The following is a 72089-nucleotide window of genomic DNA, read 5'->3' as shown; positions in this document are numbered from 1 at the left end:
TCACAATATGCAGTAATATACTCTATATACTTGCGGTTAGGAGGTAGTCCAGACTGGGAAAATAAGCACAGGTGTAAAGCTGGTGGTCCTTCTATCTAGTATAGCAAATAAGATCTGGATCCAAGTATCCCACAAGTGAACTACAAGGTTGGTATGAGTTGGTGGAGGGTCTCCAGGTGGCGACAGGGTCCAACAGGAATATTCCAACAACCTGTCGCCAGTGCTGGAGGTTTAAATAGCCCGGTCTCCCATGCACGCCGAGCGCCGCACACTGGAACGCACTTCCGCGTTCCAGCGTGGAGCGCAGACGTCCGCGTACCGGAAGTGACGCGGATGTCTATGTGAATGGAGCGCAGCTGTCATAGTAGGTAAAGCTGCGCTCGTAGTACCCAAATTAACGCTAATAGCGTTACATACTCCCCTCCTCAAGGGGGCCCATCCGGGGCGCCTAATAGGAGATGGTTTATCAGGATATTTGTGATGGAACTGCTTAATAAGTCTAGGGGCATGAATATCTGATGAGCATTCCCAGGAATCATCTGTGGGAGAATAGCCTTTCCAACGAATCAAGTATTGAATGGAAGAACCTCTCCTCCTAGAATCCAAAATTTTCTCTACTTGATATTCAGTCTCACCAAAAACTTGAACTGGTGGAGGAGGTTGTGGATCTCTGTTTGGAAAAGGGTTTGGTTTGAAAGGTTTAATTAATGAAACATGGAAGGATGGATGAATCTTCCAATCAGAGGGTAGAATTAATCTGACAGCATTATTGTTAATGATGTGGGAAATTGGAAAAGGTCCCGTGTACTGACGGCCAAGTTTCTTAGAAGGAATCTTGAGTCGTAAATTCCCAGTAGATAACCATACCAAATCTCCAATCTTATAAGATGGGGGTTTTGTTCTATGAGAATCGTAGTACTTCTTTTGTCTAATCTGCGCATCTTCAAGATTAGAACGGAGAATATCTAAAGTATCCTTTATGGTTGATAAAAGATTCTGAACAGCAGGGACATTAGTTGAAGGAAAAGTAGACGGTAAATTATTAGGATGAAAACCATAATTTGCGTAAAAAGGTGAAAACTGGGAGGATGAACTGGAGGCGTTGTTGTAAGCAAATTCTGCATGTGGAAGTAAATGAAACCAGTCGTCTTGGAGGTGAGTGCAGTAACAGCGCAGATATTGTTCCAGTGTTTGATTTACCCGTTCTGTTTGCCCATTAGTTTGGGGGTGATAGGCGGTAGACATGCGATGATCTATTTGTAGTGTTTGACAGAGAGCTTTCCAGAATCTAGAAATAAATTGTGAGCCTCTATCTGAAATGATCTGAGATGGTAAGCCATGAAGTTTAAGAATATTGGATATGAAAGCCTTTGCAGTCTCTTGAGAGGTTGGTAACCTCTTCAAAGGTACAAAATGGGCCATCTTTGTTAAAACATCAACTGTGACCATGATGGTGTTTGTTCCATTTGACCTTGGGAGGTCAACTATGAAATCCATAGAAATAACGTCCCAAGGTCTATTTGGTACTGGGATAGAAGTTAATAGACCATAGGGAGGTTTTCTAGAATGTTTGTTGGTGGCACAGGTCTGACAAGAATTAACATAGTCCTGAACTGTCTTTGTGAGATTTGGCCACCAGTAATTTCTCTTGACTAGATGAAGGGTCTTAGTAATGCCAGGATGTCCTGCAAGTGGAGCATCATGAAGTTGTTTTAGTAACATAAGTTGCAATTTTGGTGGAACATATATCTTGTTGTTGAAAGTTAATAGTCCGTTAGACTCTTGTTGTAAACCCATAGGCAAATGAGATCTCTCTTTAGTGAGGGTTTGAATAAGCAACTTATTGAAGGTCATAGTAGTACCCAGAATCCTATTGGATGGAATAATTGAAAATGGTGGAATCTCCAATGTTTGTTCTTCATACATACGAGACAAAGAGTCTGCTTTAGTATTTTGGGTACCAGGAAGGTAGGAAATAACAAAATTGAATCTATCGAAAAATAGACTCCATCTGACTTGACGGGCAGAGAGAGTTTTGCAAGATTTTAAGTGTTGTAAATTTCGATGATCAGTAAGGATGGTGATAGTATGTGTTGAACCCTCCAGCAAATGTCTCCAGTTAGAGAGAGCATCTCTTATTGCTAGTAATTCTTTCTCACCAATAGGATAATTTTTTTCCGCTGAGGAGAGTGTCCTGGAAAAAAAAGCAACTGGATGTAGTGGGTCCGATAATGTAGGTTGTTGGGAGAGTACAGCGCCAAGAGCAAAATGCGAAGCATCTACTTCTAATGTAAAATGGTATGATGGATTTGGCAATTGAAGAATAGGAGCAGAAGTGTAACTATTCTTGAGTGTGTCAAAAGATTTCTGTGCATCATCATTCCAAACAAAAGGTATCTTTGAACTGGTTAAGCTGGTTAATGGTCTCACAATAGCTGAAAAGTTCTTTATGAATTTTCTGTAGTAATTTGAAAAACCGAGAAATCTCTGAAGAGCTTTCCTAGTTTGTGGTGAAGGCCAGGACAGAATACAATCTACCTTAGATCGATCCATCTGAACTCCACTAGGAGTAATGTGGTAACCCAAGAAGGAAATAGTAGTTTGATTGAATACACACTTTTCAAGTTTTGCATACAAAGAGTGTGTCCTAAGTCTAGCCAGAACCCAGCGCACATGTTTGTGATGTTCATCCTGATTCTCAGAATAAATTAAGATGTCGTCCAAATAAATTACAACGCAAATATCAAGTAGATCATGAAAAATATCATTAATGAACCACTGAAAAGTTGCTGGGGCGTTACATAAACCAAAAGGCATTACACAATACTCAAAAAGGCCATATCGGGTTTTGAAGGCAGTTTTCCATTCGTCACCCGAACGGATTCTGATCAGATTATATGCACCTCTGAGGTCCAGTTTTGTATAGATCTTGGCGTTCTGTAGACGCTCAATGAGTTCCGGAATGAGTGGTAATGGGTATCTATTTTTTACAGTGATATTATTGAGAGAACGATAATCAATAATTGGTCGGAGTGAACCATCTTTATTTTTTACAAAAAAGAGAGCTGCACTTGCTGAAGAGGTGGAGTTCCTAATAAACCCCTTTTTTAGATTCTCATCGAGGTACTCTTTTAAATGTACAAGCTCTGGTTGAGAGAGGGGGTAGATTCGAGCAGTAGGAATAGGACTGTCGGGAATGAGGTCTATGGGACAGTCGTAAATTCTATGTGGAGGAAGTTTATCTGCATTAGTCTTACTGAATACATCAAGGAAATCATGTAAATATTCAGGTAGGTCATGTGGAATGGCGTCAGAGAAAGAGATGATGCATGGGGAATAACAGAACTGTTTACAATAATCAGACTGCAAAGAAATTGATTTGGTGGACCATAAGAAAATAGGCTGATGGAGAAGCAACCATGGAAGGCCTAGAACAATGGAAAAGACAGGTGAGGAAATAATATCAAATTTGAGGGTCTCAGAATGACCAGTGGCACATGTAACCTTTAGGGGAGATGTCTGAGATATAACAGGACCATGAGTTGAACTGGACCCATCAATAAAAGTGAGTGACACTGGATTTTGCTTAAACACACAGGGAATTTTATTTGATTCTACAATACTTGAATCTATAAAGTTGCCGCAGGCTCCGCTGTCGACCATTGCTTCAATGGAAATCTCTTCTTGATCCCACTGTAGAGTAAGAAGGATAAAGATATATCGATTAGATGTGGAAAGGGATGAGTCTAATTTATTAATGTGGGAAAATTTACCTTCAGAGTTTTTCTTAAGTAGAGGACAGGTAGAGACAATGTGGTCTGGAGCTGAACAATAAAGACATAGATTATTGGCTCTACGGCGTTGCTTTTCTGCTGGAGTCAAAGGTCCTCTTATAGTTCCAAGTTCCATTGGAGACTCTTTTGAAGGCGATCTGAATCTCCTGAAGGAAGTGACTGGGTATGTATTTGCACGTTCCGCCTTTCTCTCACGCAGACGGCGATCGATAGTCACTGATAGGTGCATGAGGTCTTCTAGAGTATCAGGGAGCACAACGCGAGCAAGCTCATCCTTCATAGCCTCTGATAATCCCAAACAAAATTGATTTCTAAGAGCAATCTCTGACCATTGAGTCTCCCTGCTCCAGCATTTAAATTCTGAAATAAAGTCCTCCACAGGCCTCTTACCCTGTTTGAGGGTTCTGATTGAATTTTCAGCTGTTAGCTGTTTGTTAGGATCTTCATATAAGAGAGACATCTCATTAATGAAAGTATCAAAAGCTCCCAAAAGATCTCCATGTTCTTCTATGTATGTATCAGCCCACACTCTGGGTTCACCTCTGAGATAGGTAATTAAAGTGAGGATCTTTATTCTATCAGAGTAATAAGTGCGCGGACGTAATTCGTACATCAAACGACATGAACTAATGAATTGTCTATAATTCTTCCTTTCACCAGAAAATAGTTCTGGAGGGCAGACCTTAGCTTCAGGTCTGTCTCTAGCTTGTGCATGATTGAGATTGCGTAAGGTATCATTCTGAACACGCAATTCATTCATGTTAGCAGTCAAGTTATCCACTCTTTGGGAGAGTGTAACTAAATGATTTGCAAGTTCAGCTGGATCCATCTTGAATGTTTTCTTTTTTTTTTTTTTTTTTTTTTTTTTTTTTTTAAATAGGTTGGAATATTATGTTACGACCCTGATTCTGAGAACACTCTGTCTCAAGTTTAGACTCCAGCTGTAGAGGCCTATCAGAATTAACCACCAGCTCACTCTCACTGAACTATAAGAGTATGGGGTCTATATCATCATATCCTCTGATTGGAGCAAAACATGTAGTAATAGTTTAATACTTGTTAAACTATGTAGTAACCTTTGTCTAGAGAAATGACAAGGATAAGTCTTTAGTAAGTGCTTTCTGAATATCTAGGTAGTGAACTTGAGTCATATAGGAAATTAGCACTCCTGGTATAACATATAGAAGCAAACCTCAATATATTTAGAGCAAGTATCTCAACAGTTAATATGTATTTCTGAAAGAGAGAGAAGGAGGTAGTCCAGACTATGGGTAGCAACACTAACTGTATGGCAAAATAGACTTTAAACAGAAGCAGTTAAAGAGGTAGTGTGGACCAGGTCAGTTTGCATAGGAGTAGATGGTAATCCCAATGTGCAGTAATATGCTCTATATAATTATGCAGTTTAAGAAATAATGTAGACCAGGTCTGTATGCATAGCAGTAAATGGTAATCCCTTTATGCAGTAATATGCTCTATATCCTTATGCAGTTTAAGAAGTAGTGTGGACCAGGTCTGTTTGCACAGGAGAAGATGGTAATCCCAATATGCAGTAATATGCTCTATATGCTTATGCAGTTTAAGAAGTAGTGTGGAGCAGGTCTGTTTGCACAGGAGAAGATGGTAATCCCAATATGCAGTAATATACTCTATATCCTTATGCAGATTAAGAAGTAGTGTGGACCAGGTCTGTTTGCACAGGAGAAGATGGTAATCACAATATGCAGTAATATACTCTATATACTTGCGGTTAGGAGGTAGTCCAGACTGGGAAAATAAGCACAGGTGTAAAGCTGGTGGTCCTTCTATCTAGTATAGCAAATAAGATCTGGATCCAAGTATCCCACAAGTGAACTACAAGGTTGGTATGAGTTGGTGGAGGGTCTCCAGGTGGCGACAGGGTCCAACAGGAATATTCCAACAACCTGTCGCCAGTGCTGGAGGTTTAAATAGCCCGGTCTCCCATGCACGCCGAGCGCCGCACACTGGAACGCACTTCCGCGTTCCAGCGTGGAGCGCAGACGTCCGCGTACCGGAAGTGACGCGGATGTCTATGTGAATGGAGCGCAGCTGTCATAGTAGGTAAAGCTGCGCTCGTAGTACCCAAATTAACGCTAATAGCGTTACATAACCGCAAACACTCACTTTTTTTTCCAGCGGTGACAGTCTCCATGCTGCGAGCGCGAGCATCAATGATTTGAAAGCCGCGCCTTCTCTTCAGAGTGTTCTGTGATAGACGGAACACAAATTTTCCCAGCAGCGCCTCTGTTCTGTTTTCCGCCTATCACGGACGTCTTCTCATCTCGCCCGAGGATGAGAAGGCATCTGTGATAGGAGGAACACAGAACAGAGGCGCTGCTGGGAAGATTTGTGTTTCTCCTATCACAGAACACTCTGAAGAGAAGGCGCGGCTTTGAAATCATTCACGCTCGCGCTCGCAGCATGGGGGACTGTCACCGCTGGAAAAAAAAAGTGAGTACTGAGACCGTACCCGGCGTATAAGACGACCCCCGACTTTGGATGCATGTTTTTGCATCCAGAAAGTCGTCTTATATGCCGGAAAAATTTTACACTTTTCCTTCTGGTCATCTAGTTTCTTAGGAAATGCTTTTTTTTTTTTTTTTAGCATTACACAAAAACACTGAGCTAGGATAAATTAGCCCCAAAAAAATGTAAATCTTGTATGAGCGATATAAACTTACAAAAAAGTCAAGACATCATTATATACTGTAAGCTAAATATACAATAAGTATATGAACAAAGTGATTGAACATTAACTCCACACCTTGGGGGCCTTTCTTTATAATAACAAAACAAGGAGACAGCTGGAAGTTAAATGATGTCTAAACTCAATAACACAAAATGTAATATTTTGCACCCTACCTGCTCTTGAATGTGATGGCTACATTAATTCTCTTTTTAATGTTTTTTTTTTTTTTTTTTTTCACCTGGTGATCCTGTCAGTAGCACACTTACTGTCCTAGGGTGACAACACTCATTTAGTGTGCTGTATTTATGGAGGAGCAGTGTTGTCATTCTATGCTGCTCTCCTGATTTGGACTACAAATACACCCCCTTCTCCTTATCTCCATTACATGGGAAGGATTTATGTAATTCACATACAATAGCTAGGAACCTTAATAACATTGTTTGAGATTTCAGTTCACAAAAAGTGTAACTAAAGGTGACTATAAAGTAAAACTAAAGAAAAAACTTTTTAGATTTTGGACAAGGATTAGAACACCTGCTGGGTTTGTATTGCTTCCCTATTTTTCATGTTTATCATTATCATAGAGAGTGAAAGTGAAAGTAAATCCAAAAATGCCACGGATTCTCTCACGTTGGAGGGATTTTCTCTCACTTCCTGTTTTGGCTATGGGATAGGAACTAAAAAGAGATCTCCCAGATGGCATGTGGGCAGGTGGGGTAGTGGTGTGGTTGTTTGTTATGTCCTCCATGTTTTCCCTTAACTCATTGGGTGCCAAGTACTGGGTCACATGGAAGGCCTACCATGCATGTGTTCTTCTGGGCTATGTTAGGCATTGTTACAGGGCCACGTTACACACGCACAAGGGGCACCTTTATCTGTGCCCTCCTCATCAATGCCCTGGGACAAGGCTGAGGCTGCTGTGGTGAAATACTCAAACTTAAGGTGGACCTCTACATTTTAGAGATGAACTTACACCATGTACACTTGCACTGCAACTGTTCTCCAGTTAACTCTCGACTCCCCGTGACAATGTCCTTTCACCATGCATTTTGGACTGAGCCCTGCTTCGAGGGCTCCACATGTACACTCAACTTAATCTTTGAACTCCTGTACCTCTGTACAGGATGGGAACCTCTGTGGCGCAATTTTCTCTGGTTTCCATAGGAAACAGACCGCAGGCAGAGGAATTTCCGACAACCTCACCCTCCCTGCTAGAGACTGTGCCACATATAACAGGTACACACCATTGAGAGGCTGTTGTTACACTTCTGTTACTCTTGGCAAATACTTATTTCTTTACAACGCTCCGTTCTCTGCTGATGTCTTCATACTTCAATGTGTTAAGACCCACTTGTTAAACAAGATGTTTCTTATGATACATCTCTTTAATAACTTTAGACCAGGCATGGATAACATTTAAATACTTTACTTAGAAAAAGTGCAAAAATAGACATCTCACAGTCCAACAGGCAATACATGATACTTTCCTAGTTTCCAAACTACGGCTACAGTCTTTTGTGCTGTTCCTGCACGCGTGTTAGCATTGAACTTCCTGGTTTGCGCACGTCGTCGCGTCACCATCACCGCCACGTCACCGCGTTCTCTGTCCGCGGGGATTTTGGTCTGATGGTGTGTACATACATCAGACCAAAATATCCCAGGAGACATGTCCAATGAAAACGGTCCGCGGACCGATTTCATCGGACTTGTCTCCTCGTGTGTACAGGGCCTCACGGGTCTCACAGCTCTACCTTGAGCGCTCTACTCATTGAAATCTGTTCCAACTCCAACTCCTTCTTTCTACATGTGCCAGACCACTGACCCAATTTATATGTCATAGGGCAAGTTTGCCAGACCCAGAAAAGAACCAGCCAAAAGTTTCAAAGAACCAGAAAAGGTATTATCTTCTACCTTCCCAGCCAATACAGCAACTATCTAACTAAACCTAACTGTAACCCTCCCAAACCCCCCCCCCCCCCCGCCCGTCCCTAGCATAGCAGAGGTAGAAATAAAGGAAACTCCTTCATATCTTCATTTTCTGTTATTTACAGAGGACAGTCATGTTATGCTTTTATTGTTATAATAAAAGCATCCACCCATGATGATGTTTTTACAAGACAACTGTTCAGTGTTTCTCTAGTGGTTTTTAAAAGTTTCAGGTCAGAGCTTATTGCTTTAAAGCACATGGCCTTTATGCTGCCTGTGAAAATAAAGGCTTGGTTAAAAGGTTGGTAGGGCTATATACAAGTGAGACTTCAGTGTCAACGATACAAGGAATGCGTGTCTCTTTTCTGCCTTCTCACAATAGCTTAGAGCTAAGCATATGTGTTTTATAATAGTAGAGGGTGGATTGCATTGTTCTGCTCTTTGATAAAGATGAGTTTTGAAGGAGGATTGTCAAACTCAGTGTGAAGTCTGCAAACCCAGAACATAGGGCTAAGCCCCATTCTGCTCAATTTCAAGGCTAATAGGCAAGCTTATTGAAAAAAAAAAGGACAAAGTGCTGGACACTGACCGTACAGCGGGGGAGAGTCCATGCAGATTTGAGGGCAACAATAAAAATATACAAAGTAACATGCTTGGGGGCTTAAAGCTGCCTGTGTTGTTATTAAACTCTATGATTTTCACAGACAGTCTCAATGACAGTGTAGGCTAGCAGAACATTACAACATTAATTATCACAAAATTACCATTTATGGCCAATTAAATCACCCAGGGATCCCCTGTAATTCCCAGTCAGATAAAGTTAAACCACTTTAGCACATAAACAATTTTTTCATGTTTTGCATACATGTAAAACTCTACATTATTGGCCATTAATTATCTAGGACCCCCAGGATGTTATATATTTTCTGAAAGCAGAGACCCTGTAGGATAAATCGATAGTAGTTGACATTTTTTATGTTGAACAATATTTGTGCAATGGTTTATCAAATGCATATTTTCAGGAAAATATATAATAAAAATAATTTTAGTGCACACAAACACAATATAATACCCAATTTTGTAGGCCAAATATAAAAGACAGGGGGCCAGATTCACAGAAGAGATACGACGGCGTATCTCCTGATACGCCGTCGTATCTCTGTGTTCCGGCCGTCCTAACTATGCGACTGATTCATAGAATCAGTTACGCATAGTTAGCCCTAAGATCCGACAGGTGTAATTGAATTACACTGTCGGATCTTAAGGATGCAATTCTAGGCCGGCCGCTAGGTGGTGAGGCCATTGCGGTCGGCGTAGAATATGCAAATGACTAGTTACGGCGATTCCCGAACGTCCTCGCTGCCCGTCGATCTAACTTTACGTCGTTTCCGTCGAGATACGCCGCGTAAAATTAGGGCTGAGCCCTAGGTGTTCTAAGCCATATTAAGTATGGCCGTCGTTCCCGCGTCTACATTTAAAAAATCACGTAGTTTGCGTAAGTCGTCCGTGAATGGCGCTGGATGCCATTTACGTTAACGTCTAAACAAATGACGTCCATGTGACGTCATTTAGTGCAATGCACGTCAGGAAATTTACCCGACGGAGCATGCGCAGTACGTTCGGCGCGGGAACGCGCCTAATTTAAATGGTGCCCGCCCCATTTGAATTGGGCGGGCTTGCGCCAAGCGCATTTACGTTACACCGCCGCAAGTTTACAGGTAAGAGTTTTGAGAATCAGGCACTTACGCTGTAAACCTGCGGCAGTGTAATGTAAATGAAATACGTTACGCCGCCGTGGAGTAACGTAATTCTATGTGAATCTGGCCCAGGGTGTTTAATAAATGGATAAATAGATACTAAACATGACAAGTCTGAAAATTGCATGCGTGTGATATCCTATAATAGTACCCAAAGTTCTCCATAAGTGATACTTTAAAAGTCTTTACAGCTCATCAGTTTAGAGTTAACTGTGGAATCTGACACTAGAATTATTGCTACCATTTCGACATTCGCAGGGTACCTCACATGTGTGGTGTGATCGTAGTTTACGTACATGTGTGCACTCTGGGTGGCATATGCCTCTGTGTGTGCATGAGGGGCAACAGCCATTACATTACATTTTTTTTATTCTCCATACATTTTATTATGAGAGGGTTGAGCAGGGGGAGAGGGGGAGGGTAGGCCACACTGCACGAACAGTAAACAGCCTTGCAGCCACCAGATCACTTTCAGTTTACATCTGGGAGGCAAGAGATGAACACAAGCTGATGGCTGCTATTGTAGCTTAAGCTAAAAGTGATTGTAAAGGTATTTTTTTTAAAATAACAAATATGTCATACTTAACCTTAAGGCCTCTTTCACTTGGAGCTGATACGTATTGATGGACTCCACCAGCTCAGTGGGGATCGCTCCATTGATCTCTGCTGAGCAGGAGGATGACCGGTTCGTCTCTGCTTACAGTGAAGAGACGGACCTGTCAGAGCCCCTCTGTTCTCTATGGTGAGATTGAATAAAAACGGATCGGCTATCCGTTTTCTTCCGATCCACTGGATGGATGGCAAATGTTTCGACATCCGTCTGTTTTGAGCAGATCTTGTTGGATCGGATGGCAGGCGGGTGTCAGTGGACACACAGCCACTGACATCCGCCTTCCAATAGAAGTCAATCGGTGGCCTGATCAGGTCCGTCTGAAAAATGGACAGGTGGACCAATCATGTGAAAGGGGTCTAACAGACAGCCCTGAATTCTGGATGATGTCATTGATCAAATTTGGTCAACAAGGTCACCGTGGGTTTACTAGCTGTCAATTTAATATACTGCAGCAAGGGAATCTGTCATATGGCAACAAGAGTGCTTGGGGATCAACATTGACAAAGAGTCATAGTGATTAGTGAGGATTACATTGCTGAATCCTGTGTGACAAGGATTACTTCACCGGAAGATGTTTTTGTTGTTGAATACATCATTGGACAACAGGATTGATTTGGATTTATTTTGAGGGACATTCATTTTTTTATGTGAGACAGGACAGCAGCTTAAAGTGACCACTCACCTTAAAAGAGAAGTGCAGGATTTCTTAATATTAAACATGTATACTTAGTTGGATGCATCAGGCATCTGGATGGGTCCCTACATTATTCTTGTGATCCGTGATGAGTCTGCATCAGCTCTGTGACATCAGCTGACAGCAGACTTTGGCCTGCTGTCAGCTGAATCTTGATCACAGGAGTGCAGAACTAAGTGAACTCCTGTGACCCATAGGAGAAGCATGGCCAAAAAAAATTAATGCCAAAAAAGCCCACATGAAAAAATCAGCAAAGAGGTTGATTGGGTTGATTGCCAAAAGAGCTACGAGTCAGAATTAAAATACAGTTTTCCAGTGTTGCTCATCTTACTTTAAAAAAGTATTTAGTTACAGTTACAAATGCATTCTCCGAAAAAGTAATTGCGTTAGTGACTCAGTTACTACATTGAAAAAGTAATTAGTTACTCAGCAAAGTAACTGTGACTTTTTTTTAATATTCTACACTGCAATGACGTTCTATAACATCTTTAGAGATTAGAGATGATAATGTACTGGGCAGCCCAGCAATACTGTACAATATCATCACACTCTACCTCCACATGCCCAGCAATACTGTAAAATAGACATGTGCACAGAATTTTTTTTCGTTTTTTTTTTGTTCTCTTTCGTATCGTTCCGTAGGTTCGTTCCCGTTCGTTTTTCGTAAGACGCCCGTTTTCCTGTTCGTTCCCGTTCGTTTTTCGTACGACGCGATTTTTTCGTATTCCGATCGTTTCGTATTTTGGTTACCGTTTTATTTTCGTACATGCGGGATGGTTCGAATTACGAACAGAAAGAAGGAATTCAGAATACAGAATACAAATCTTTTGTTATAAGATGTCATATGAACATACAAACAGAAAAAGGAATCAAACAAAATACAGAATGAAAATCTTTTGTTAGATGTCATATGAACATACGACTGAAAATCAAAATACGAACAGAACAAGGATTCAAACAAAATAAAGAATGCAAGTCTTTTGTTATAGATGTCATATTCGTTCTTTTGAGGTTTTCGTTTTGTCGTATTTTCGTCGGATCGTTCGTTCGTATTTGCGGTTGTTCGTTATGTGACTCATTCGTAATCCCGTCGTTTTCGTATTTTGGTGCTTAAATTTTTTCGTATGTACACATTATTCTGCGGGTACGAAAATGAACATTTTCGTACGAAAATAACATTCATACGAACGGGAATGCACATATCTACTGTAAAATATCATCATACTCCACCTCCACATGCCCAGCAATACTGTACAATATCATCACACTCCACCATCACATGCCCAGCAATACTGTACAATATCATCACACTCCACCTCCACATGCCCAGGCTGTACAGTATTGCTGGTGGGCAGCCCAGCAATACTGTACAATATCATCATCACACTCCACCTCCACATGCCCACTGCCAGCATACTGTACAATATCATCCATCACATTTCACCTCCACATGCCCAGCAATACTGTACAATATCAGATTCATCATCATCACACTCCACCCCCAGGCTCCACATGCTCAGCCTGGCCACAGCCCCAGCCCTAAACTAGGCCGCCCCCCCCCCCAGTCCCAGACACTTCCAAGTTCCAATCCACACATGCATGATGCCGGTCCTCACCTGCGCTGCTCTTACTGTCTGTGTCTCCAGTGCTGACTGAGCTGACTTTGATATCCGGAGTCCGGACCGGCGGAGCGGAGTCTCCGCGGGGGAGAAGTCGGCGGCTGTCGGCTGTCGGCTGAGCTGAGCTCTTGTGACAGGCGGGCGGGAGACTCCAGCCAGCGCCACCCGCGATCACAGACAGGCCAGCTCTGTGGCCACATGACATGACCCGCCGACGCCATGACCCAATTACAGGCCAGCTTAGGCCTGTGGTCACATGACATGAACCCCTCTGCCCCCCGCACGCGGTATATGTAATTGCGGTAACGCCGCCCAAGTAATGGGAACGGCGTTACCGTGAGGGGAAGAGTAGTCAGGTAGATTACTCGTTACCCTCAAAAGGGGCTGCATTAGGTAACGGCGTTTATTTTAACCCTGTTACTTACAACACTGCAGTTTTCTAACTAACCCTAATTGTTTCCTATGTAGTTTATCAGCATTCCCTAACCTGTCTCTACAACAGTTTCCAATACACTGACACAATGGCTGCTCTGTGTCCACCTTTTTCAGTGAGGAGGTTGTCGCATAACAAACCCCCTATTACTGGCCCTTCCATGTCAGCTGCAATGCATTACAAATACGATGGATTTGGGAAGGTAAATACATGCATTATCATGGTTGGTCTTCAAACTGGAACCCATGGTAGACCTAAACCTAATTCCTACAGTGTGAGAATTTAATAAAGGCTATCAATGAGGAGGATCTAAACTCAAAATGTTTTTTGCCTTAATATATTCCCTATGTTAGTTAACAAAAGTCCCACTACTTGCCCCCCCCCCCCCGCAAGTCCCTAAGCATTTACCTGGCTCCTCTCACTGCACCAGCACTGTCCCAGCTGCAGCACTGCTCTCCTCTATTTCTGGCCTCCCAGAAGAAACTAGTACCTCCATAGCACCTGGCTTGCTAACAGGACACTTGAAGCAGGAAGAAGTGGATAGCGCTGGTGGAGGGCTGCCAAGAAGGAGATAATGAACTGCTCCATGCAAAATCATTGCAAAGAGCAGGTTAGTATAACATCTTTTTATTTTAAGACAAAAATAAAATAAAAATATCCTTTATTATCACTTTAAAATGTGTGATATTTAGCTGTCAACTGTTTATTGGCCTGGTATCTTTTAAAATAAGTTAAGCTGCTAATATATTTTTGGACTACATGACCTAAAAACTATTTGAAAACTACAGAGACATTGTTTTTAAATGTCCGTTTCACAAAAGAAATATACAATTTACGTAGGAATAATTAAAACATGGCCTCTTTTCATACAGTACATTCCTGTACTTTTGTAACCCTTACATTTTCAGAACTACTGATTTATGAAGTGCAGTTAAATAAACACACTACACTTTATCCTTCAGTATAAAATATCACAACACAATTAAAACGAAGAGGAAAAGTACCAAACAAAATCAGAATAGGAGGAAAAATAATAAAGTTCATTTCCCAGATGGTATACATAGACAGTTTGCTTTATTTGGAGTGGATGCTGCAAAAGTAAATTACTTGCCAGTCACTTTGGCTGCCCTTCCTGTTTTTACAAATGCTGTTCCAAACTGTAACCGTGTATGCCAAGGACTCAATTACCATTAACTACATTCACATAATTGTTAAGTACACTAATTCAAGGGGTGTAATAGAGGGGCTGAAAGGGGTGACTGACCCACATAGGACTATTGTAACTGTTATATTGCTACTTCTACTGAATTGCTATCAACCTTCCCTATTCTTTCTCTTTCTATCATGTACTATATGCGTGTTTCCCAGAAACTACACACCACCTTCACCTATTTGCAATATTAAAGTGCCATTGGTGGCTGGCAGTAGAGTAAGTAGGTTTTCCTGCAAGGCTCTTCTGCACAGAGTTCTTCATATCTAACCTATAGTGGGGGTGAGTACTACTAGTGGTATATGCCACTTTGGGAAATACATACCATATGATACTCTAGTAGGCATTATTTTTAAAAGTATTATCAAGACTCAAAGCATGCAGAATGATATTACAAAATCCTTGTCTCATTGATTTTGTTTACTCACAATACTTTTTATTATTTTATGAAATACAAAACATTGAATACCACAATTTATGTATCCAGTGATTAAATTATATTATTATCTATCTCTGTACCTTAGTGACTTTGCTTATTGTGTAGCTGCATGCCAGAGCAGACTTTGGCATATCTTTTAGGAACTATGTGATTTGGTTACTGCTAGCCTTTATCTGCCTCATATGTCTTCTAGGAACCCACTTTAATTAAATTTTCCAGGGCGTTTCACTGGTGACCTAAAGGCCTAAAGGGACCTCATGTTCAAGAACACACCTGGCCCCTGGCCAAAATCTGCATGGTAGTTTATTGCTTCATGCAGAGAAATTCGTTTCTGCTCAATTTAAAAAGGAATGTACATGAAGTTGGTTTGTCCATGATCAAGCAAAATCACAGTGATAAGAACAAGAAGAAAATATTTACTTTGCTGTCAATCTGATGATCATCAACTAACCAGTGTGAAACACACTATAATCTAATTATAGCTCTAATAATGAAATAAGTAACATACTGGGCCAGATTCACATAGAATTGCGCCGGCGTATCAGCAGATACTCCGGCGTAAGTCCGAATCTAAGGCCGTTGTATGTCTAAGTGTATTCTCAAACTGAGATACACTTAAACATGCCTAAGATACGACGGCCAGCGCCGTTGTATCTTAGGGTGCAATATCTACGCTGACCGCTAGGTGGCGCTTCCATTGCGGTCGGCGTAGAATATGCAAATGACTAGTTACGCCGATTCACGAACGTACGATTGCCCGTCGTAGTGATTTTACGTTGTTTCCGTAAGAGTTACGCGGCGTAAAGATAAACATGCCCCCTAAGTGGCGTACTCAATGTTAAGTATGGCCGTTGTTCCCGCGTCACAATTTAAAAATGTTACGTCGTTTGCGTAAGTCGTCCGTGAATGGCGCTGGACGCCATTTACGTTAACGTCGAAACCAATGACGTACTTGCGACGTAATTTCGCGCAATGCACGGCGGGAAAATTTGAGACGGAGCACGCGCAGTACGATCGGCGTGGGAACGCGCCTAATTTAAATGATCCACACCCCCTACATGGATCATTTGAATTAGGCGGGCTTGCGCCGGTGGACTTTACGCTACGCCGCCGCAAGTTTACAGGCAAGTGCTTTGTGAATCAAGCACTTGCCCGTAAAACTTGCGGCGGTGTAACGTAAAGGAGATACATTACGCCGCCGCAGTTATACGAGAATCTGGCCCAGAGTCTTCAATGGTAATGTTAAATTTTATTTATTCAATAATTTTATTTTCTATTTTAACGTTATTAGGCAATGTTGTGTAACACAGGTTCACATATATTGTAGATATGCATAACTTAGACAAGTGCACCCAAGGTTATCTCAACACTGTTACTCATAGATACTCAGGTTATGGTCCACTCTCTTAACTTCATTCAGTGTACAGAGCTTCTTTGAGATGGCTCTCTAAGCTAAGACATAGTTCCATCAATATGTGGTCTAGCTGTACATGTTAGGAGTCCTAGTAAGGCTTAGAGCAGCCTCTCTTCCTTACTTCTCCTGTTCCACCATGCTACTATGTGCTCAATAAATAACAAACCAGAGATGCTTTCCCATGTGCTCCTGTGTTTGGCCATTGCAGATCATAGGATAAAGTGTAGGGAACACATGGGGAAGTGTCCCTGCAGTCTAAGCAAGCATGGGAAAGTGTCCCTGCAGTTTAATGCCCCGTACACATGATCCGAAAATCGATCGACAGATCGTCTGACTTTTTTTGTTTACTCGTCGCAAGTAGAAATAGAATAAGTTACTAAAGTCACGAAAATTCTCGTACGACAGGAAAAAAAATCGGAAGTGATGTCATGTTTTGTAATGTATTTGTGTTGTATTTTCAACTGTACTGACTAAATGAAAATCGTACAATTAGGTATCGTACGAGGAAAATTTTTGTGCATGTCCGATAAAATAATATCGGATGAACTGTCATGATCGGCTCATGAAAGCCCTGTACTAACAATCCGATTATCGTAAAATTCTTCCTCGGACGACATTTTTCGTACGATAGTCAGATCATGTGTACGGGCCATTAGCAAGAACTTTGCTTTCCAGCACAGACCTGACAACAATTTTCACATCGCTACTGGTGCACTCTTCATGATTGTGATTTCTAAACCAGTGGGCAGTAAATGGGTCTGGTTACTGAAACCTGTACAGCCTCTGTTCCTATGATCATAACCCATATTAAGAGAAAGTCAGGTTTCAATTAGCTATTTGTATTTTGCCATTATCTGATGCCTAACCCCAAACCAGCTTTAGGTATTGCAGGTTTACATTTGCTTGGTTTATCTTACAGAACCCAATTGTGCGCACATTCTTTTTCATATGTTTGTGAAACTACATGAATACTTGGAATTACCTTCAATAATACTCTTTATCATATTATTGCTATCTATTGTGTTGTAAAAACTGAAAAAGTCAGGCTCTACATTTACTCTTATATTTTATATTTGTTTGCATATTTTTTCTGCTTTGTTGTTGATATCAACATTTAAAAAAATATAAATAAATTACATTTTTCAGACACCCCTGCAAGCACCATTTATGGTAAGGTGGCCAAAGGAAAATATATTACATGCATAGGACTTCAGGCAGGGGACAAAGAATTAAAGAAAATGTAGGCTAACTGCCAGGTGGTGGTTGCTCTCCTCACGTCCTCAACGTCAAACTGCTTTTCTGGGATTGGCTGCTAGGGAATACAGAACTCTTCTCCTTCTCCACACGATCAATATCAACTAAAAGAGGTTTTAAGCTCCTTCTAGGTTGATCTTTTTCAAATGTGGTCAAAACAGCCTTTTCCCATAGGTCAGCATATGGTTTGGATTATTTTTCTATATGTGATTAGTTAGTTTTATACAAGCCTGCCTTTGGTAGCATTTATTATATGCAAAGTGCTTTTAAGTTAGCTTATATGTCACTGATGGAATTTTCTGTGTGTAGTGTCTCTATTGTTCTGAAGTTAGCTGTTATGCAGATTAATGCATTATCTGCCTCTAAATCAATAAATGTATTTATTACCCATTCCAGAAAAAACAATATACTCTAACTTAAACTATTATCGTTCTCAGTGACTAAGAAATGTTACATTTCTCAAATATACCGGCTGTAATAACAAACACAATGAAACCATGATTTTCTCTATGTTGATATTCTTATCTGGCAGACCGTATATATATTTCAGTTGTCATCTAAAAGCTTTTTGAAAATCTTTTTAATTTTTCTGTAGTTTGGTGATAAAAAATCAATTTGCGTTATTAAAAACTGGAATTTTTTAATCATGTTTACTAAGTAATATAAATCGACCCATAAATGCATATTTCCTTAATCTAAAAGTGATCTATAGGTGGTTTTTGCTGTGTATGCTGACAGAACGTTGAGTGGTCTCTGTCACAAGTGCATGTTCACACCTCCCACTATTCTAGTTGCTGTTGCTGCAGATTGAGGACCTGTTAGTTCAGAAGGGTGTGATTTCTAATTGCACTGCCAGTGGAAATTGTGCACCTCCATTAGATGGTACTAATTATACATTGTTTCATCCATTAGAAGAGGTCATTATTCAGTTTTTATAATACAAATGTATTACCTGTGTGCTCCAATGGCTTTTCTTATAAACAATAAATATTGCACTCCGAATTTTGGGTAATCAATTGTGAGAAAGCCCCTCTGGGTAAAATGACAGACTATACAACATTTAACTCATCAGTTAAAAACAAGGGTTAATATTACATTTAGATATAAATACAAATAAAAAGAACACAATGCATAATGGTTAAATCAAAGACCAGATCTAAATCTTTACAACCGTTTCTTCCTTTCTAGAATAGTAAACACCAAGAATAGCACTTGCTAAGAAACATGAACTCCTTAAAGCGGAGTTCCAACCACAATTAGCATTTTTTAAATGTATGTCCTTTCATCCTGCGTTTTTATAATATAAATACGGTCACTTACTATTTTACAATCTGCCGCCGATCCGCATAGATATTCAAAAAAGATAGTTTATAAAACTATGTCCACACCGTTGTCATTTTGCTTGTGGGCATTGTGAAGCTCACAAGCACTTACTTCCTGGAAGTCTTGGATGGGGAGTGATAATTGGACAGCGCACTGCATCCTGGGAAATGATGACACACATTTCCCAGGAGCATTAGAGGGAGATGATGTCAGAATCCTAGGTGATTTCAAAGGCAGATTTCATGGGACCGCATAGCAACAGGCATTTCCAGATGAGTAAAAAAAAAATATATATATATTTTTTTACTTTTTTAGGTCTAATGAGCACAATAATGAAAAAGAAAATATGGGATGGAAACTCCACTTTAAAGGGAAATGCATATCAATGCAAAGGGAGGAGAGAGAAGTGCCAAGCCAATCCTTTAAACAGCTGTTTAAAGGATTGGCTTGGCACTTCTCTCTCCTCCCTTTGCTTTCCTTTTGTTCACAGTGAGCGCGTTCCCCAGCCCACGCCTGAAGCAGCCTGGCTCCCTTTACAGACTTCATTTAGAGACAAATTTTTAGGGGTTCATCCCCCAGAACTTTTAATTCACTCGCCATTCACATGGTTGCACCTTCATGTATCAGCATGCTGATACATGCCTTTTTATTTCAATTTTAAACTTTGATCTTTTTCATAAGACGGTTTAGCGCTGAACATTATACCAATATTGTGTATGTGTTTCCTCCAAATGCATATGAATAATTTTATAAAACATAAAAATTAAGGGCCGGATTCATTAAGAGTTACACCGGCGTATCAGTAGATACGCTGACGTAACTCGGAATCTAAGCCCGTTGTATGTTTAAGTGTATGCTCAAACTGAGATACACTTAAACCTGCCTAAGATACGACGGCCTGCGCCGTCGTATCTTAGGGTGCAATATTGACGCTGGCCACTAGGTGGCGCTTCCATTGAGTTTGGCGTAGAATATGCAAATGAGTAGATACGCCAATTCACGAACGCACGCTTGCCCGTCGCAGTAAAGATACGCCGTTTCGGTAAGAGATACGCCGCGTAAAGATAAACATGCCCCCTAGGTGGCGTATCCAATGTTAAGTATGGCCGTCGTTCCCGTGTCGCAATTTGAAATTTTTATGTCATTTGCGTAACTCGTCCGTGAATGGGGTTGGACGTAATTTACGTTCACGTCGAAACCAATGACGTCCTTGCGACGTCATTTGGAGCAATGCACACTGGGATATTTTACGGACGGCGCATGCGCAGTTCGTTCGGCGTGGGGACGCGCTTCATTTAAATGATACACGCCCCCTACCCCCTGAATTTGAATTCCGCCGCGTGATTTCCGATACGCCGCCGCAACTTTACAGGCAAGTGCTTTGTGAATAAAGCACTTGCCTGAAAAACTTGCGGCGGCGTAACATAAATCGGATACGTTACGCCGCCGTATAGATACTCCATTCTACGAGAATCTGGCCCTAGATATAAAATGGTGTAAACCATAAAATATGAATAGTCGATTATCATTACCTTCTGAGAACCACCCTAGGAGATGCCAAGCAGCTATCACAGGAGTGCATGCAGATGGAAAGTCTGCATTCCCCCATCCCAAGCATATTTTCCCAGCTGCTTTGTTTGACTGCCAAGAGGAAGAAAAGCTACCCCTTGTAAGCTACACTTAAAGAATTCCAGGATAAACCTAAACCTCTGCTGACTATTCTGTGTAAGAGAGATGTATATGTTTACCTATTTATTATTTATTAACACTCCCTTTGTAACAATGCTGGTGCTTGATGATTGGACTGGCATCAGCAACAGAAGTATAAAAGATGAGTATTGTTCTGGGGAAGGAGGTGTTAGTGATTAAAGGAAACCTGTTGCTTTGTCCCAGCCCAAGGTCACCTGTCTTTCACACTTGCCACATGCAAGCTCTTAAGCACTGGATGGCATTTAGAATTAGCCACCCAAAAAATGAGAAACACAGGTAAAAGCCACTAGTTAATGAAACTAGGAAGTAGACAATAGCCCTGAAGAAAGCAACTTTTAAGATGAAGAAAACAATGGCAGCTCCCATGTCCTTATAGTTGTTTTTCTTTATAAGTTGTACAGTACAGTACAGTGTGTGTGTTTTGTAAAGGTAACTATACTAGATTAAGCATTTAGTCATTCTGAGCCATCTTTTATACTGTACCCTTGGATGGCACATTTAACCTACAAGTTTACAGCCATGATTTGTTTGCCAAAATGAACTTCTGAATGACTTATGCTTCCAGTATTATTATCTGACTCTGGGGATTGAAATGCACGGTTTTGATGGAAAGCAATAGAGTATGCCAGACTAAAGTTCTTCTGAGGCCAGTAGACAAGCAGACGCACTTTCTTAGCTCAACACAAGCTTGAGTTAATTCAGTATTACAACTCAAGGAGGAAGAACTAAGTTGTAACTCTGGCACTACCCTCAAAATGGTTATTACATTTCTGCATCCTTAAAACATACATCCGTTTAGTCTTTATGCATGCAGTTTATGATCTAATCATTTAATTATCAGTGCTTCTGCTGTGAAACGGGATTGACTTAGAAGTTAATTAGTCCCCAGCTGAACATTTGACACATACTTCTAGTGAGCAATATCTTTAACGAATGTGCATCTTTGAAGTAGACACATTTGTTAAAAGCATCACAGTGCCATTAGAAAGAAAGGTGTTAAGCTTTAATATTTTGGTGCTAGTGCGTTTAAAGTAGTCTTCTGCATGATTTGAAGAATTTCAGCAAGGCTGTAATGAACAGACTGGGAGCAGACTGCAGTTTTTGAGAGAGAAATGGGAAAACTGCCATTTGGAATATTATTTCAGCTTGTTTGAATTCAGCATTTGCTGGTAGTCTGTGCTACAAAGGAAAGTTAACTACATAGGCTTGCTCTTTAAGATAGAAAGTATTTTGAGTAATGGAAAGGTCATGTATAAGTACAATAATCTTATCAGGGATATTAATTGCTACTCATTGAACATTTCCTTTAGCTTTGTATCCACATAAGCCACTACAGTGATAGAGAAAGCATTTTATAAATACCAGCTTAAGAGCAAGTACATGACATGTCATCTCTGTGACCAGCTGAACTATGATAAACCTAGAAAGGCAATAGCAGATATCAGGTTTGACTCCCACTCAACCCCTACAGTGTTATGTGGTGTACGTGTGTGATTTTCATTCTCTTTAAGGAAGTTTAATTTTTGATATATGCAGTATGATGATCTTTACTTTAAATTTTTGCTTCACTTTTTCTGTACTTTATATTAAAGGATTTCTCTCTTGAGCGTAGATCAGAACTAAATTATTCAGTAAAAAGTAATGAAAAGTGTGCAGTAAGCTATAATTTTCAATCACAAACTAGGTTTCTGCAAGTTTACAGTAATACAATTAAGTATAGCCAAACTTATTTGTTCTGGATGGAGCAGAGAAGGTTTAGAACCCTGTTTACATTTTTTTTTGGTGTCTGCATCCCTGCTAAGAAGACCTTTTCTATTTATCCTAAGGACCATTGTCAAAGAGACAGAAGGTGATGTAAAAAACGTAATGGGCAAATATTCCAATGAAGATAACTGTTCCAGTGGCAACTGTCTAAGGTCTAGTTTACACAGGCGTCATTAGAGAAATTAGTGTTTAACACTACATAAACTCCTATGGTGTTAAGAAGTCTTTCAAAGGCATAGTAGATGCTTTTCAGTTGCATGAAAAGGTGTTACCTTAAACTCTCTAAATGTAATTTTTGAAAGCAAACTTTTTTAACCACTTCAGCCCCGGAAGATTTGGTTGCTCAATGACCAGGTAATTTTTTGCGTCACTTTAACTGACAATTGCACGCTTGTGCAGAGCTGTAACAAACAAAATCCTTTTTTTTCCACAAATAGAGCTTTTATTGGTGGTTTTTGATCACCTTTGTGGTATTAATTGTTTGCGCTATAAACAAAAGAAGATTGTCAATTTTGAAAAAAAAACACAATGGGGGTTCTTTACGAAAGGCAAATCCACTTTGCACTTTGCACTTGTAAGTGCAGTCACTGTAGATCACTGTAGATCTGAGGGGAAGCTCTTAAATTGTAATGTGTAAGCAAAATGGCTGTTTTTTATTTTCCTTGCATGTCCCTCTCAGATCTACAGCAACTGCACTTGCAGTGCACTTGTAGTGCAATTGGATTTGCCTTTCGTAAATAACCCCTAATATCTTTCACTTTTTGCTATAATAATTATATTTGTATTATTATTTTTTTCCTCAGTTTAGGCCGATATGTATTCTTCTACATAGCTTTGGTAGAAAAAAATCGCAATAAGCGTATATTGATTGGTTTGCGCAAAAGTTATAGCGTCTACATAACAGGGGATATATTTATGGCATTTTTATTATTGTTTGTTTTTTTACTAGTAATGGCAGTAATCAGCGATTTTTATCGGGACTGCGATATTGCGGCGGACAGATCAGACACTTTTGACACATTTTTGGGATCATTAACAATGGACAATACAGCAATCAGTTTTATAAAATGCACTGATTACTGTATAAATGTCACTGGCAATGAAGGGGTTAACACCAGGGGGCGATCAAGGGGTTAACTGTGTTCCCTAGTGTGTGTGTTCTAACTGTGGGGGGATTGGACTGACTAGGAGAGATAACAAATCGGTGTTCATACTTGGTATGAACACACGATCAGTCTCCTCTCCCCTGAGAGAACTGGGATCTGAGTGTTTACACACACAGATCCCGGTTCTCGCTCCGTCACAAGCGATCGCAGGTGCCCAGCGGTCATCACCTCCTGCAGCATGCACACGCCCCATAGTGGCCAAAAGGCGAAGCGACGTAAGGTAACGTTGTTTCGCCCAGGGGGGCCAATGTGCCGCAGTAAAACTGCGGCGGCTGGTCCAGAAGAGGTTAAAGAGAAAGTGATGTACAGCAAGTGACCTGCTTTGAGGTGTGGTTAATTTGTGGTGTGTGGTCCGGTGGTGTTTATTGATTCCTGTGGTATTTTTGTTCTGTTTTGTTGTTTTCCTCCCCTTTTTTAAAGAAAGTATCATGTATTCATACACTATCATATCTCTGATGCTTTGCTTGGCCCGAAGATTATTTTGTCTCAAATAACCCGGTGGAGGAAGTAGAGGGTATGCAACTGTATTGGGTGCATCTGATTGTCTCCCAGAAACTTATCAAAGGACAATTTAACACCCTATACCAGTGATTCTCAAACTGTGTGCCATGACACACTAGTGTGCCGTGTGAGATTTGCAGGTGTGCCATGGGAGTTTTGAAAAATATTTAAAATTGTTTGAAAATCTGAACATATTAAAAAATTAAAGGGTAAATCAATATCGCAAAAGGTAAAAAAGTAACATATAGAAAAACGCAATCTCTGTCAGCCATTCATTGGTTCCTTTCGTAACACGAGACTTATGCAAGATCTCGGGAGAACTCGATCACTCCACTTATATTACACTATAATAATAGAGACCGTTCTATTCCAACTTTGATGCTTATAAATAAAGTTTATTCATTAATTAGTGATGGAGAAATACTTAATCAAGTCTGGAACTCTGAAAGAGAAACTGTTAAATGAAAAGCAAGGAAGCAAGCGAAAGTACAAAGAAGAATACAATCGCTTCAGTCTGTTTTGCTCTTGAAAGCAGGCACATCCTTCACATTAAATTTAAAATTAAATATATATGTAAAAATAAATAAGTTCTGCACCACAAAAAAAATTGTTAAATCTTTATAGGTGTGCCGTGAATTTCTTTAGATCTTTTTGGTGCACCGCAAGACAAAAAAGTTTGAGAAACACTGCCCTATGCCATGAGTTGCACAATTATCACCAGAGGTTTTTTGATTATGCCTGTATAAGAGAACCAACTTTTTGATGGTTTGCTAGAGTTTCTGAGGCCTTGTACACACGACCGAGGAACTCGGCGGGCGAAACACTTCGTCGAGTTCTTGTTAGGCTTGTCGAGGAACTCGACGAACCAATTTTCTCCATTCCCGTCGAGGAAAAAGAGAACATGCTCTCTTTTTGGCTCGTCGAGTTCCTCGACAGTTTCCTCGCTGAAAAATGTACACACGACCGGTTTCCTCTGCAAAAAAAATCTCCCACCAAGTTTCTTGATGGATTCTGCCGAGGAAACCAGTCGTGTGAATGAGGCCTGAGACTTTGGTTGATGCAATCAAGAACCAGGATGAGACCTCTGGTTTCTCCAGAAGAACATTTCCTGGCAACACTGTGTTAAGTAATTTGTAATTTATTGTCTAGTTTTCTAGCTAGACCTAGGCCACATTCTTACATTTTAGAGTCAAATATATTTTTATTGTACATAAAAATAAGAGAACAAAAGAGATATATCCTCATATCCATCTTTACAAGTTGTAAAGTACAAATTATGTATCGAAAGTAGCTATAACATAATCACAGGTAGCGTACCAGTGAAGGTATGTACCCCAGGCAAAATAAGAACATAGACATAGAACCTGGGGTAAGGAGAACCAAAACCTGAGGATGGCACATTCGAATATGTCGGAGGGAGCAGAAAAAGGAGAAGTAAGAAAAAGAAAGAAAGGGGAGAGGAGAGCAAAAGATCCACTTACATTTTAGATAAAGAAAGGCATAGAAGCATCTGTTAGGTTTCATTGCTGTCTGATTTGCTATCGGGTTGTTTGCCTTTTACTTCCTGTCAGCACAGAAATTGGTCACAATCTCGTCTTCAGCAACAACACATTTTTAGTAGAGCAGAAAAGGTTTGAAAGATATGTTTATGTTACTGTCTGTGCCTTCCTGTCCCAGTGACATTGCATATAAGTACAAAATGTGATATTTATAATGAACTTACCGTAGCTGTTCCTTTTCAAGCAACATTCATATAGTAAAATGATTGAGATGATGAGGGAGGAAATTGTTCCAATTCCTATTTAACAAAGTCATTATGCACTACATCATGCATGATACCTGTGATGCTATTAAGAGCTTGCAGGAAGGTATTTAAATGCCAAAGTCAACAGATAAATGGTGGATGGAAATCAGCAATGAACATGAAAAGAAAAGCAACTTTCCCCACTGTACTGGAAAATTTGACAGCAAGCACATTCACATTCAAATAGTGCATCTGAATTTTATAACTACTAGGGATATGTCATCTTTGTGTTGATAGCCATTGCAGATAGCAGTTATCATTTTGTTTCTATATAACCTTGAAGTCTATGGTAGCTTAGCTAACTCCCAGGTTTTTAGAAAATATCCTATGTGAAAGAGTATAATGGAAGGAAAATATAACTGTCCAATCACAATGGTGATCACTTGGTGATCACTGTCAATGTCCATAATTAAGCTTTTTCCCAAAAGAGGTCTGGATAGGAAAAGGAGGCTTTTCAATTATGATCTGACATGGGCTTGGCTATTTGTGGAGTGCACCTTTTGTATACCAGTCATAAACTTGAAAATTAACTCTAATGTATAGGAGCCCATCTGTGAGACCGCCACCTTCTGCATGATAAAAATAGTCAGGGGATAGAGCTGAATTAATTTGTTTTGGTGTAGTTTTACCGATCAGAGCTGCAGCCTATTACCTGTGGCCTGAAGGAGGTAGGTCACAGTAGCCACACATGGAATGTATATGGGACGGGTGTTGCTGGCGCAAATGAAAAAAACAAAATTGTGCTGCAATCAAAAAAGGCGTAAGACACTCTATGGTGTCTCGTCCAGAATTAGATAAGTGTAATATATGGATTGCACTACCCTGGTGGTTGGTCTATATCCACCTAGTCCTGGGCAATAATTGAGATTATCAGCCCCTATATATATCACCCCTATTGACAATCCACCAAACATATATGTGTATATAAATGTGTACCGGGTGCTCACATGTAAATATTCCTCTCAGGACAGTGTAAAAAAACACATACATATGCATACCATACACATATTAAATAGTGCACTTGAAAAACGTGTGTTCCCCAATATCAAATTCAAAAAATCCTTGCCACGAAAACAAACAATTTTTTATACAAGACAAGAATTTTTTTTTATAAAATATATATATAAAATATATATATGTGATAAAAATGTACATATATGAAAATTTAATAGAGGTCTTCTAGATTGATCCTCTTCCCTTTAAAGTCCCAATATGTTAACCAGGGGCTCATAAGCAATCAATGCTTCACCTGTGAGGTGTTAAAACACAACGTGATTTCACCACTTCCGTGATAGTCCGGTCACCGTTAAGAATAGCCACTCACCAGATTACATTTAATAAATGCCTTTGGTTCATTCCCAGGATAACCACTCCTCTTTTGCCTCTCCACAAATGTCAGGTGTCTTGGGTATATTAGTATGGTCTCTTTTTCTCTATAAAAGCTCACAGAAAAAGAGTGCCCCTCATAGTACAGTATGTAAAAAAATATATTATTTAAAATCAAAGCATATATTGCACTCACATTTCGTTGTGCCCGTATGCCGGCACCAAGCTTCTCCAGCCTTGTATGCAAACATATGAAGGACAAAAAGCCGTTCCTCTCTCGTGTTCCCCCTACGCCTGTCTTACAGTTAGCATGTTGTTCCGTAGATGTCAGCAGTCTCTATGCGTTTCGCAAGGTATATTGCATCCTCAGGAAGCTCATGGAATGTAAATTCATCCCTGCAGAACCGGCCAAATTTTGATTCAAGTTAGACCAGCTTTATACTTACACTTTAAGCAGAAACTTTAAGATCTCTGGGCTAGTTACTGCACTTTTCTCCTGGAACAGCCATATCAAGTAAGCCATTATACTTGGAACCACTTAAAAGCCAAGGCAAAGTGTTATTGAGCCTTAAACAATCACCCTTCACAGGTTTTCTTCACCAACATATAGGCAGATTCAGTCTATTTTCTCCACAGCAGGTGGCACTCATCCGCAGCAACAATGCAGTTGGAGGAGATAGTTGAGAGGAACCTAGTTCCTCTATGGTTTCCTTGGTTACCGTTGGATGCCGACACCCGATGTGACTTTGGCAGCTATCTTGGGTCAGGCAGAGTATATTTAGGACCCTGGCTACAGGGTTTGTCACGCATTTCATGTTTGGCTAGAGTAGGAACAGGTTACCCGTCTGGCAGGGACAGTGCTTAGCACCAGGGAAAGTTACCGGAGGAGTAAGGAAAGCACAGGAACACACCATCCAGTCTGTACCTGGTTTGGTACAGACTGGCCAGGTCGCATTCCACCCCTCAAGACAGATGCTGTCAGTACACCTGAGGTCTATTTCTCCTGACACACTGATGTTTTATGCTTTGAGTTCTCCTGGTTGGGTTGCCCTTCTGCCGGGCCTGTTGTATATTGCTGAACTTCAGTTAAAATATAATTGTGTTTCTCTGCACTGGGACTGGAGTGTTTTCTGCTGCCACACTATGCTTACCCGCAATCATGACCATTTCTTATCTTCTTAGCAGCTCCCTAGTCACCACTATGAGCAGCAAAGCTGTATGGATAATGTTGCAAGAACATTACTTGTATCATACCCTTTTTTCTCTTTGACTGTTTGGCTACAGCTCACAAATAACAACCTAGACAAGATGCATCTAGGACAGATCGTAGTGCTCTATGACCCATCACAAACAGATTATGGTATATACATGTATCTCGGGACACACCGAAAAAGTAGAAATATTGTTTACAGCAACCCAATTAATTCTATCTTTATTTTTCTAGTGTAGCATAGCAATATAAAGCTGATATATAACCAGATGCCATGGTCAAACTCACATTTCTTTTTGTACAGACACTAGAAATGACTTAAGCTTTTATACAAATACAGCCAGCAGTCTTTACAAATGTAGTGTATCCAGATCTAAAAACATATTGGCTGGCACCCTTTTAAAAGTATGGGTGATAAGATTATTAAATGCTACACTTTATCAACTGTAAAGACAATGCAAATAGTGTAAGGTTCTGTGGAATAAGCTGTCATTTTAAATAACTTAAAAATTATCAAAAATAAATAAATAAATCTATTTTTATTGTTACATTACTGTATAACAAGAATGTAGTCCTACTTGAAATCAGAATTCATCATTAGCAAACATATTACAAGATATGTCTTTAAAAAATTAGGCCAAGCTATTAACAGTATTGTCATATGATATGGTTCAGCTAAAAATTTCATGACAAATTACTAGGCTGTACAATGAATAGGAAATCTATATATAAAAAAAGAAATCAAATTATTGCCTTGCTAATGAGAGAATTGCAGTCAAAACAGTTACTTATCCACCCCTCCTTATACCCCATATGGCTGCAAGATTTCATCGAGAAACATGTGCTGTGCCCTGTTAATTGAAGTTAATCAAAGGTTTAGTTATATATACTGTATATATACTGTAAAAACCTATATACAATATAATTTTATAAACATTAATCAACTGCCCGAGCCCTTACATTTTTCTTTAATACATAGTAGGTCTAGTACTTGTACAACAACCAACCATGTTAAATTCTAGACATCTGTGTATTATAGACAAAGTGACAACTTCAGCAGTAACTTTGTATTCAGAATTTCTGTAGAATATAGGATGCACAGTTTTTGACATGAATACCAACCATGGAGCATGAAACGAAATTACAGGGTGGTCTTGTCAAGGTTACAGCTACTTTGCATTACATAGCTTGATAAATATTCATTTATTTTGATTTTGATGGAATTCATTGTATTTACAAGCTTTCTTGTCATGTGTGATTTGTAATGTCCTCTTCTACAAGTCATGCTTATCAAGTGTTATCCTTTAATTTCCGGACTGCAATCAATATAGCAAACATCTCTTTTACCTATTAGTCATGAACAAAATCTGTAAAATAGAAATATGCCACTTTGGCTCATTATTTATATTATCTCCACGGAACTGTCAATTTTTAACAGTCCTGTAGTGCTCCATTTTGGTCTTTACTTACACCCAAAAAGCATGTTCCCCTGCAGCTAGGCATAAAAATGTCCAATAAAAAAGAAAATAAATTGGCTCTGAGCGTGCCAGGAATCCACTATGCTTGCTGCTATGCTTGACCGACTTCCTTACGTATGCTTTGCCATGATTTGTAAATTGTAGTTGTGGACTGATGTTTTGCAGGTACTTTTATTGTATTCTCTAAGCAGAACTCACAGGAGTCTACAAGGATTTCCCCATGTGTTGGAATGCCACTAATTTAATCTGCAGGATGTTATTGTTTAGACATTTTTATTACTTAGCTCATTTTTAGATGTAAAAGGATTTTCTTTTTGACAAAGATTGTTCGCTAGCATGGCAAAAGCTATATTTTCACATATTGTACACGTTAGCTGACCTTTCTTCTAATACATTCCCTCTTCAAGATTTATTATTTTTCCTGTGTTTCTATTTTATAATGGCCTTAACCGGCTGCTATAATTATTACTAAATCGTTTCGGCCACAGATTTGAGTAGATTTTTGGCATATTCAAAAACATTATCCAACATTATCCAATTGTTATTAAGCATGATTTTTATTAAATTGCATATTAGCAGAAAGTCAAAGTACAAAAACACACCATTTATGCATAGGAATTGAAAGACTTCAAACTTGAAATGCAACACTAATTATATAGTCTGTAACTTTTCAAAAAGCTGTGCTAGTGAATATTTAAATAGCTTTGAAAATCATAATAAGAATACCAACAACTTTAAAAAGAAACAATGGCATGCAAAATACCCATAGTAGCCATTGGGTTTCACAATCGTAAAGTCACATGGCTAAGGCTGGATTAGCACTTACAGTATGATTTCAATCAAATGCCCTTATAATGCATGCTGATGGATAAAAAAAAGAGTCATTCGTTTTTTCTTTGCCCATTGCATGCCAACATATTGTATATATGTGAAATAGCACCATAAAAACAATAGAAACCTCTGAACATACAGTATGTTAACTTTTGTTGTAGCATATAAAAATGCATAGGTATGAAAGGACCCCAAATGTGAACTCTAGCCAGTGGCTATAAGTTATTTCAGTGAAAATTTAGCTTTTTGCCTTCTTTAATAAATGTATGAGCTCTTACAGACAAGTGACAAAATAGGGTCCTGTTATCTAATGCATGACATGTGTAGCCAAATGAGGCAATAAACATACACTGTGAGCAAAGCTTTTACTTACCTTAGTGCCGCACTAAATTGAGTCTTTCTCTGTATTGATTGAAGAGTAAGCATCAGGGTGTCCAACAAGGATGAATCATTTAACATGAGCTACTAGCTTATAGTAGCATCTGGAGCTCATGTACACAGAGCATAAAAGCTAATTAAAATCAGAATTGCAATGTTTAATTAAGCAAGTATTACATAACCACATATATTGCCAGATGATATGCAAAGTTCACCTCCCAATTCACAATGTGTTTGCAGAGGCCCTAATAAGTTAAATTCCTGCCACGTGAACAATTTTGCCACCAGGTGCACAAAGCACACTTGACATTTTCTTTAGTTCAAAATAAATTCTCTTCTGTACATTTTTTGATTATCATGAGCATGTGTGGACAGCCATGGTAGCACTCAGTAAGTTATCAAAATGGCATGTAAGGAAAATATCACATGAGGTTTCTTAGAAATACAGAGAGAAGCATTGGGCCATGGATGGTGGCGCCTAAGTTGTGATCCACACTTGGTTAATGTGGGTGTTCAAACAACTTTCACATATTGGAGGAAATTCAATAAAGCAATAATGACACTTTTCTCGCAGTAAAGCCACCTTAAACATGGCGTGTACTTAAATCATAAAAGCATTGCAGGTTACAATACCAGTACTAACACATGTGCCAGACATAGAGTAGTAGTTCTTACTATTGCCATGTTTAGAACCTTATTGCCAGTTCGGAGAGAAGAACACTGGCAGTATCCAAACCCAACTCTAAGTTGGAGGATAGAAGTACGCCAGTGCTCAAAAAGGGGCATTTTGTGCTGGGATACTTCCATAAACAGGTGTTAATCCAAGAAAGTGACTAGAATAAAGATCCTCCACCAGAAAATACGGATGGCCTCTAACCTCCTTACTCCGACCTCCAATAGGTCACAAAGCGTGGTGTGCAAATAACACAGGTCCTGATATCAAGGGTCAGCAGGTATCTGATATCTCCGTATCCAGACAAACGGCCCAAGGTTTGGCAGCAATAGGACATATGAAACAAAGAGGAAAGGGATCTAGTGCTCTCTGTAGCAAAACCAGCATTTTATTTAGGTAAAAACTATAAAATACACTCACATTGCATGGCACTCACAGCCGAGTGCTAAGCTCCAAGCAGTATACTCCAACAATGTGAAACAGCCAGGATCATCGTGAGGCGGCAATCGCGGGTGACGTCACACGTAACTCCTCCCTTGACGTCACCCGGGACCGCCGCCTCACAATAAACCTGGCTGTTTCACATTGTTGGAGTATACTGCTTGGAGCTTAGCACTCGGCTGTGAGTGCCATGCAATGTGAATGTATTTTATCGTTTTTACCTAAATAAAATGCTGGTTTTGCTACAGAGAGCACTAGATCCCTTTCTTTTTTGTTTCATATGTCCTATTGCTGCCAAACCTTAGGCCGTTTGTCTGGATACAGAGATATCAGATACCTTCTGACCCTTGATATCAGGACCTGTGTTATTTGCACACCACGCTTTGTGACCTATTGGAGGTCGAAGTAAGGAGGTGAGAGGCTATCCGTATTTTCTGGTGGAGGATCTTTATTCTAGTCACTTTCTTGGATTCACACTTGTTTATGAAATTATTGGATTTTTTCGCACTTATTTCACATATGGATTTATTGATTTATTTTACTTCTTATTATTAATTATTTTTTGCGCTGCACTTTTTTATATCACATGTTTCTTTGGGATGTTTCATTTGAATTTGTCCTAAGTGCTGGCTAGCATTCTTATTGTATAGTTTGTATTTTGCTTATGTTTTAGCGCTGAATACTCTTTTTACTTTCTATTCATATGATTTACTTTTTTATTTGCAAATGATTATTTGGTTTGTATTTCTCTTTAACTGCAAAAATCTGGGGCTGGGCTGGGCTATACTGAGAGTAGAAAAGCACACCTGCCAATAACTGTATGCCTGACAACTTTTGAACAACCATTGTGGAGTAATATTGTTTTATATTGGCACTGCTGCTCTGTAAGAGCATGCATAGGCCCACAAACACTGTCATTCAGACAGATTCTATCAGCATGTACCAAATTGCCAGGCTAAGACTGCAAGAACTGCTTTTGTTGTTGTGGCGTAACCTGGTTTTCATGATACTGTAAGTCGTATAATAATACATAAAAGTAGTTTAAATGTCTCTATTATTCTTTAGAATAAGGAAAAACCACAGGTATGCAGAGGGATGATTCCTTGACAAAGGAATATATCCCCTTTATTAAATCTACATTGCTTCAATCCTGAATTTAGTTATTTTGCTTTAATCTGCTTTAATGTAAAACGTTGCTAAAAGATTTTAAAACTACATCAAGATGTTGTCCAGATTCTTCCAATGACCACTTTGCAGCAACAATAAGTTTTGCTTAACATAGGCATTGTTCCTGCAAATAATATGCTAAACGAGGCCCTTTTCTACCCCTGCCTTTCACTTTCCTTTCTCAGGTAATGCTTTAAAAAGCTAGGTATGCTGTAAGAATTTTAGTTGGCAGCAGAAAATGCCCGTTTTGTGAAACTGACTTAGTTCATTTGATTATAAGCTTACAGTTAACACTGAACAATTAAACAATATGCTGAATTCTGAATGTTTGACATGTGTGATTTGCAAGTAAAAGAAAATTCACTAGACACATAAGCATGTAAATTTTATGACTAGTATAACTCTAATACAGTATACTGTGCTATGTTAGTGACTTACATAATATTTTTCTTTGCAAATGTTAAAGCTTTGCAAACATATACATGAGGAAAGAAGACCACTTATCTAAAGCTCAGAATCCTGTCAGTCCTCTGTTTTCCCTTTCTGGCCAGCCTGTTCAAGATAGGTGTATATAGACTGGCTTATGATGTAGGCAGCATTGATATCAGTCTGGTCTCCTGTAGGCCCAAACTGGCAAAAATGGATCCCTGAAATTACCCATTTACAATGTATGTAGGAACTGACACCTCAGTAATATGATTACTTGGAGGCACTGGATCACTTTCATGAGCTATGCCTAATTTAAGTATCTCCTCTAATGGCACTATTTTATGCCCCACAAGCCGAGATAAAGCTACCTCCCTTCTCTTGGACATCCTTCTCCTTGCCCCTTCCCATACATTTTTCACACCTTATCCCCTACCTTCCAATCTTCCCTTTGTATCTATTTTATACTGCTCTTTCTTCTGGTACTTAAGTTCACATGCACTTCCACACTCATCACACTCAGTGGTTACACCAAATGTCCACCTAGCCATTTCCAGACAACAATAGATGGAATAGTCCTCAGGATTAAGTCATGGGGAGGGGGGGTTTATGCAGATCTTCACCCTCGGGAGAGACTTCCCTCCTCTCCACCCCTCCTCCCCTCTGCTGCCAGAATAGGGCTCTCTTTTTTGTGTGTGTGTGTGCTGTTTTAATAAAACAGTGCAGCCCGTTCCCCTTTCATGACGTTTTCTTAGGTGAATGACGTGCACTGTCCTCCCTTTGCTTTCTGGGATATGCATGTTACATATTCCAGAAGGCAAAGCACCTCATTTAGAAAAAAGGGGGGGCATGCCTAGCACCGCATTGTTAGGGGGTGCACTGGCTGAACCAGGAAAAGCCGGTGGGCCTCTTGATGATGTAATCATCAATATGGAGGCGTGGGACTAAGAGGTGGCTGAGAACAAGAGGATTTCAGTGGGACAATGCTGGATCCCCTGGGAGGGGGGTATCGAAAACCACCCAGTAAGAGAAGCGGGGGGCAGAGATCTGCTTTAAGCAGCTGGCATTATCTTGCTCATTTACAGTACCTACCCTGAGTGTTAGTTTGAGGCCAAGATTTACTGCTAATAAAGCTCAAGGTGTCTGAAGCTTTTGTTTTGTGGTGGGATCCTATACAGATGACAATCTTTTCAAATCTGCATGTTGTTTATCATAGTGCTTTGTGCACTAATGTAATGTAAGCAAGCTTTGTGTTTTTTTTTTCCTTTTTTTTTTTTTAATAAAGCATAATTACACTATCGGATCGTGTTTTATGTTCATATTCTACCCACATTGAGATACATGGAGTTAGAATGATGGAAAAGAGATCTTTTATGAAATACTTGGTTTTCTTACTATGAGAGATCTGGAGATAATGGTGAAAATATGCATCTTTATAATCTGAGGCTCATTCTACTTGGTAAGTGAGCCTTTCTGAAGCTGGTGATGGATAAAATGATAGGAACACATTTAATGTGGAGTTGTGAATTTTTTACAATTGTCATATTCTGTTGTGCCTTTCAACTTTTGCATTCTTCCTTTTTACCAAAACCTCTAGTAAAAATACACTATTTACTAAAAAAAGTAAGAGAAAATTTAGCCTGCCCTTTTAGTCTGCCCCCTTGGCAAAAGTGTAATTTGCTTGGTTTTATGCTTTTTCCATTACCAAAGATGATTTGCTCATGATTCCAGTTAATTTTCAGCCTTAACCATTGAATGCAGCTTTGTAACATTCTCTTCTACCTATGGCAGCATTCTAATTATATGATTTACTAGTAAGGCCCCATACACACGAGAGAATTTATCCGCGGATACGGTCCAGCGGACCGTTTCCACGGATAAATCCTCTCAAAGATTTCCGCAGATTTCGATGCGATGGAGTGTACTCACCATCGCATTGAAATCCGCGCGGAAATCCTCTGGCGATGATGTGTCGCGCCGTCGCCGCGATTATGACGCGGCGACGGCGCGACGCTGTCATATAAGGAATTCCACGCATGCGTCAAATCATTACGACGCGTGCGGGGAATCCCTTTGGACGGATGGATCCGGTAAGTCTGTACAGACGAGCGGATCCATCCGTTGGAATGGATTCCAGCAGATGGATTTGTTGTGCATCTCAGCAAATATCCGATCTGCTGGAATCCATCCCAGAGGAGATTTCTCCGCGGAAACAGATCCGCTGGCGTGTACACACCATAGGATCTATCCGCAGAAACCCATTTGCTGGGATTTATCTGCGGATGGATTCTATCGTGTGTATGGGGCCTTAGTAGTAGCATATCAGTTGCCTTTTCAATGTGTGCTTCAGAGCCATCCTCTGTTGCTGATGCCACCTTTATTAACTACAATTCTGTCCTGCCCACTGCAAACGGCAAAAGCTATCTCTAGCAAATAAATACATAATAGGACTGATAGGAATAGATGCATGCATAACAATTTGAATCAATACAATGATCTAAACAAGTATTTTCTTTCTTAAACTGTGGGTTGGGACCCAAATTGGATTTTATATGTGTTTTTGATGAGCCTTTGCATAAATGTGTTGTAAAAATAGCCTAGTTTGCCTAAGCAAGTGATAAAGTGGACTCTATCTATGTTTAAAATGGTACACTATTGCGATCTGTTATGTTGCCAATAAACAATGAAGTCAAAAGTGTTGATTTACCAAAGGCAAGTATCCTGTTCACTTCACAAAGGAAGTTGCACTTTGCAAGGGAATTTGCACCAGAACTTGGTGAATGAGTTGAAACTGCTAACTTTACTACTTTACTTTCCTTGCATGTGGTTGGGAAACCTTTGCAAAGTGAAACTTCACCACATTCACTAAGCACTGGGGCAAATTCCCTTACAAAGTAAGAAGACTATTTGCCTTTAGCAAATCATCACCAATGTATCACAGAGAGTTTAAGCTGAAAACATAATACATTTGTCTGCCCATGACACCACCACCTCTCTCAAAACCTATTAAACAATTAAGCTACTGTAATAGGACTGATAGCACAGATACGTATATGGTACTATGACTTGTGCATGGTGGGGACAGATGGAATTGCACAGAAAAGGTTGTGCGGTAAAGAGATCTGTGCGCTGTGTGCTAGTGAAATTGTCAAAAAGAAAATCTATCAAGAAAATGAATCCTTGCATACAAAGTGATGAGCACCTGTAGTGTGTTATACCACTATTGTTATTTGTATTTGGCTTTGCTGGTATTTGGATATTCATTTTTTTTATTGGATCCCAGTACTGTAATACTGATCTAGTGCTAGGTGCATGACCAGATTATTCTAAAAGACTCCAAATCTCTCCTCTACCCTTAAAAGCAAAGCATTGCTTATCTCTATGGCAAGACACTGCAGGCGCCCGGGCTCAGGCCCGGGAATCATTGGGAAGCGGAGGGAAGGTGGGGGCACCTCTCCCACCACTTCTAAAAGTGATCCGGCAGTAAATCCGCCGCAGGGATCACTTTTATCTGAAAAAGCAACACCTAAGGAAAAACAACATAGCAGGGTTATAGCATCTAGCTGCGGCCATAGCCACGATATTTTTCCCAGATTGGTGGCCGGCAAGTGACATCTGCACAATATCTCACAAAAGTGAGTGTCTGCACTTGTGGGGAAAAAATGAGCAAATCAAATTATATTATAGCTTATACAATTGTGACACAAGTCATGTTGTAATTAATTTAATTTTCCTCTTCAATCTTCAGAGCTGAATTTTTTATAAATGCATTATGGCTACCTTCTGTATACAGTTCCCTACCAGCCCCCCCGTAATTAAGCCCGATCTTTATCCAGCAATTTGCCAGGCATTTTCCAGCTATTTAGGAGGTTGCTGGTGGGAGTCACTCTGTTTGTCAATGGACACACAGAGAAAGGCTCAGGAGCGAGCATGCATGAATGCCCCCATAGCAAGTGGATTGCTACAGGGGGCACTTGAAGGGGGGGTACCCAGGAGCACCAGAAAAAAGAGTAGGTTCTGAGCTGCTCTGTGCAAAAACAATACACAGAGCAAATATGTATAACATGCTTGTTATTTTTATAGAATACAATTCTGCATTTACAATACGCCTACAGCTTATAGATGGAATGTTTACATAGCAATTATTTATTAGCATAGTGTGATAACCTTAAGTACTTTTGTTTGCTGTAAGCAATAAATAGGGTTAAGAAAAAAAATTGCTGTTAAGAGTTTCCAAGACCAAAATCTGATGTTGATCATGTGCATATGACATAATTTCCGCAGATCTGTAAACACTTTTTACTATTTCTGAAACACACATATTATACAGATTTAAACAAGTATAGATAGTTTTTCCCTATTCCACATTATACTTTTCTTATGATCATGTTAACTGTGCAGAAAAAAAAGAAAGGTCTTGACCATGATTATATAGCAGGATTTAAAAGTCTACTTGTAGACAGAATTATGCACTTCACCCTTAATGCAATAAAACATGTTAAAAGCCATACCTTCCAGAATAAGCACTATATCAAAGAAAATGAAAGGAGTCAATTTTATTGAGCTCTGCAGCATTTGCTTTAATAATAGGAATTGCGTGCTTAACGCACCAAGAGTAGAGGCAAACATGTAATTCCTCATAGTGTGTTGCTTAACAGGATCCAGATTTATTATTCACTTTTGGGTTCTCGATTACACAGATAAAATCAATCTGATGTACCACTACATAGGAAAAGTGAATTGTTGGACCAGTAACCTCTGTTTTAGGTTGCTCCTGATATGACAGTTGGCTTCCAACAGAGAATTGTCAACGCAGATACAGTTTTTTGAGAACATTGGCAATAGGATTCCCTGTTAAATATACCAGATTTCTTTGTTCTGAAAGCTTAAAATGTGCTAGTCTGAGTTTAATGGATTATTCACTTTCTTTATTCAACATATGTTTATGTTGAGGGACAAATACAGAAAACATTAAACTGGATTTATTTTGGGGACTATTGGAAAGGGTCCTGGTGGTTTAGATTAGGTTTTGGTTTCATAAATTGGGAATGCAGGTTTTATACTTTCCGAGTTGTTTTTTTATTTACCTGCTGGTGTTTTGTTACCTTATCTAGTAGTAAGAAAGATATAACATAAGGAATTTAATGGCACACATATGCTCAGATAACACTGCTTATTGCATTCTGTCACTTCTTCATTTCTCTAAGCAGAGATTTTGCTGCCTTATTAATTATAACATATATCAGAATCAGACTATAATGTGGGCAAACCCCAAATTTGAGAGATACCGATCAGAATCCACAATAAACTATTATTTTTGGTGAGGGGCAGTAATTTCAAAAATCATTTGTATTTTTATATTTGTATAAAACACTCTCCTCCTCCACTTTCCATAATGTAAAAAGCATGTATAGACAAGAGTGCTTTAGCAACACAATGGGGGTTATTTATGAAAGGCAAATCCATCTACAAGTGTTAACTACAAATGCAAAGTGCACTTGAAATTGCACTGAAAGGGCACTTGAAAGTGCAGTTGCTGTAAATCTGATGGGTAGATCTGAAATGAGGGGAAGCTCTGCTGATTTTATTATCCAATCATGTGCAAGCTAAAATGCTGTTTTTAATCTTCCTTGCATGTCCCCCTCGGATTTACAGCGACTTCACTTCCAAGTGCACTTTCAGTGCAATTTCAAGTGCACTTTGCACTTGTAGTTTGCACTTGTAGTGGAAAATAGATTTGCCTTTAGTAATTAGCCCCCAATTCTATTAGTATGTAGACGGGACCTACATTTGGTACCTTGTATTGGGAAGAAAAACTGACACACAGGGGTTCATTTACTAAAGGCAGTTGCTAAAGAGCTTATTAAATGAGCAGAAGCTCTTCTGATTTCCATTATCCAATCATGTGCCAGCAAAAATGCTGTTTTGTTATTTTCCTTGCATGTAGTTGGGTATTCATTACAAAGTTAAGCTTTAACTAATTTACTAAGCACTGGAGCAATTGCACTTGCAGAGTGTACAATCTAGTTGTCTTTAGTAAATCAACTTAATTAAATCACATTGATAAAAGTCAGTCAACCTTTATATGTATTTTGTTTTAACCTCTTTCCCACCGGGCTTGTTTTTCAGATTCGGTGTTTACAAGACTAAAACATTTTTTTTTTGCTAGAAAATTACTTAAAACCCCCAAACATTATATATATTTTTTTCTAACACCCTAGAGAATAAAATGGCAGTCATTGCAATACTTTTTGTCACACCGTATTTGCGCAGCGGTCTTACAAGCGCACTTTTTTTGGAAAAAAAAACACTTTTTTGAATTAAAAAATAAGACAACAATAATCTTTGCCCATTTTTTTTTTGTGAAAGATAATGTTACGCTGAGTAAAATGATACGCAAAATGTCACGCTTAAAAATTGCGCCCGCTCGTGGCATGGCGTCAAACTTTTACCCTTAAAAATCTCGATAGGCGACGTTTAAAAAATTCTACAGGTTGCATTTTTTGAGTTGCAGAGGAGGTCTAGGGCTAGAATTATTGCTCTCGCTCTAACGATCGCGGCGATACCTCACTTGTGTTGTTTGAACACCGTTTTCATATGCAGGCGCTACTCGCGTATGCTTTCGCTTCTGTGCGCGAGTACGTCGGGATGGGGCGCTTTAAAAAATGTTTTTTGTTTTCTTATTTATTTTTATTTAGTTTATAATTTTTTACACTGAAATAAAAAATAAAAAAATTGATCACTTTTATTCCTATTGACGTCACTTCCGCCCAGCAGAGCTATGGGGACGGGTGGGGGCGATTTTTTTATCACTCGCATCTCCAGTTAGCTGCCGAACGGAGCCGATCGCCCCCGCCGCTAACGAAGGCTGCGGTGAGCGGCGGAGGGCGCTGGAGAGTGGCGGGAGGGGGGACCCTCTCCCGCCACCGATAACGGCGATCCCGCGGTGAATCTGCCGTGGAGACCGCTGTTATCGTGATATCCATCTGAAGAGATGGATATCTCGGTTGTGGCAGCAGCTGCTGCCGTTACCGAGATATCCATCTTTAAAAAGAGGATGTCTTTTTGACATGGGGCGGTGGTCAAGAGGTTAAAGCGGGAGTTCACCCATAAAACAATTTTTTCAAACAATCCCCTTAGATGGATGCTCGTTTTGTCTAGGGGAATCGGCTAGTTGTTTTAAAATATGAGCTGTACTTACCGTTTACGAGATGCATCTTCTCCGTCACTTCCGGGTATGGGTCTTCGGGAGCGGGCGTTCCTTCTTGATTGACAGTCTTCCGAGAGGCTTCCGACGGTCGCATCCATCGCGTCACTAGTAGCCGAAAGAAGCCGAACGTCGGTGCGGCTCTATACTGCGCCTGCGCACCGACGTTCGGCTTCTTTCGGAAAATCGTGACGCGATGGATGCGACCGTCGGAAGCCTCTCGGAAGACTGTCAATCAAAATAGGAACGCCAAGTCCCGCAGCCCATACCCGGAAGCGGCGGAGAAGATGCATCTCGTAAACGGTAAGTACAGCTCATATTTTAAAACAACTAGCCGATTCCCCTAGACAAAATGAGCATGAAGCGAAGGAAAAAAAGTGTTATGTACGGGTGAACCCCCGCTTTAATGGCCAATTACAGGAGCTCTGTCTGGGTTTCAATGGGAATACCTCACATACATTCTTTCTAAGCCCAGGTTCACACTGGGCAGATGCGGCGTCGCACCGATTAGGAGGGTGCCATTGCCGACAATTGACGGAAAATGCCGCCGATTTGAAATGCAATTTGACATCTCAAATCGCATCTCAAATCGTACCAGTGTGAACCAGGCCTGAAAAGAAAATGTGTTCTGAATACCGCTATCCTAAATTCTAATTTTATAGGGAAGTGCCAGTCCCACTGAAATTATGGGGTTAATTTACTATAGATGAATAGACTGTGCACTTTGCAAGTGCAGTTGCTCCAGTGCTTAGTAAATGAGGAAAGCTACATTTTGAAAAGAATACCCAATCACGTGCAAGAAAAATAAAGAAAACAGCATTTCTGCTTGCACATGATTGGATGATGGAAATCAGATTTTGCTCATTTACTAAGTTCTGAAATACCTGCTCTTGCAGAGTGCATCTGTACTTTACAAAGCACACAGTCTATTTGCCTTTAGTAAGTCAACCCACAGTGTGGGTGTCAGGGTCAGCAGCTAAGACCACCAGACACGTAGCTACACAGAGGAACTGAGACCAAACAAAGTATTTATCATTAAAGTGATATTTATTTACAGTGAACACACACCAATAAACATACACAGCAACCAGTGAAAGCATAAACCACTCCAGCTAACAAGAACAAGAATACAGTAACTAATAAACCTAACTGCTATATATATATATACACAATATCAACAGGGATGCAAGGAAGGGAAACACGACTGGGAACAAGAGCATGGAACAAGGCAGAAGGGTGCAGGATGGATCAGGACAAGGGAAGGTTATCAGGCACAATCTGGCAGCAAGGAGGCAATCAGACAGGATAGTGACGTCCTGGGGGAAGGGAGGAGCAGCCTTAAATATCCACCTGGCAGCTGAAGCCAGGTGTGGCTGACCAGAACCTGCTGGCTTCTGTGAGACACCTGCAGGTAGACACTGGAACTGCACCCATCTGCAAAAGTGAATCCCAGTGCCACCAGCAGGTGAACTCAACCCTGACAATCAACCCACAATTTTTTTTCATATAATTCTTGCAAAGTTGGTTTGCAGCAACAGACAAACTGATCTTCAACACAGATATCAACTGTCCAGGGAATATAAAAACACTCAGCATTTACAGTATAAGTTACCAGAGGATGGATTTCACTGCACCAAAATGAAGTGGGGGGCCTTATTTAAAAAGGTTCCCTCACCCAAGATTGTCACCAGATGTTGTAGCATCCATTCAGACAGATGCTCCCTCTGAGACAGCAACAGAGTCCATGAGGGGATAATTTCACCTAACAAACTCCACGCACTCTCTGCCTTAAAGTAAAAAATAAATAAAAAAATCCAATACTAGTTTCCCTTCACCCCCCTTCTTAACATTTATCTGAGCCCTCTATCGATCCAGTGCTGTGAAAGCTGCAGGTCTTCTCTCCCCACTCCCTGTTCTCACAAGCTTTGCTGAGAGCAATGGAAGCCATTGGCTGCTGTCAGTCAAATCCTGTAAGTAGAGGGGCAAAGCTACACATTGTGTGTCTATGGATACATGGATACACAAAGTCCGGGCTCATTAGCAAGCCCACACGTGTGTCCCCATAGCAAGTAAGCAGCCACTCTGTGTAATAGTATTGTACAGATCGGGTACTGTAAGGCCTCGTACACACGACTAAGGAACTCGGCGGGCGAAACACATCGTTTTCCTCGTCGAGTTCTTATTAGGCTTGTCGAGAAACTCGACAAGCCAATTTTCTCCATTCCCGTCAAGGAAAAAGAGAACATGCTCTCTTTTTGGCTCGTCGAGTTCCTCGACAGTTTCCTCGCTGAAAAATGTACACACGACTGGTTTCCTCGGCAAAAAAAATCTCCCACCAAGTTTCTTAAAGGATTCTGCCGAGGAAACCGGTCGTGTGTACGAGGCCTCAGTAAAAACCTCTTTATTATTTTAATAAAAAAATAGGCTTTACAATCACTTAATTTCCCACCACAGAATCTAGAGGAGAATCACTACTTCGGTAAAACAGTCCAGAACACGGTTACTTGTCATTATAAACAATAGGGGTAAATTACTAAAACTGTACGGTGCAAAGTCTGGTGCAGCTCTGCATAGAAACCAATCAGCCTCCATGTTTTATTGTCAAAGTTTAATTGAACACGCTGAAATTAGAAGCTGATTGGCTACCATGCACAGCTGAACCAGATTCCGAATGCACCAGTTTTAGTAAATCTCCCACAGTGTCCCTACCAGTGAAGTCCATGGTAGTTCTGGTAACACAGGTGAACAGCTGGAGGAATCTAAGACCTGAGGCTGAAGCACCACCCAACTGGACCTTTGGTAGCGACTGGGGAGGAGCTTCCCCACAGTATTTGGATCTTGTGGAAAAGCTGCATGCTATTAGCCTTAATTTTTTTTAAATGACAGTCACATGTATGAAAAAAATAAATACTATAGATTGTAAGCTCTAACAAGAAGGGCCCTCTGATTCCTCCTGTTTTGAATTGTATTGTAACTGTACTGTTTGCCCTTATGTTGTAAAGCAATACGCAAACTGTTGGCACTATATAAATCCTGTATGATAATAACAACAATATACTATGTTTTTATATATATATATATATATATATATATATATATATATATATATATATATATATATAAATACACGATATTTCACAAAAGTGAGTACACCCCTCTCATTTTTGTAAATATATTATTATATCTTTTCATGTGACAACACTGAAGAAATGACACATTGCTACAATGTAAAGTAGTGAGTGTACAGCTTGTATAGAAATGTGAATTTGCTGCCCCCTCAAAATAGCTCAACACACAGCCATTAATGTCTAAACCACTGGCAACAAAAGTGAGTACACCCGTAAGTGAAAATGTCCAAATTGTGCCCAAATAGCCATTTTCCCTCCCTGGTGTGATGTGACTTGTTAGTTTTACAAGGTCTCAGGTGTGAATGGGGAGCAGATGTGTTAAATTTGATGTTATTGCTCTCGCTCTCTCATACTGGTCACTGGGAATTCTCGGAGGATCCGAAAAAATGAATTTTTGCTCTACATAAAGATGGCCTGGGCTATAAGAAGATTGTCAAGACCCTGAAACTGAGTTGCAGCATGGTGACCAAGACCATACAGCGGTTTAACAGGACAGGTTCCACTCAGAACAGGCCTCGCCATGGTCGACAAAAGAAGTTGAGTGCACATGCTCAGCGTCATATCCAGAGGTTGTCTTTGGGAAATAGACTTATGAGTGCTTCCAGCATTGCTACAGAGGTTGAAAGGGTGGGGGGTCAGCCTGTCAGTGCTCAGACCATATGCCGCACACTGCATGAAATTGATCTGCATGGCTGTCGTAGGAGGCTTTTTTCGATGGGAGATATCATTTCACGGGAACAATTGAAAGCTATGCAAAGAGCGGAGGGACACTGTAGTTGTGGCTGGCTGTGGGTGTGTTGAAGGGTGGGTTTTGTCTGTGTTGCAACCCGTCCTTAGACATAGGCAAAACCCACCATTCAACACACCAAACCCTCCCTGCCACTCAGACAAAAGCGGACCTTGAGCAGATTCTAAACCTGCACCGCAACAGCAAGGCACAATATTACAAATACGGTGTCCCTCTGCTGTTTGCATAACATTCAATTGTGGCCATCAAATGGTATCTCCCATTGAAAAAAGTCTCTACAATGTGCGCATGCGATATGGTGACGCCAGCGGATCGGCAAATCAGCTGAAGTGCCCTTCCATTCTGCGCATGCGTGGGCACTTTTCAACGGAGGGCACAAATCGACAGAACACCGGCACTGGGGAGCTATAGTTTATTGAGGGATCCATGAATGCCAACATGTATCGTGACATACTGAAGCAGAGCATGATCCCCTCCCTTCGCAGGGCAGTATTCCAACATGATAATCAAACACACCTCCAAGATGACTACTGCCTTGCTAAAGAAGCTGCGTGTAAAGGTGATGGACTGACCAAGCATTTCTCCAGGCCTAAACCCTATTGAGCGTCTGTGGGGCATCCTCAAATAGAAGGTGGAGGAGCGCAAGGTCTCTAACATCCACCAGCTCTGTGATGTCATCATGGAGGAGTGGAAGAGGACTCCAGTGGCAACCTGTGAAGCTCTGGTGAGCTCCATTCCCAAGAGTTAAGGCAGTGCTGGAAAATAATGGTGGCCACACAAAATATTGACACTTTGGGCCCAATTTGGACATTTTCACTTAGGGGTGTACTCACTTTTGTTGCCAGCGGTTTAGACATTAATGTCTGTTTGTTGTTATTTTGAGGGGACAGCAAATTTACACTGTTATACAAGCTGTACAGTCACTTCTTTACACTGTAGCAAAGTGTAATTTCTTCAATGTTGTCACACAAAAAGATATAATAATATATTTACAAAAATATGAAGGGTGTACTTACTTTTGTGGGACACTGTATATGTATATATATATATATATATATATATATACAGCCCTCAAATTTTCCACTCGCCTACTCGCATTTTGCGAGTGGAAAATGAGGGCTTGCGAGCTGGGCTGCCTGCCTGGGAGAGGGGGGGAGGACACCGTTGATCAGGAGCCATTCTCCCATCCATAGCCCTGGGGGGAAGAGGAGAGCTGCGGGATAGCACGCTGTTACCGGCGCTTACATTATAATTGTCTCCGCTCTGCTTGACACAGCCTCGCCTCCTCCTGACCTACCCCTGTGATAGACAGAACGCGGTCCAATGCTGCAATGCATTCTATCTATCACAGGCACATAGTCAGGAGGAGGCTGAGCTGTGTTGAGCAGAGCGGAGACACTTAAAATTTAAGCGCCGGTAGCAGCGTGCTATCCTGTGGCTCTCCTCTTCCTCCAGCAATGCATTCCTCTGCCCAGGTGAGGCAGGAATGGGCACAGTAAGGCTGCAACAGGCACACTATGGCTGCAACAAGCACAGTGTTGCTGCAACGGGCACAGTGTGGCTGCAACGGGCACAGTGTGGCTGCAACGGGTACAGTGAGGCTGCAAAAGGCACAGTGAAGGTGGGCACAGTGTGGCTGCAATGGTGGGCACAGTGTGGCTGCAATGGTGGGCACAGTGTGGCTGCATTGATGAGCACAGATAAGGCTGCATTAAGGGGCACAGGTGAGGCTGCAATGATATTTATGAGGGCGTGTCTAGGGGCGGAATTAGGGGTGGGCAGGGTTGGGCGGGGCAGGGTAGGTATTGAGTGGGGCACTGGTGGCAAGTAACCTTTGTGGCCTGGCAAGTAGCTCAGGACTTGAAATTTTGAGCCCTGTATGTGTGTATATATATATATATATATATAATATTTATCCTGGCATTAACCACTTGACACCCGCCCGCCGTCAAATGACGGCGGGCGGAATGCTCTATTGTTCTGACAGGACGTCATATGACATCCTGTCATTTAAAGCCTCTAGGGCGCGGGCGCCCGTCGCGTCACTGGGAACACAGTGCGCGTGCCCGGTGGCTGCGATGGCCGCCGGGCACGCGCAATTGGCCAGTAACTGAGCAGGGACGTGGAGCTCTGTGTGTGAACACAGAGCTCCACGTCCTGTCAGGGAGAGAGGAGACCGATCTGTGTCTCTTGTACATAGGGACACAGATCGGGCACCTCAACCAGTCACCCCCCTCCCCCCACAGTTAGAACACACCCAGGATACACATTTAACCTCTTCCCCGCCCCCTAGTGGTTAACCCCTTCCCTGCCAGTCACATTTATACAGTAATCAATGCATATTTATAGCACTGTTCAATGTATAAATGTGAATGGTCCCAAAAATGTGTCAAAAGTGTCCGATGTGTCCGCTATAATGTCGCACTCCCGAAAAAAACCGCAGATCGCCGCCATTCCTAGTAAAAAAAAAAAAAAAAAATCATTATGTCCCCTATTTTGTAGGCAATATAACTTTTGCGCAAACCAGGTTATTGCAATTTTTTTTTTTTTACCAAAAATATGTACAATAATACGTATCGGCCTAAACTGAGAAAAAAAATATATTTTTTAAAAAAATGGGATATTTATTATAGCAAAAAGTAAAAAATATTGTGTTTTTTTTTTTCAAAATTGACACTCTTTTTTTGTTTATAGCCCAAAAAATAAAAACCGCACAGGCGATCAAATACCGCCAAAAGAAAGCTCTATTTGTGGGGAAAAAAAGGACGTCAACTTTGTTTGGGAGCCACGTCGCACGACCGCGCAATTGTCAGTTAAAGCGAGGCAGTGCCGAAAGCTAAAATCTCGTCTGGGCAGGAAGGGGGTATATGTGCACAGTAGGCAAGTGGTTAACATTTTGTGAATTGAGCATGATTTATTGTTCTCTATGCCATCCTAAACCAAAAGAAAAATCTGTCTGGCATAGGCTAGAGTTTATAGTTTTTTCAGTGCCTGGAATAGAGCATTTTTTGGTGATGATATGACAAGAGCATAGCTGAGTTTCCAGTGGTTATTTAAACAGTGTACACATATATTTTAAGAGCTCAAACATCTGTAATTTATTGGCAGTAAACTGTCACTTGACAAGTACAACACTTACGTGTGACCAGTTTTATGTCTGTCAACCTTGTAGAAAATTCTTCAATTAGTAGGTGTTGCCTGTAATTAAGTTATGCAGACATCTCTTGCCGCATGCATGGCTGGTTTAGCTTGTGCTTGCTTTCCAGCTGATTTGATTTATAGGTGTAAATCCCTCAGTCCATTTGGGAGGTAACTCTTACACCAAGTTGGCTGAGCCTGTTCCTGCTGACCCAGGGCCATCTGCTATGTCTTCTAATTTATAAACCGTCCTCTGACCAGCTGAGCTGAGAGCTATTTGCAGCACACTAAGAATGTGAGACATATTTGTTTTCCCCCTGCTGCTAATTTCACCTTTGGGACCTGTATGTGTACAATTGTAAGATAAATATTGGTGCTTTAAACACCTTGAAGCATGAACGCATTTCTCTGATAATTCTTTCTCTTTGCTAAATACTCAATTAGAGTAACAAAAATAAATATGTAAAAGAATTTGTCAGTTGGAGCAGAAGATAACATAATCCAAATTCATACAAACTGTTTATCCAATAAATGTAGGAATTTCCACTGTAGAGTTTAAAGAAACATAAGGCAGAACATGCATTTCTATTGAAACTGCAACATTCCTAATAACGTGGTCAAAGAAGGACATTGCCTGTGGTCAAGGAAAGACATCACCTGTGGAATTTTAAATTTGATACGTACTGTTAGACTTGTCTTGTCTGATGCTTCCCATGCCTGTGCAGTAACTTCCTATAGGCAATAATGGGGCTTTACTCCAATGATATGGATACAGTCTATTGATGTCTATTGGAAATGACTGCATAGGCACTGGCAACAGCAGACAAAGCACAGTGGAAGGCCATTAATGTCAGAAAGAAGGAGGCACCTGGGTGGTATTTGAGCAAAGAATAGGTTGTAATGCTGAAATGCGTTGCATTCTGGTCTTCGGTGACATCATCCCGCCAACACCATGCTCCACACTGCGCTTCACAGACATCCAGGGAGATACTGTTTGACCTTTTCTCCACCTTTGGTGAATGACTGCCGTGAGACTTGTGCCTTGTACATACAGTAGGACTTTTGACCATGCAAAAGTCCGCCGTGTGTCCCTTCGGAAGTCAGACGGAAAGAAAGAGTACAGGTTCTCTATCTAAGGTCCGTCAGACTTCCGACAAAAAAATTCAGATGGAGGCTACACAAGCCCGTCTGACTTTTTTTCTCGGAAAGTGCGGCTGTGTGTACGAGGCATTGGTTTCCATTACTTGACAAATTCCATTCTGGCATACTGTTGAGTCTGTTTTTAACTATGAAAATGTGAGTGGCCCCACATTGGGTGTAATAAATTATTGGACTTACTATACTTAGAGGTGCTTCTCCTTTGTTCTTATTTCCTGTGTGCCATATAGCCTGCTTCTGCTCCTGGATCAGCTTGCCCCAGTGATGGACCTTATGGGCTCTTTTATATTATTTTAGCATTTTATATGCTATTGAGGAGGATATTAACCTTTCGATGCTACCATTCTCTCTTTTTTTTCTCTCTAGGATATTAACCACTTGCCCACCGGGTTAATTCTGGCACTTCTCTCCTTCATGTGAAAATCACAATTTTTTTGCTAGAAAATTAATCAGAACCCCCAAACAGTATATATATTTTTTTAGCAGACATCCTAGGGAATAAAATGGCAGTCATTGCAATACTTTTTGTCACACCGTATTTGCGCAGCGGTCTTACAAGCGCACTTTTTTTGGATAAAAATCACTTTTTTTAATTAAAAAATAAGACAACAATACATTTTGCCCAATTTTTTTATATATTGTGAAAGATAATGTTACGCCGAGTAAAATGATACCCAACATGTCACGCTTAAAAATTGCGCCCGCTCGTGGCATGGCGTCAAACTTTTACCCTTAAAAATCTCGATAGGCGACGTTTAAAAAATTCTACAGGTTGCATTTTTTGAGTTGCAGAGTAGGTCTAGGGCTATAATTATTGCTCTCACTCTAACGATCGCGGCGATACCTCACTTGTGTGGTTTGAATACCGTTTTCATATGCGGGCGCTACTCGCGTATGCGTTTGCTTCTGCGCGCGAGCTCGTCGGGATGGGGCGCTTTAAAAATTTTTTTTTGGGTTTTCTTATTTATTTTTATTTAGTTTTATAATTTTTTACACTGAAATAAAAAAAAAAAAAAAATTGATCACTTTTATTCCTATTACAAGGAATGTAAACATCCCTTGTAATAGAAAAAAGCATGACAGGTCCTCTTAAATATGAGATCTTGGGTCAAAAAGACCTCAGATCTCATAATTAGACTTAAATGCAAAAAAAAAAAAAAAAAAAATGTCATTTTTTCAAATGACAAAAAAAAAAATGTTTCTTTAAGAGGCTGGGCGGGACTGACGTTTTGACGTCACTTCCGCCCAGCAGAGCTATGAGGACGGGTGAAGGAGATTTCTCCTTCAGTCCCGTCCCCGCTCAGCTGCCGGACACATCCGATCCCCTCCGCCGCTACCGACGGCTCCGGTAAGCGGCGGAGGGCGCGGGAGGGGGGGGGGGGGGGGGGGGGGCCCTCTCCCGCCACCGATAACGGCGATCTCGCGGCGAATCCGCCGCGGAGACCGCCGTTATCGTGTACACCACCGCCCCCTGAAAAGATGAATATCTCGGTTGTGGCAGCAGCTGCTGCCGTTATTGAGATATTCATCTTTAAAAACAGGACGTCTTTTTGACATGGGGCGGTGGTCAAGTGGTTAAGGAGGTGGGGGTAGAGTGGAGTTTAAACTTTCCTTTAAGACACTGCAATATAAACCTCAAAGCCCAATTTTTAGTTTAAATAATGACATTTTTTGCAGGAGTATCAAAAGAGGTGCTTAAAGTCTTACAGTTCCTTTTCTTTAGAAAGCAGCCACAGCCTTAGTAGGAAAACCTGCCCCCTGCCTGCATACTGTAGAGAAAGATCCCTACTCTCTGAAGGGAAATGCTGTACCTCTAAATTAGCAAGGGATTAAAGTGGTTGTAAACCCTTACATATATCGAGTGAAGAGACTGGCTTCAGGTGATACACAGAGTTGTACCTATTTATCTGAGGTCTTCTCTTCTCTACCTCCATTCAAAGTGCTGAATTTATAAAGCTTGTCTGAGCTAAGGAGAGCTCTGAGAGCAGACCGGAGGGAAGGGACACACCTCTCTTCACACAGCATACAGGAACAGAGCTGACGCTGTCAATCAGCTGGCGGTGCCTCCCCTGTCACCTTTTTTCTCTTGGTGTCAGGAAAACTTGTCAGAAGTGATTCATTCTGATAGCAGAGGAACAAAGCAGCAGACCGAAATTACACTTAGGGGTTGATTTACTGATTTTTATTGACAGCAGCGGGTGCCAATGGCGCCCGCTGCTGTTTCAGCCAACGAGGAGGGAGGTTTCCTGGCAGCCGAGACTCTTGTGCAACATCGCTGGATTGGGATTGGCTCAGGTAAGTATTAGGGGGGCTGAGGAGGGCTGCTGCACACAGAAGCGTTTTATCTTAATCTATAGAATGCATTAATATAAAAAAAACTTCTGACTTTAGAACCACTTTAAGCATGGCGTAGGACAGCCTTATTACCTTCCATTGAGCCTGTCACTTTTCTCTGACAGTAGCGAATAGAGAATGTACGTAATTAATCAAATAAAATATTTGAGAGAAAAGGCTGTAGTATTATATAAATTCAGCACTAGAGGTTAGGACTAACTCTATTAGTCCCATTAGTGTCTGGTTCTCTTTTCCAATACCTGGTATTTTTCTTGCACCTGATGGCATACAAGTTTTTATTGAAGCCTTTCAGTTTCACTGACATGGAATTAGAATTCGACCTGGGTGCTGCAGAGGACCACAGGATCTGGAGGGTGTCAGTAGAGTAGGTGTGGAATATTTTTACTGGTCTTGGTGTAGTAAAATTTTCAGGACAGATTAAATGACAAAAGACTCCATGTACAAGTAATCGACAAAATGTTTTATTTTTCAGCCTACCTGCAATAAAATTACCCTAATATCCACCTCTGACAAATATTTATATTTACACTACACATATAAGTAAGTGTTTTTAATGTGGCACTCCTCTTTTTGAGGTGATGCAGAATGACCCCCTCAAGTAGTGTGGTAGGCTATCGTTTCCATCCATCAGGATATGCTTTTTAGTGAATGATGGGAAGAAAAACAGGTTGAGTGCCTGTCACTTTAGTCTTTTTAAGATTTATTACTGAAATCAATTCTAGGAGAGAGGTTTTGTGGGTGCAGGATACCCAAAAATAGCACGAAAATAGAGGACAGATGTGCTGGTAGAAGTAGGAATTTTAAGAGCAACCTCTTGGTAATTGCTGGCCCTGTGACGAAGCAGAATGATATATAAACCTGTAGGAACATAAACAGCAGTTAAAGTGGTTGTAAACCCTTACAGACCACTTTTACCTACAGGTAAGCCTATAATAAGACTTACCTGTAGGTACTGGAAATATCTCCTAAACCTGCACGGTCTAGGAGATATTTACCATAAATGCTTGCACCAACGTCCTCGGTGCATGCCCACTAAAGAAAGGGCAGGACCGTGACGTTTCTACAGGGCCCGTGCCATGACCATTGGCACCATTGTGCATGTGGGAGTGACTTCACGTGACTCTGGTCAGTCAGAGAGCCGAAGTCCACGGCCCCCGGAAGGAAGGGGGTGAAGATGGACGCGGCCACCAACGCGGACATCGCAGGTATCGCAGGCTTTGCTTTCAGGTAACGATGCATACTAGCCCCATTATGCTTTTACTTTGAAGGGAAATGCATAGGAACTAAAACCCATCAGGGTTTACTTCCTCTTTAAAGATACCTTGATTTGTCAGCAATAAATCCTTCTTACAATGTCCATAAGCAGCTGCTACCCAACTCCTGTGCAACACTTTTCAAGAAGATTCTTTACAGATGCTCCTTCCTTGAAGACATCTTTTATTAATATTACTATTATCATTATTATTATACAGGATTTATATAGCGCCAAAAAATGGAGGAATACAGTACAGTTACAATACAATTCAATGCTCTCGTTAGAGCTTACAATCTAAAAGGAAAGTCAAATGATAATAACTGTTAGGGTTGAGCTGATGGAGGAAGTACAATATATTAAGTAGAGGCAGGATTGGCCTCTCTGAAGAGTTGGGTTTTCAGAGAAGGCAGATTGAGTAAGGGTTAGTCGGACAAATTGTTTAAGGAGTTCCAGAAGATGGGAGAAGTTCTGGAGAAGTCCTGGAGGTGAACATGGGTGTAGATGACAAAGGAGCTAGAAAGTAGGAGGTCTTGGGAGGAGCAAAGAGAATGGCTTGGTTGGTATTTTAAGATGAAGATGATGATGTGGCAGGGGGCAGAATTGTGGATGACTTTGTAGGTTACTGCTAGTATTTTTAACTGTATTCGTTGGGTGAGTGAAAGCCAATGGACTGGCAGATAGAGGTATAGCGGACCCTGAATGGTTAGTTCAGTGGAAGAGTCTGGCAGCAGAATTTATGATGGACTGAAGGTGGGATAGCCTATGTAGAGGTAAGCCAATGAGAGAGCTGCAATAGGTGATGTGAGAGAAAACCATGGAGTGAATTTATAGCTTTGTGGTGTCATTGGTTAAGAAAGGGCGTATTTTGGAGATGTTACAGAGATTGAGGCGGCAAGATTTGGACAGTGATTGGCTGTGGGACCAAAAGAAGAGCTCAGCATTCATGATTACACTCTGGCATGTGGGGGGGGGGGGCTGCTAGTTGTATCATTGATCTTGTCAGAGGAAGGGCCATGACAGGGGGGTAGGGGAAATTATGAGCTCAGTTTTGCAAAGATCGAGTTTGAGGAAATGGTGTGACATCCACACTGATATGTCAGTTACAAAAATTTTAATGCACAAGGAGACTTATGGGGTGAGCTGAAGGGTAGAAAGACAGATTTTGGTATCGTCAATATAGAAATGGTTTTGGAAGCAGTAGGTCAGTGACCTCAGCTGACCCATGGAGGAGGTGTAGAGAATCGAAAAGATCTGAGAACAGAACATTAGAGGATTCCGATTAAAGGAGGGGAGAGGAGAAGGTAGAGTTTTGAGTGACACTGAAGGTGCGGTGAGATAGGTAAGAGGGAAATCAGCAAAGAGCAGAGTCACAGAGGTCAAGGGAATGTAGTGTTTTGAGGAAGAGGGGGTTGTAGTCCTACATAATGTCCTACAGGGGTGGTCAACTGTATCAAAGGCAGATAAACACTGCAGCTGGCAGCTGGAGTCATGAAGTCAGCACATGCCCCAGACTGGGGTAAGGTCCAAGAATAGATCAATCTAGGCAGACAACATCTCCAGGCTGAAATATTTATTATCTTACTAAAGCATACTTCTGAACAAAGACCTCAGAGATTGTTTGGGTTAGAGAATTTTTCATAACTTAGTAATGTTATTTTTCTATAGAGGTAGAGCATTTTCATTTTGAAAAATGATTTTTCACTTTGCAAGGTAATTTTCACCCGGCATGTAAATGTGGTGAAAATTACCCTCGCAAGGAATACCCTATAATGTACAAAAAAAACGGGGGGGAAAAAAAAGCGTTTTTGCTTGCAACATGAGTGAATAATGGTAGTAGTAGTCAGTGGGGTTTCATCTCACTCAATAAGCTAAGAGTAATTGACTTTCCTAAGTGACAAGGCTTTTTGCCAGTGGTAAATGAACCCCAGCGATTGTCTTTCCCACTTTAATCACTGACACTTCATTCACAGTAACAGGCAGAAGCAATCAACACACCAAGCTTAGGGAAATCAGCAGAGCCCAGAAATTTGTGAAAATAAAGTGCTCAGCCTAGCAGCGAAACACATTCAATTTATTCAGAGATACAACAGCATTCTGAAAGGTTCCAACATCAAACCATGCAATGCCTGTAGCTTTATATCTATATGGTACTGTAATTAATATATATATATATATATATATATATATATATATATATATATATTAGGGCTGTGCAAATTAACTTTTAATTAATCGATTAATTTTTATTTTTTTGATCGATCAAAATCTTTTTGATCGATTCTTTTGATTGGTACTCACCTCTCCGCCGGCTTCTGGGCCTTCAGGGAGTTCCGTCGGAGATCCAGTAATGTCACGGACACCGGCGGGACTTGCCGTGTCCATCTGAAGGGCTCCTTTGCTGTGCCTTCATATATGCATGCCGGCAGGACCTTACTATCTGCCACACGCAAGGGCTGTTACACTTCCCTCTATCACTTCCCTCTATCAACCTGGGATTCTACAACCATCCACTGGGAGTTGTGAAAGTTCCCTTCATGGGACATCTACATGCCGATGGACTGATGTTAACCTCTCCTCATCTGGATTCAGCAGTGGTATCGTTGTACACATTTTTATACCAGTATCATACTTAGCTACATGTTTTTATGACTGCTTTTGGTACCGTTTGGTATTACTCGCACCATTTTTACAGTTTATGTAGCTACATCGATTTTATCTCCAGTGCAATATTTATTTGGTTACCTACTTGAAGACTATAAAAGTTTTAATGCTATTCCAATCGAGCGCTGCCTTTGTGTGTTTTTTGTATCCTGCTATCCATTTTTCTAGTTGTTGGTAGCTGCACTGGGAATCAGCCTGCAAGGAGATCAGCTAAAAGTAGTTGGATCTGTATGTGCGTTATAATTAATCGAAATTAGTCGATTAATCGATTAAAAAAACAAACCATTAATCGAACAGAAAAATTTTGATCAGTAACAGCCCTAATATATATATATATATATATATATATATATATATATATATATATATATATATATATATATATATATATATATATATATTTATGCAATTTATTGCATTATCTAAACACATATGGTAAAAATCATTTTTACAGTATACCGTAACCTAATGAAAATATGGGAAAACATTTGCAATTGTTTTCTACGTGGCCATCTGGCTTTATTTATTTACAGATGTATTCATCTTTTGGAAAACATATTGCAGCCTCTCCAGTGATTAAAGTTTATGTGATAAGAATCATATGCACTGATCAATGTATAGGGGTTATAAAACAGTGAAAGGTACTTTTCACCATATTTTATCTTCCCTTTCTTGTCCCAATGGGACTTAATAAAATTCTCAGATTTCTTGTACATATGAACCAGCTTTGGTTATTGCTAATATCTGTTTAGCTTTTCAGGTGTTCTAAGAAACTACAACGCCCACAATCCCATCTTGCTATGATACATACCTAGTGAGCGCTAAATTGAGAGTTAAATGCACCTCTGGTGAAGTAACAATATTGGTTTAATAACTTTGTGAAAAACATTGTAGAGTCTAGTGCTGAATTTTCACAGGTTACAATAAACTTTGTTGTTAGGTAAAACTGAGACTTAGAAGCCCAAATGACCTCCCTAAAACATGCAAATAGTCCCAGATAAGTCAGGCCTTATAGGCAGAAAAAAGAAAATAGATGTAGCGCCAAAACTATAAAAAGAAGAAGGGTAACCACAGAGTGGTATTGAGGATGTGACCTCTATAGTGAGAGTTGTATTATGGAAACAAACTCTGTGAAACAATCTTACATATATATCAGAGCTAGATTAACTCTGAGTGCTAATATTACACCTATGTGGCATAAAAGAGCATACAAAAGACAATTCTTATGTAATAAGTGATTATAAGTGTGAATAAACACAAATAAAAAGTTCTGAAAAGTGGAAAGGGGGGAAGGGGGAACTTCCAGAGCTTCCCCAGAGCTGACTGTTCGTCACTTCAGCTGGAAACACTTCTTCCACATCAATGGAGAATCCTTTCCCTCAGAAAATGCACATCTTCAATTCCTTGGCATATAAAAATTAAGGTACTCTTACCAGCTTAAGTTGACCCACAGCTCACCGTATGGTGGGTAGGTCCTCAAGACTTATATATGCTGGCCGTCCTCCAGTTGCACCAATGGGTAAATGGATATCCCGATTCCGATATTCCGGATGGATCCCAGGAGGAAAGTTGGTAACAGCAGCCACAGGAACGTCACATGAGATGATACGGAGGGGGAACTCCCAATTTCATGAGTGATATGAGAAAAGAGGGAGAAAACACCTCCTCATAGTGTAGAAATTTATTTAAAATTCTCGATCAAAAATGTTTTTGACATAAACAAGGAGATAGTCCAAATCTCATAAAAATAGTACACAGCAAAGAAATTGTCCAAAGTTAAAATTGGTAAAATTAAAAAAGACCCAAACGATAAAGACACTCGTTCACCACGGCACATCAAAGAAAAAATCCACAGCAAGCAGATAACATAAACTGACACAGTATTGGTGGTATGGATCAAACTTCTAACCGACCGGTTTCGTCTCACAGACATCAACAGGGTTATAGAGCTGACCCATAACTCTACCTGCACCTATATATAGCCATATGATTAGCTTACCTGTGATCTACACCTGATAATCCACTCCCCTCGGGCGTGCGTCTCACCCACTGCTTCTTCCTCTTCCTGCGTTCCAACCACCGGAGGTGAGACAACGTGGGCGCGGCTGAGGGTACCAATCGCAGTGCTGCAATATGTGACGTCATCTCCTCCCGTCCCACATGACAGCCTCTGTCCAATATGAGGATGCGGGACACGGGAATTGCTCCACCCCCCACCTAACAGCGAATCAGCATCACAGACTCAACATCCATGAAACGAATCACTGAGGGGGCAGGCGGTGATGTGCGCGTTGTCACTTAGCCACGACGATGTGTGCGTCAGCTAACGTCGGGCGTGATGACGTATGCGTTCCATCTAATGCGTCCCAAGGGAATCATTGATGAATGAGAGGCATAAGCTGCAGCTATAAACCTCTGTGGTGAGAACGGATCCTAAGCAGTAAATATAATGCATTAGGTCCCCGGGATGGTGTATACAGATTGATCACAGGTAGTATGCATCCCCAATGAGCTAGTTGGTGCAGGCAAACATACTTATAATAAATGTATGGTGATTTAACATAAACATTCACTATATATAAAAATAAACACAAAAAAAGGAGATATTAATTTATACTAATAAATAACCAAAATGGAGGTTCATGATTGGTTTATAAATGAATTCACATGAATTCATTTATAAACCAATCATGAACCTCCATTTTGGTTATTTATTAGTATAAATTAATATCTCCTTTTTTTGTGTTTATTTTTATATATAGTGAATGTTTATGTTAAATCACCATACATTTATTATAAGTATGTTTGCCTGCACCAACTAGCTCATTGGGGATGCATACTACCTGTGATCAATCTGTATACACCATCCCGGGGACCTAATGCATTATATTTACTGCTTAGGATCCGTTCTCACCACAGAGGTTTATAGCTGCAGCTTATGCCTCTCATTCATCAATGATTCCCTTGGGACGCATTAGATGGAACGCATACGTCATCACGCCCGACGTTAGCTGACGCACACATCGTCGTGGCTAAGTGACAACGCGCACATCACCGCCTGCCCCCTCAGTGATTCGTTTCATGGATGTTGAGTCTGTGATGCTGATTCGCTGTTAGGTGGGGGGTGGAGCAATTCCCGTGTCCCGCATCCTCATATTGGACAGAGGCTGTCATGTGGGACGGGAGGAGATGACGTCACATATTGCAGCACTGCGATTGGTACCCTCAGCCGCGCCCACGTTGTCTCACCTCCGGTGGTTGGAACGCAGGAAGAGGAAGCAGCAGTGGGTGAGACGCACGCCCGAGGGGAGTGGATTATCAGGTGTAGATCACAGGTAAGCTAATCATATGGCTATATATAGGTGCAGGTAGAGTTATGGGTCAGCTCTATAACCCTGTTGATGTCTGTGAGACGAAACCGGTCGGTTAGAAGTTTGATCCATACCACCAATACTGTGTCAGTTTATGTTATCTGCTTGCTGTGGATTTTTTCTTTGATGTGCCGTGGTGAACGAGTGTCTTTATCGTTTGGGTCTTTTTTAATTTTACCAATTTTAACTTTGGACAATTTCTTTGCTGTGTACTATTTTTATGAGATTTGGACTATCTCCTTGTTTATGTCAAAAACATTTTTGATCGAGAATTTTAAATAAATTTCTACACTATGAGGAGGTGTTTTCTCCCTCTTTTCTCATATCACTCATGAAATTGGGAGTTCCCCCTCCGTATCATCTCATGTGACGTTCCTGTGGCTGCTGTTACCAACTTTCCTCCTGGGATCCATCCGGAATATCGGAATCGGGATATCCATCTACCCATTGGTGCAACTGGAGGACGGCCAGCATATATAAGTCTTGAGGACCTACCAACCATACGGTGAGCTGTGGGTCAACTTAAGCTGGTAAGAGTACCTTAATTTTTATATGCCAAGGAATTGAAGATGTGCATTTTCTGAGGGAAAGGATTCTCCATTGATGTGGAAGAAGTGTTTCCAGCTGAAGTGACGAACAGTCAGCTCTGGGGAAGCTCTGGAAGTTCCCCCTTCCCCCCTTTCCACTTTTCAGAACTTTTTATTTGTGTTTATTCACACTTATAATCACTTATTACATAAGAATTTTCTTTTGTATGCTCTTTTATGCCACATAGGTGTAATATTAGCACTCAGAGTTAATCTAGCTCTGATATATATGTAAGATTGTTTCACAGAGTTTGTTTCCATAATACAACTCTCACTATAGAGGTCACATCCTCAATACCACTCTGTGGTTACCCTTCTTCTTTTTATAGTTTTGGCGCTACATCTATTTTCTTTTTTCTGCTTACACTTATCCACTGGTATGTTGGCTGCCTATTTACACTATATACACACGTAGATTTGTTTAGCGCAATATATTCTTTTATATAGGCCTTATAGGCAAGCAGTGGCGTATCTAGGGTATGGCAGCCATTGCAAGTGCCATGGGCGCCATATCAAGGGGGTGCTCATGAGCAGGGAAGCCAGTATTAAAGTTCTTCACTGAATTTAATAGTAGAGCTTTTTAGGACAGGACAGTGATGGGGAGCTCTGGGGAGTGGCTGCGGTCACCAAATAGGAGTTGTTAGGCCTGAAGGAGCTGAGACTGGAAGCATGTTCTAGGCCTAAAGCCGTGTCACAGAGAGTGAGTTACTGTCAGTAGACCTGTCACCGGCCTGTGCTAGACGCTGTGTGTCATTATTGACGCATGTCTTGTGTCATCAGATTATCTGTGCAGAGAATGTGTTCAGGATTGACTTCACTTTCTTCAAGATCATGGACCTGGAGACTGGCACTGTGCTCTTTGAGATCTCCATACCCTGCTCGGGTACCTGTCATGGAGGGCACCTTTCCTTGGGCAGGTCTCCTTCATACTTCAAGTAGAACTAGAGTTGTTGGATGGAGTAAGGGAGGGTTATTGTTCCCAATTTGACTTCCATTAGGGTGCGGGTGAATGTCCTTGAATGCACCCTGTCTGTGCTCAGTGGGCATGTCCCTGCACCAAAAGCAGGGCTCAAGTCCTGCGGGAACGCGTGGGAACGGAGTTCCTGCACTTTTTTCACAGCAGGAACTCAGTTCCCTTTGCAGGACTAGAGCAGCCGAGAGCAGCCGCCCGAGCCAATCCTTCACTAAGCGGCGATGCCCAGCTCGAGTCACTGTCAGGGGCAGGCGAACCTTAGTAATCCTTTATGTTACTGGCCACTTCCTGTATATGGATTCATCAGGTAGTGTGCGGATATTCTGTCACTTCCTCGATGCCGCAATGTCTCCTGGGAGCTTTTGTCATTGTTCCCAGGAGACATTGAGGAGGTCTGCCACAAGTTATCGTGGAATTTAGAAAGAACTTGCTTCTTTTTTCGAAAACAAAAAACAAAAACACATACGGTTTAGTGTCATTTTTTTTTTTTTGGTGGGGGAATGGATCTTGGGTGGGAGTTCCCACACTTTTTTCCCCAGGACTTGACCCCTGACCAAAAGGGATATCAAGGTGAGAGCAGGGGCTGTGTTAATGCCCGTGAATGTACTGAATATCTGTGTGCATCTCATGCAGTGAAAAGACGGCCCTGTACACTGAAAATGTTTTGACAGGGGCGCAGTTTCAGTGCTTGCCATAGGCGCCATTTTCACTAGATACGCCTCTGTAGGCAAGGGTAGGAAAGAAGCACAACTTTAACGCGGCCTCCAGGGCTAGGCCTCACTTATTCACAATGGCATACTATAGTGTATGCCTGTATGATGGCAGTCTTTTACCGCACAGGAATGCATATGTGTTCTGTGCACCCCCATGCAGGCAGTCCCATTCATCTTAATTGGTATGCAGCAGGTGCTCTCAATTTAACGGCTGTGCAAATGCATGGCTCTGCACCCGGGACAATGTGCATTCAGGGCCATGCACCTGCACACACGCAGCTGTCAAATTGGTAGCAGCAGCTTTGTCCATGCAGGTACTATGTCCCAATTGAAATTAATAGAACTGCCTGCCCAGGGGGTGTACGGTGCCACTTTTCAGATTCTGCAGACCGAGTTAAAATTAGTGCTGCAGCTAAACAAAGCATTGCAGCCATGCCGTGTCTACAGCCCTGTCTGACTGTAATGTTAAAACTTAGGTACGCAGCCAGAGGGCGGTAAAAGCAAGCTGCCTATTTTTTCTGTCCATATGAAAAAGCCCATTGACAAGTTGCATCGCCTGTTGAGGTCAACAGAAGGAAGCTACAACTGCAAGCCAAACACTTAGCTTGCGGTTGTGGTGCAGTATTTTATGCTACCCATGTGAAAAAGCCCAAACTTTCTACTTATGTGCCAGTGCTACATAAACATCTAAATAAATAGATTATTCAGTATGCTTCATTTCCCTTCTTTGTCCATACTGTCACTGGCTGCAGAGAGATGGGGGAATAAGTAGACTATATAGAGAAATATGTATGCAGATCTTTAAAATATCATTCAATTAACTACTGTGTCTGTATGCACACCAAAAATTAACAAAGATATATTTGGACTTTGTTTCTGCAGGGTGATCACCCATAGTTCTAAATGTATATTTTTTACCTAAAATAAAAAAAAGATATTATTCTCATCTGCTCTCTGCAATGATATTGCATTTAGCGGCCAGTTACATCCTCTTCCGAGGTCCCCTACTGGCGCTGTTCACTCCTTCTCTTGTTTGTGTTCCCCCTCAGCAAGCTGTGTTTTGAGGGGGCCCTCATGCGGGTGCACTTTCAAACCGGGCTGCGTGCGCTCATAGCCACACACAGAGCGGCTCACCCCTCTCTCCTCACAGGATTTGACTAACAGCAGCAGGAACAAATGGCTCCCACTGCTCCCTATGTGTTATTTGAAAAGAGGAACCACTTTTTAATGTTGTGTCCCCATGGGAGAGTCACCCTCAATTCTTGTTTTGCTCAATATTGTACATTATGAACAGTATGCACATTTTCTAGTGATAGCTACAGTAATAAAGATATTTTTTTTCCTCACTTTGGGCACATTTCTTCTCAATACCTAATGTGTCTTCAGAACAGAACAATCTCCCTAATGGGTTTATAGCAATAAGGAACTGTAGTGACAATAGAATTGCTACCATCTGAAGCTGTGCTGCCAATCAGAATTGTTACCCAAATCATGACTGAGATTTAGGCCCAGATTCACAAAGGAGATACGATATCCCTAAGATCCGACAGGTGTAATTGTTTTAGGATGCAATACCACGGCCGCCGCTGGGGGGAGTTTGCGTCGTAAGCCAGCGTCGGGTATGCAAATTAGGAGTTACGGCGATCCACGACGGTTTTTCGCGTTCGATAAGTCGCCGCTAGTCTAGTTTCCCGTCGCAAAGTTAGTCGTCATTTTGGGTGCCTTAACTTTAGACAGCAAACGTATTGCTGTATAAAGTATGGCCGTCGTTCCCGTGTCGAAATTTAAAATTTCACGTCGTTTGCGTAAGACGTCCGGGAATACGGAAGTACGCTACGCACGTCGCCGATCGAAAAAATGACGTCAGTTCGCGCAAAGCACGGCGGGAATTTCAAAACGGAGCATGCGCAGTAGGTCCGGCGCGGGAGCGCGCCTAATTTAAATGGCACACGCCCCTTTAAATTACGCGGGCTTACGCCCGAGGCCGCCAGCGTAGGTTTTCATTGCAAGTGCTTTGTGAATCAGGCACTTGCGATGAAAACTTGAGGCGGTGTAACGTATCTACGATACGCTACGCCGCCGCAGTTCTACGTGAATCTGGCCCTTAGTGCCCAATGTTAGGGACCTGGTAAATTCCTTTTTCTATTTTTTTTTGTATTATTATTATTTCTGTAGACAGCAGCGGGTTATTGTCAGCTTTGCCTCTTCCCTTACAGACTTTTGCCCTTTGAGGATGTCATCAAAAAAAACAAACATCTGTGACGGGAGGGCCCGTGGAACCAAGAATCCCTTGGAGAGGTTGTTTCAGCTCCCCATGCACCTCCTATGTCTAAGCCACCCTGTGTCCATTAGAGGCACAGGGTGAATGAGAAAAATGATGGACAGCTGTTTAATGGACAATCAGAAGGTGGTTACTTAACCACTTAAGGACCCATTCACGCCGATATACGTCGGCAGAATGGCACGGCTGGGCACATCCACGTACATGTACGTGGCTCTTTAAGCCCAGCCGTGGGGTCAGGCACGCGCCGTGGGCACGTGCACGTGACTCGGTCCGAAGCTCCGTGGCCGCGGGACTCACGGACCTGATCATCGTGGGAGTCCCGCGATCAGTCCCCGGAGCTGAAGAACGGGGAGAGCTGTGTGTAAACACAGCTTCCCCGTTCTTCACTGTGGCGCTGACATTGATCGTGTGTTCCCTTTTATAGGGAACCACAATCGATGACGTCAGACCTACAGCCACACCCCCCTACAGTTAGAAACACAAATGAGGTCATACATAACCCCATCAGCGCCCCCATGTGGTTAACTCCGAAACTGCAACTGTCATTTTCACAGTAAACAATGCATTTAAATGCATTTTTTGCTGTGAAAATGACAATGGTTCCAAAAATGTGTCAAAATTGTCCGAAGTGTCTGCCATAATGTCACAGTCACGAAAAAATCGCTGATCGCCGCCATTAGTTGTAAAAAAAAAAAAATATCAATAAAAATGCAATAAAACTATCCCATTTTTTGTAAACGCTATAAATTTTGCGCAAACCAATCGATAAACGCCTATTGCGATTTTTTTTACCAAAAATAGGTAGAAGAATATGTATCGGCCTAAACTGAGGAAAAAAAATAATGTTTTATATATTTTTGGGGGATATTTATTATAGAAAAAATATTGCATTTTTTCAAAATTGTCGCTCTATTTTTGTTTAAAGCGCAAAAAATAAAAACCGCAGAGGTGATCAAATACCACCAAAAGAAAGCTCTATTTGTGGGAAAAAAAGGACGCCAATTTTGTTTGGGAGCCACGTCGCACGACCGCGCAATTGTCTGTTAAAGCAACGCAGTGCTGAATCGCAAAACCTGCCCGGGTACTTTAGCTGCCTAAAGGTCCAGGTCTTAAGTGGTTAAGTATAACAATAATATTTATCCACAATATCTCCCAGGATATATATAAAGAGCTGATCACAGGCCTCTAGAACTGGGTAGGAGATGGACAGATTACTCCTACTATAGTTTGTTGCCTACTAGGCTGAGGAGGGGGGGAGATCACTGCTTGTATTGTTAATTGTAATAACTTCTGCTATTGTGAGAAGGTTTTCTGTGTATCTATTTATTAAAATATTGATTGTGTCTTCTGAGCCAAAAGACGGTAAGTCTGTCCTGAAATGTAATGCCTCTGAGTCACCTAGGCTGTCTATACGATTAGTAATTAGTAATGTTAATTAGGTTTCTGGTTACAATTTGTATTGTCATCCTTGTGTATATATTTGTGTGAGATCTCAAATAAAGCATGCTATTCATGATGTACTCCAAGACTGGTGTTGTCTGGTTCTTGGGGGTTACTATAGTCAGATCCATTTGTCTCGTGTTCCAGGACTTAGGAAACGATATACTGACGGAAGCACTCAAGCAGAGTGTGGGACATTCCATCAAACCATCTTTCTCCCCTTTCTCTCGCGTGCCTAGGAATGAAAGGATACAAGGACCCTCCATCCTAGGAGGTATCCCTGAGGATGTTAGCTGCTGGAGACAAGAGTGTAATGCCTTGTACACACGATCGATTTTCCCGTCCGGGAAACCCGTGGGGAAAGCCGAGAACCGGCTTGGCAGCTTTTTCCCCCTACACAGGAAAACTGCCATTAGAGCTTTGGCCGGTATGCTCCCCTGCAGGCTTTCCCTATAGGAAAACTGCCGGGTTAAAAACCGCCGGGAATCCCGGCGGGAAAAATTAAAACATGGCGATTCCTGACGGTTTTCCTGTTGGGAAAACTGTCATGGAGCATACGCACGGCCAGTTTTCCCGGCCAAAAGCTGTCACGGCAGTTTTCCAGATGGGAAAACTGGTCATGTGTACGAGGCATAGGACCTAGAAGAAACTGTGACTACCACCTACAGTTGGAGATGTGAGTGATTGGTTAAGTGGGAAGTATGCCCAAGGAACTTTCCAACCATTGAGAGACTTTGAGAGGGATCTAGACCAGATTAGGGGCTAGCGTGATATTTGAGACCAACCATGCTTGGGGGTATCCTGATCTACATCTAATCCTTTATCTCATATTGCCATGTACAATAAATAGTTAATATTTTAAACTTACTGAAATGATGGTCATCCATCTTTTGTACATCCTGAGCACAGAACGACCCCTGAGATTGAATATGCGTGGAATCATATGCCGCGTACACACGACCGTTTTTTGCGTTCTAAAAACGACCGTGTGTGGGCTTCAATTTTTTTTTTCGAACATGCTCTATTTTTTCACTACGTTTTTAACGTTTTCCATTTTAAGGTTGTAAAAAATGGTTGTGTGTGGGCTTGAACGACGTGCTCATAAGCAAGTTATGAGACGGGAGCGCTCGTTCTGGTAAAACTACCGTTCGTAATGGAGTAAGCACATTCATCACGCTGTAACAGACAGAAAAGCGTGAATTGTCTTTTACTAACACAAAATCAGCTAAAGCAGCCCAAAGGGTGTCGTCATCCGAATGGAACTTCCCCTTTATAGTGCCGTCGTACCTGTTGTACGTCACCATGCTTTGCAAGAGCATTTTTTTGGTATAAGATATTATGGTTCTAAATCTTAATTCAAATGAGCAAGAAGGTTCTTTTACATCCTACAATAACGTTTTTAAAGGAGCACAGAAGAGAGCAGGGGATGATGATGTATTTAATTTATTATTGATTGCTTAATTAATTAGTTATTTATTTAAGTAGTAGTTTTTTTTTTATAAACCACAGTAGCCGTATAAGTATTTCTTATTATACTTAGAATGGAGATTTGTGTAGTACTATATTGCACATACATTTTTGAAGAGCTTCTAAATTCATGGTGTTGCATTAAAGGCACTATGTAACTCCAAAAGTAGTTGCTGCTTAGTGCCAGCTTATTTTTTCCTTATCAGGTGGGTATTATCAGTTACAACAGGCATTTTCCAAAGCTTTACAGAGAATATTGTATGATTTACCCCAGCCCTTGTCATCCTAATAGAACCCCACTGTCGTCTTAATCCTCTGTAGACAAAAGCAGGATGGGATGTCTGTTGATTATGCTGTGGGTGCTGGACAGGAGGCTCTCTGAAGGGATCAGAAATGGAAGCTGTGTTTTAATATAGGCTGGAAAACCTCTTAAGCTATTTTTGCTGCATTTGAACTTTTCCATGAACCTGCATATTCTGTCACAATTTAGAAAATTTGCTCTCAATTTGACCTCCAAATGACCCTTTAGAGTTATAAAACCGTGCTTAAGTTTTAGTGTACGTTTGAAGACCCTGTCTGGAAATCACCATTTATTTTTCCATCTTCTTAATTTTATTTTATACATAAATTAAAGAAGAGCACATCATAGACTAAACTATAGTACCATTTGGCAGACACATTTCCTTCTTAACTGTATGAGACATAGCATGCTTTGCTAATGGCTCTTCAGTCCTACACCGGTCTCGCACAGAGCTTGGCCCGTGTTTTAGTGTAAAGAAAAGTTTTACAGATCCTTCAAAAGCTAATTAAACACCATTTTTAGTGGAGCTTTAAACCAAACATTGGCGATGCAAATTTAAGTAGACTGAAGAAATCACAGGATCTAAGTGTAATGGAACAATCTGACATACCATTCCTTGGCCACCAGGCTAGATGGCAGATTGGCAAGCATTTACAGAATGTTGCAAATTACTAATCCCAGGGTACAATTCTGCAGCATTAGATGGTAAAAAGATAACTTTACTGCTGCATAGTTAAGATTCAAGTGAGAGCAAAATTATACTTTCCATCATGATTGATTTCAATTTAATATACATGTTGACATATACTCACCATATTGCAAACAATGTAATGCTTCCAAGATAACAGCGAAATTGTTTCTCTAAACACATTTTGCAAATGGGAAATCTGATATAGATTTGATATAGGCAGTCATTCATTTAGCTACTCGGCTGTAGCTTTTACTACTAACTACTTCAGTAGTTTACTGTGCTCCCGTAAACACATTTCTAATTCAACAAGAAAGGGATTTGGGGAGGCAGGCATATGTTAAATAAACAACACTAGGAAAATGTGTGCTAAAAGGTATAGATTTTGCAATGCAATTAATTATATTTGTCATCTAAACTGTATGTTATTACTGTGCGAGACACTGAAGAACTACACATCAGAGTTGTATTTGGGAAAATGTGTTTCCACGAAAGACCCATTTAAATCATTAGATAGACTTATAATGTTCCTTTAAAAAGATTTTTGTTCCTTTGTAGAGCCAATACAGTTTTGTCAGTATAAGCTTTAACATAATTTTGTGGTACAGTAAAACTGCTCGTCGAGTTCCTTGTGAAGCCGCCGAGAATCTCGGCGAGCCAAATTTTCCCATTCCCATCGAGGAAAAAGAAGACATGCTTTCTTTTTGGCCCGACGAGATCCTCAACGGTTTCCTCGTCAAAGTGTACACACGACCGGTTTCCTCGGCAAAAAAAAAACCCAGCAAGCTGCTTGCTGGTTTTTGCCGGGAAACTCGGTCGTGTGTACGAGGCCTGACTCTGGCTTCGCTCTGTACAATGATCATAGTATAACAAAGAAAAAAAAACATACACGTTTCCTCACTGTATCTCAAAATAATATCAGTTGCCTGGTAAATTTTGTTTCCCTGAGATCCATATACTTGGGGATGTCTAGAAAGTTTTTCTTTATGTGGCCATTATCAAACCTGAAAGAAGAGAAGAAAGTCAGGGACATAAAGTTCTGTCATCAGGAATTCTGGGTTCATTTACAAATAGAAGATAAGTGAACATGACACTAATGCCCCGTACACACGATCGGAAATTCCGACAGCAAAAGTCAGATGTGAGCTTTTGAATAAAATTTAGACCGTGTGTATGCTCCATCGGACTTTTGCTGTCGGAATTTCCGCCAACAAAAGATTGAGAGCTGGTTTTCACATTTTCGGACGGAAATAATTCCTATCCTTAAAATCCAATCGTCTGTAGCAATTCCAACATGCAAAATTCCAACGCATGCTGGGAAACAGCTCGACGCATGCTCGAAAGCATTGAACTTTATTTTCTTGGCTCGTCTTAGTGTTGTACGTCACCGCGTTCTTGACGGTCGAAAGTTCAGAGAACCTTTGTGTGACCGTGTGTATGCAAGCCAAGCTTGAGCAGAATTCCGTCGGAAAAACCATCCAAGGTTTTTCCAACGGAAAATCCGATCACGTGTACGGGTCATTAGCCTAGCCATACATTATACCAGTAATGGTGAACCTTGGCACCCCAGATGTTTTGGAACTACATTTCCCTTGATGCTCCACTGCACTGCAGAGTGCATTTCCCAAACATCTGAAGTGCCGAGGTTCGTCTTCACTGCACTGTACATTTCTCTTGTACAATTTTCCTTTAGATTTACCAAAACCGTGTAATATGAGGTTAACCCTAAACACTTTAAATTTTTATACAATCAGGCAGGCCCTTGCACTACATAGTTGAAGGTAAATCTAAAGGAAATTGAATAAGAAAATTATATTATTATTATATAATGTATGACCAGCCTTATGTTCACTGATCTCCCTGTTAATCATTCTGACCACAGTGGCGTCAGTGTAAGCTGTCTGCTTGATTGGATTGCTTTGCAGCCACCTTACTCACCTCTACATTTAGTGGCCAGGCCACTAATAAAAATGTAAACAAGCTTATTGTGGCTGTTACATCACTGAGCTTTTCTTACCCCATAATGTATTCTAGTGAATAGCTAGCTAAGGCCGGCCATAAACGGAGCAAAGTTTTGACAAGGGAATCCCTCCCACAAAGCCATTGTGTTCTCCTGACGGGTGGGGAGTGATTATTGCTTGCGGACAGCCACTAGCAATAATCACATGTAAAATCCAGCAGGCTGGTTGGCAGATTGATCAACTTACATTCAGCCTGTGCATATATGTTCAAATCTTCCTACTGAACGGTCTGAGTTTCAAACCATCTATGGCTGGCTTAAATAATGCAATTAAATTATGTCCTAAATTATAACCACATACTCTAATGAATATTTTGAATGCCATTAAAACTTTTGGAATGGTTATATTTTTTTAAATTGTTTTCATTATTTGTAAAAAAAAAAAAAAGTATTTTGTAAATTTATTACAGAATGCTTCCATGAGAGTTTATTTGCAGAGCATGTAGGGCTTTCCATCACTACCTGCCAAGTATTGGCTACTTTTTTCTAAAGCAGGGTATTTACGTAATTTATTTTTTCATTCATCCAGCGGCTTGAATGAAAAAAACTGATAGATTATGCATCCACCCAAATGATGTGTGATGTAGGGATCTTTGTATTCTGACAGAGGGGACTCCCTCCATCAGAATACACAGATTAATGCTGCAGCCATTGACTGAAGTCCATGATCGATTGCTGTTTTTTCCAGCATGATTGTTCAACAAAAGCTTGTCATTACACCAAATCCTGTTGAACAGTCAGGCCCCGTACACACGACCGAGTTTCTCTGCAGAATTCAGCCAGAAACTCGATCGGAGCTGAATTCTGCCGAGAAACCCGGCCGTGTGTACACTTTCGGCCGAGGAAGCCGACGAGTTCCTCGTCGAGCCAAATAGAGAACATGTTGTCTATTTCCTCGTTGTTCAATGAGGAAAGTTGGCTCGCCGAGAACCTCGGTGGCTTCACACAGAACTCGACGAGCAAAACGATGAGTTTTGCCCGTCGAGTTCCTCAGACGTGTGTACGGGGCCTCAGAGGTACACAGGAACGGAAAGTCAACAGGTTCCTGCTGACCTGGATGATTTTCAGTCTGTGTACACCGTGCTTAACTGAGAATAAATATGGGTCATACCTGCTAGCAATAAGCTGCAGAGGAGTCTGGAGCATGCTGACTGGAGACGTAGTAAAAAATAAGTATTCATAGGCAATAGTTAAATCTTTTCTGATTTAAATGAAGATAGAAAAAAATTAATTACACCCCCCCCCCCACCTTAACCCTTTTCGCTGCTAGGTCCATACACTGCATGAACCTGACAGCAGGGGGGGGGCGGGTTTTTACACACATTCCCGTGGCTGCAGCCACCAGGATTGTGTGTAAAAATCATAGGCAGACTCCTGCCTGTCAGGTGAAAGCATTCAGGTGGCTGCACTTCCAACTGGCTGCCCAGACACACACACACACAGGACCGCCGCCCTGCTTGCCTATCTGTGGGCCCAGGATCGACATGGTGGGTGCCAGTGGGTGGAGGGGAAGGAGAAGAGCAGACACATGTAGGGTCTCCTCCCCTTCTAGCTGTGACCTGGAAAATAACATCTCTGATGTCACTTCTGGGTCAGCCTCTCATTGTCCCTGTCTTACACAGCCAGGCAGCAATGTTTTGAAACACGATCTGCATTGCAATACATTCAGTGGAGCCCAGAAGAGACATGCAGGGTCTAAGAGCCTATGCATGAAAACGTCTATTGTGATACACGTTACATATCACTGTGCACGACGGAGTGAAAGCAATAATTCGAGCACCAGACTTCCTCCATCTCTTTTAAAAACTAAACTGATGATCTATAGGGGGCTTTTTAAGCGTCGCCTTTAAAAAATATAGGGTACTGAAGTTTGTTGCCATTTCATGGGCACCCACACATTTCAAGTTTGACATGTTGGGTATATGTTTACTTAGTGAACACTCTTTTTTTATATTTTACCAAAACTTTGGATAGTTTATTGCATTTGTTTTCCCTAAAATTCACTTTAGACCTTGGAATTGGAACTTCCACTATTTTATTCTCTAAGGTGTCTGCTTTCAGAAAATATATAATGTTTTGGGGATTTGTGTAATTTTCGGGGGCTAAAATTATTTTTTAAACATCTGTGCAAAAACCTCAAAAATGGCTCTGGCTGCATGGTTCTAAAGGTTCAATTATATTATCTTTAAAATAATAAACTTGTTATACTTACCTGCTCTGTGCAGTGGTTTTGCACAGAGCAACCCTATCTATATACTCAGTGAAACCTCTTTCATACCGTATTTTATCAAAAATGTGGGTAGTTTATTGCATTTGTTTGCCCTGAGATTCAGTTTACTGTTTTTTACTGAAATGTTGTGTTTCCTAGACTTTTGCGGTTATATAGTGTGACATAAAAAAATTGGAACTACCACTTTTTTATTCTCTAGGGTGTCTGCTTTCAGAAAATACATAATGATTTTTTAAACGTGTGCAAAAACGGCTCTGGCAGCGTGGTTCTAAGGGTTAATTTTTTTTTCTTTAAAATAATAAAC

The sequence above is a fragment of the Rana temporaria genome, chromosome 1, assembly GCF_905171775.1.
Source record: "Rana temporaria chromosome 1, aRanTem1.1, whole genome shotgun sequence".
NCBI classification, from domain to species: domain Eukaryota; kingdom Metazoa; phylum Chordata; class Amphibia; order Anura; family Ranidae; genus Rana; species Rana temporaria.
The sequence above is the reverse complement of the archived record's forward strand: the minus strand, read 5'-3'. Positions refer to the sequence as shown.